The sequence below is a fragment of the Aedes aegypti genome, chromosome 2, assembly GCF_002204515.2.
Source record: "Aedes aegypti strain LVP_AGWG chromosome 2, AaegL5.0 Primary Assembly, whole genome shotgun sequence".
Lineage (NCBI taxonomy): Eukaryota > Metazoa > Arthropoda > Insecta > Diptera > Culicidae > Aedes > Aedes aegypti.
The window spans coordinates 206,222,294-206,274,889 of NC_035108.1; the positions used below are offsets into that span (position 1 = coordinate 206,222,294).

General features: G+C 38.3%; 1 protein-coding gene across 1 annotated transcript; it reads right to left on the reverse strand.

The window, feature by feature from the left end:
• Nucleotides 1-5,945: 5,945 nt before the first annotated feature.
• LOC5570325 (coiled-coil domain-containing protein 6) lies at nucleotides 5,946-52,348 on the reverse strand. The gene is made up of 5 exons (XM_001653103.2): nucleotides 51,993-52,348; nucleotides 19,567-19,696; nucleotides 19,409-19,499; nucleotides 18,918-19,351; nucleotides 5,946-10,924 (listed from the first exon to the last, which is right to left on the reverse strand). Exons 2-5 carry the CDS (start codon nucleotides 19,680-19,682, stop codon nucleotides 10,240-10,242), a joined length of 1,326 nt encoding a protein of 441 aa, XP_001653153.1. The 5' UTR covers nucleotides 19,683-19,696; nucleotides 51,993-52,348; the 3' UTR covers nucleotides 5,946-10,239.
• Nucleotides 52,349-52,596: the final 248 nt, after the last annotated feature.

A 52,596-nucleotide genomic window follows, 5' to 3' on the forward strand; every position in this document is an offset into this window, starting at 1 on the left:
ACTTTTCGAGTGAAAAAAAAAATGGCTAGAACACTGGGCTCATAACCTATTGGAAAATGGGAGTGAGCCAAAGAACGAACTAGGGAGTCGATGCCGGTTATGGACCCTTTGCGTATTATGGACCCCCTACAGAAAAACATAAAATTAACACTCAAAGCAACTTTATTCCTATGAAAATCCACCGGGAGAACTTCGATTACATTGTTAGTCAGCAGTTTCAGGCAAAATATTTGGTTTCAGACGCATAAATACAGATATTTGAACAGTTTTGTAAATGAAACCACACAAGAGGGTCCATAATACGCATTTCCAGGAGGGTCCATAATAGGCTCGTCGGCAGCTAGCCGGATTACATGGGAATCAAATGGAGGGTCCATAATACGCAACGTCAAATTTGTAAACAATCCTATTATGGACCCCAGGAGGGTCCATAATAGGCATTCGGACAACAGTTTTACAAATTCATATTTCGCTGGAAAAATCGAATAATTTTGTATGTTTCTTAGGCGTACTATGAAGTAAAGACATTGAATTTGTTGTTAGACTCCACAAAACGTATATGCGTCTGAGATATCATTGCGGAAAAGCGTCTAGAATGAATTTCAGCTACTAAGGGGTCCATTACTAGCATTGAAACCCTAATTTGCTTGAAGGTTGAAACGAAAAAGAATGAGTTTATTCATGAGGCAGTAAAATTAAAAAAAGCATAGCCTACTATAATGGTTGATACAATTCAAATTGCGTTAGGGGATTGCTTGACATGTCGCACTCTAACATGCTGTCGTCATGATGATGGTTGACGAGAGCAATGTCAAACTCATTCATGGTTTCAAAACATTTTTATTTTATTTTATTGATGTACAAGGGGGTCAGGGGCCATGTCTCCAATATAAGTTTGAAAACTCATACCGTCCATAATACACCGGGGGACTTGGAGTTTGGGAAATAGGCAACGCAACATCTTTAACCAGAAGGTTCTTTAAGTTTTGCTTCTACTCTAGACTTTCCCTACAGAATGATGCAAGGTCAAAAGAACATGGGATCAGTCATACATATAGCGGTAGTGAAGTGTTTTGCCCACAGACAAACAGACGTAACACTGACGAAATTTCCATCGACCACTCAGTTAACGATCATTTCAAATTCGCTATGTTACAAATCTGACAACCAGAGACGCGCGCATCGTTTTTCTTCGCGTTTGACGTTTCACACTACCGCCATCTGCCGGTCTTGTTGCATGAAACACCTTTTCATGCAACATGCTCACCAGATGATGATAGTGTAAACTGGGCGATGGATTTTGAAGAAATTTGTTCTATGTTTTACGTCTGTTTGTCTGTGTTTTGCCTAAGGATTTGGGAAAGGAGGAATTATGTGTGGTGTTTTATGAATAGCTCTGTGGAACAAATTTGTTATTAGTAAATAATTAGTTAATCTGATTTACCTCAATTAGCAGTAATGATTAAATAAAAATTATACTTATTATTTTCTAGGCCATTACACTGCCATGATAAGGGATATCCTTCCTCTCCGATGACTTGTTCCTCCTTCTGTCGGTCAATACGCTGCCATGTCTTTCCTCTCGGATGTTTTTTTCCTCATTGTAATTGCGAGTTAGATATGAAAACAAGGATAAGGAGAGAAGAAATGTTAGTGATTGTTACATGCTTTATTGCTGTATTGGCCTACAATGAAATCATACAAAATTCGCTCTTTGGATTCCCACGAAAACAATCCCCATGCAGCTTCCGAGAAACTCCATGGTAATGATCACTGTACGCCATGTGCGGCATTCAGGACATCTCAACAAAATTGACAGTAAACAACAAAAATTAATCCGAAAGAGCGAAAACCTCAATGTTTCAATGTAGGACAAATCAGCTTTACTGCATGTGAGAAGTTCTTGGTGATATTCTCACAACGGCCATTCAGAATGGTGGTTCGACGGATGTAGATAAAAGATCATTATGATAAAATTAACGCGACGACATGTTAGTAAGCTCAGAACGATTATTGTATTTGCAACTGAGATAGTTAAGCTAAGGGTCGATTATTGTATATAACTTATTATAGAAGCATAAGTAAAACGCGCACGCGAAGTTATGTCGTTCCATCCCATCTTCAAGTGCTCCCCACAAGCACAACACTTCATTCTGGCACTTTAGAATGTCCATGTTGTAACTTGCTCACACAAGAAATCTGCCTCGACCGAGTTGGCAGAACGCGCCCATACCCCTTTCTGAACCAAAGGACAGGGCATTCATGGTTTCAAAACATTCGGAACAAAATATTTATTTTCACCGCTTACTTCACTTATGTATGAAATTGAATGAGATCCAATGTTAGGGGACGGACCTGGTGTAGTGGTTAGAACACACGCCTCTCACGCCGAGGACCTGGGATCGAATCCCATCCCCGAGATAGTCACTAAAAAAAAAATCAGTGACGACTTCCTTCGGAAGGGAAGTAAAGCCGTTGGTCCCGAGATGAAACTAGCCCAGGGCTAAAAATCTCGTTAATAAAGATAGAAAAAAAAAAAAGATCCAATGGTAGAGAATTCATTTATCTACCCAATGGTATTTTTAGGGGCAGCGGAGAATGTCCCGAAGTGTGTTTTATTCAAGTGCAAAAATCGCTCAGGCGAAAGTTCCAATGAAACTAACCTCACATATCCTGGTTTTCCAACCTCAAACTAGTGCTCATACCAGCCGGATCTCAATTTTTATGAAAGTAGTGCAATAATACAAAAAAAAAAACAAACGTATGTAGAACGTAGAGAATGGATATTCCTACCTTTTCCGCCTAACTGTGAACCGTATTATATCAGGAAAATAAAACATTTTTCCCCACAGCGCACATTGGGGAAATCCGAACCAAAAGGTGGAAAAAATTGATAACTTCCACAATAGAAAGATAAAAAATAAGTTTTATAGCTCATTCTAAAGGAAATTTTCTCAGGAATCGATTGGTGATGGTTTCATGAATGTGGGGCCACTCTGGGATAAGCTATGGTGCCCGTTTTGCCCCGATTCCTTGAAAATTTTAGATTTTCATGTTGTTTTGAGTAAAACTGTTTTATTGTGGAGATTATTTCCGATGAAATCCATCATTTCTAGTCCATTCAACAATGTTTCACAGAGAACGTTATAAAAAAATGGAAATTTAGGGGATTATGGGGCCAAATGTACAATGCAATTTTTTTGAAGAGGAATTTTTGTTTTAAATTTTTTCAACGTGTTTTTATATTGAAATAAATTTTTTAATAGTCAAATAATCATGAATATAGCTTGCAGAAATAAGTTGTAGTAAAATTTTTAGAATGTGTATGATCATTATTTATGCTCTATGCAAAATATTGTGAATAATTTACCTTCTTATATCACAAATTCCAAACATTTCCAAACGATGTGCGATAGTTTGGGTAAACGATATTGGTCTAAATGATCGATTGCCGTTAGCCTCATTGATAGGAGATAGTGGGAGCATATAGTTTTTTGGCTATTTTTGCCCCAATTCCTCTAAAAACGATTTCATTCATAATTAATTGAATCTCCGAATTAAATTTATTATGTACTAAATTGTTTATTCAGTAGTTGATACAGTATTTAAATCCTTAAACATAGGAGATTATGAGGATCTTTTACACACAAATAAAAACACTCAAAAATGGATCCATTAAGTAACCATCTGCAGTTTTTTTTTCTAATTGAAACAAATCACTCAGAATTAAATTAGTTACACAATCATACCTGAAGAAATTTCATGACAATGAAATTGCATTTTGAAGAAATTTCATGAGAATAAAATTGCGTGGAAGTGCCCAAGTAGCTCTGCCTGTACCCTACTACTAAAAAAGTGATCATAAACAAACAAAGTCTTCCATATATTTCAATATGGCACATTTTGATTGAAGATGTAGTAGTTAAAAATGCTTAATTCAAAATAAATTGACGCTTATATTGAGCTGTTCGGTAATCCAATCCGCATGGTTATTAAATTAATTAACTCATTACGCGTGGTAGAGATGGACAAATCATGGGTGAAATTATGAAAAAAATCCACGTGCTCGGCTGGAATTTGAACCCAGGACTCTTGTATACTAGACGAGTGCTTTATCAACTAAGCTACCGAGCCCGTAAAGCGCTCGTCTAGCATTTTTTCATATTTTCACCCATAATTTGTCCATCTTTACCACGCGTAATGAGTTAATTAATTTCAATTTCTTCATGTTATGCATTTTAGAAGCTCTTGAACATGCTTGAAATTCAATCAAACAGATGTAACCATAATTACTGTGTACAATATTAACAAAGTAAGGTTCACCATGAGGAACATTGATGTCAACCAACAAGCAATCTGTTAACAGCTAATGTAGAGGCAACATAACAAACATAATAACTATAAATTATACTAATGAAATGAATGATCGATTTTGGAAAAATCTAGAATTGAGCATTATTAACAACTGCATTATCATTTTTATGATAACTTTTTCTGTAGTGTATGATAGCAATTGGAATATTGAATACCAAATATCCATAAAAAGACAAAATTATTTCCCGAATAATTTCTTGTAAAATGCAATTTGACTCTCACGAAATTGCTACAGTAATGATTGAATAACTAACATGATCCTGAGTAATTTGTTGCAATCAGAAAAAAACGGCTGATGATTTCTTGATGGATTCATTTTTGATTTTTTTATTTGGTTATTTTTTTGTTTAATGTGTAAAAGATCCCCAAAATCTCCTTTGTTTTAGGATTTTAATATTGTATCAGATACAGAATAAGCAATTCAGTACACAATAAATTTGATTACGGAAAATGAGTTGAATTAATTACGAACGAAATCGTGTTTAGGGGAATTGGGGCAAAAATAGCCAAAAAACTATATGCTCCCACTATCTCCTATCAATGAGGCTAACGGCAATCGATCATTTAGATCAATATAGTTTACCCAAACTACCGCACATCGTTTGGAAATGTTTGGAATTTGTGATATAAGAAGGTAAATTATTCACAATATGTTGCATAGAGCATACATAATTATCATACATATTCTAAAAATTTTACTACAACTTATTTCTGCAAGCTATATTCATGATTATTTGACTATTTTAGAATTTATTTCAATAAGAAAACACGTTGAAAAAATTTAAAACAAAAATTCCTCTTCAAAAATATTGCATTGTACATTTGGCCCCATAATCCCCTAAATTTCCATCTTTTTATAACGTTCTCTGTGAAAAATTGTTGATTGGACTAGAAATGATGGATTTCATCGGAAATAATCTCCACAATAAAACAGTTTTACTCAAAACAACATGAAAATCTAAAATTTTCAAGGAATCGGGGCAAAACGGGCACCATAGCTTATCCCAGAGTGGTCCCACATTCATGAAACCATCACCAATCGATTCCTGAGAAAATTTCCTTTAGAATGAGCTATAAAACTTATTTTTTATCTTTCTATTGTGGAAGTTATCAATTTTTTCCACCTTTGGTTTCGGATTTCCCCAATGTGCAGCGGCATGTGATGGATGCGTGAAAAATCAAATCTCTCATCATCTGGCTAGTTGCGCTACCAAAGTATAGATGGCTAACAGTATGTTGCGTTTTGCGATTGGAAGCGTATAGAAAGTAGACAACTAATCGTTTGCCTTCGTTTTAGATGGGCTATAGCCCAACTAACGGGAGCCCAATTAAAACGTAGCCCACCTAAAGATAGTGCAACGAACGAAATTCGACTGTAGTTCAATATGTATCAACAAAAATCGATAACATGGCAGTGAGCAAAATTAGGAGCATGCGCGAAATATGATAGCATTACGGTAGATACAGCATGCACAATGTGTGCACTTTATAAAATGAACAGTCATTATTCGTGTCGGGGAGATATATGATTATTTCTCTGATATTTCTAACATGTTTAAACGCACAGCAAATAACGTTTATTACGATAATTTATTAATCAATGATCCTGTATAGTAAAATAAAATAAAATAAAAGTTGCTTTCAGAGTAATAATTATAAAGCATTTTTGCTGACGGACGAAACACGTTGCTTGCTTGTAGAAACAGCAGAACATTTTGTTGGAGAAGGCCCGAAGTTTTTCTTTTAAACGTGTACTTATGGATTCTTATGTGGCTTACATCGAGTTGCATGATTGAATGATTTCGGTTGGTTTCCAACTTTCGCAGAAACCTCCGCATGACATTTTTTAAAGTCTAAACTGCGAATTTGACTGTTGAGGAAACTAGCCATTTATTGTTGTAAATTTAACAAAAGAATGCCGGTTTCCATGAAACTGAGTCAAAAGAGCTGAAATTTTTAACGATCACATGTAATTTTCAGCATTCTGACATGTACAAATACATCAGAAAATTTAATTTTGACCGAAAACATAACTCGCCGTAACAAGTATTTACATAAGTTTCATGACAATCTCAAACTCCTTCCGCGACAATCGTGTACACTATATTTTTGTCGTTCGAAAAAGTTTCTCTTACAACGATAACCTTGCCTTTTCAAACTTGTTCATATGTTCCTAGTTGAATAGTGAACGACTGAATGCTTGAATTTATGCAGAAGGGATGGAGCTTTGCGTTACTCTGATTGTTTCTGTATGATCAACAAGTATGCTATCTATTGAACTACATTATGAATCCGTTGCTGCGATGGCAATCCTTTTCTAGGACTGACTTGAAATGAGCATTCTTGCTATTTTATTGACTGTTGTTAAATGACTACAATTCTGTTTTGTGTTTTCCTCACTCGTAGGTGACCATTTGATGATAGATTGCAATACCTATGTGCTTACTTTGCTATGTTGTTCACCATACGATCTACGCTACGGCTTTTTTTTTAATATGTTGTAAGCGATTGCGAGTTTTTTGTTTGTTATTTTAAACTTTATTATAAAATAAAAAATGTTGTATTTTTTCGTGTTGCATTTATGTGTGGTATGACTTACATAAGTACTTTCCTGTTTCAATTCTAGTTTCCTGTTTCGGGCTGCGTCGTTTGTAAGCTTTCGTGCTGTTTTCGTCCTATGAAAAATGTGCCTTTCTGTGCTCCATTCGTCGCTTCACGCAGATTTGATATTCACTATGATTCATCTCACGGTTACAATAACTAGCAACATTTTAAAATTCAACTATTAGTAGGTAATAATAGTTCAGATGTAATTTCACCGTTCGATTAATGTTTTAGTACGATAATAATATAATGATGATAAAAAACCATCCCATATCGAAAGGATTTTTAAAGTGAATACTCACACTGCCGGTGGAAGCCTCATTGGGCCTTGTAACATTTTGACGTAGGACAACGTCTTTTTATTCTATACCGGGTGTCTACAAAATTTTCTGAACTGAGAGCGTTGGGTTGGAATGAAAGATTTTGAACATTTTTTGTCATTTTTTCACATTGGAGCATTTTTTTTTTCAATCTCAAACGAAGCAGGATTTTTCTCTTTGTTAAAGAAATTGAAGGATAATAAAAATCGCTTAAAATAAAAAAAATGTAATTTTTAAAACACATTTTTTCACATCGAAGGTGATTTTCTCAATGATCTATTTTGTTACATAGGAGAATTATGATTCCACCATTGAGCATTGTGATTTGCATTGGATACATTTTCAATACCAAGTAGGCACCTATTGAGAAAAGCGGCTTATGTTTCAAATGTTCGTACTATCGGTATTTTCAGCGAAAGGAACGTTATTTTTTATATAAAGTGTTTAATCCCTCCCTTTTCTTATGAATGTACAAATACTTCCATTTTATGCTACATCTGTCAATAAAATACAGATCCCCTGATGAAGTTCCAAATCGGGATCGAAACGTTGGAGCGAATATGATTGTTTCGTCAATTTATTCAGATTGTTTGCCAGAAAATTCAACACAATAACTAATATAGTCGAAAATCACCAAGAAAGGTATCCCGCAGTAAGTGGGACCTTTCGTAATAGCTCATTTAGGAAAAGTTTTTGAAACGGTATGAACGTTCTTCTTCTTGGCATTACATCCTCACTGGCACAGGGCTTGCTTCTCAGCTTAATGTTCTTATGAGCACTTCAAAGGTTATTAACTGAGAGCTTTCTTTGCCAAAGTTGTCATTTTCGCATTCGTATATTGTGTGGCAGGTACGATGATATGTACTATATGCCCAGGGGAAGTCAAGGAAATTTCCATTACGAAAAGATCCTGGACTGACCGGGAATCGAACCCAGACACCATCAGCATGGTTTTGCTTTGTAGCCGCGGACGCTAAACACTCGGCTAAGGAAGACCCCCCAACGAAACAATCCAGCGAAACAATATTGAAGTTTAGAAGTCTTTGGGAATTATTCCAGGAATTCCTTCAGGGAATTATCCAGGACATTCCTGCAGGAACTTATCCCGAGATTCTACCAAGAGCTTTTCCAGCGAAATAATCTTGAAATTTAGAAGTCTTTAGAAATCTTTCCAGGAATAACTTTAGGGAATTATCCAGGCATCCGTCAGTTCATTGAGTTTTTCGGAGACCCCTAGAAACTCATCCAGAGATTTCTTGAGGATTTTTTCCTGGCATTTCTTTAGGAGTTTCTGCAGTTCCTCTAAATTGATACTCCAAGAATTTATAAAGCCTTCCTCTATGATTTTTAGGGGATTTATAAAACCTATGACTTTTTAGGGGATTTCCAAAAGTAACCCTTTCAAGTAGGTGCCAGTAATTCATCCTAGGATTTTTCCAGGGATTCCTCCTCTTTGGTGATAACACACTACACGTTTCCCTAAGGATTTTTTTTTCAGAAGTTACTCTAAAGAATTCACCGGGGGTGCCTTCAGAAATCCATTCAATCAGTCTCTACGTAGTGTTTACAGGGATTTTCTTAGGATTTTTTTCAAGGATTCCTCTCATGAGGTTCATTTAAAACTTCTGTTGGGAACTTCCACGGAAATTCATCATTTTCTTGACGTTACGTCCCCACCGGCACTTGCTTCTCAGCTTAGTGTTCTAAGAGCACTTTCATGTTCACTTCGATAGCTTTATTTGCTCAAGTTGATATTTTCGCATACACGATAGCAACGAGACGTGTGATAGGCACGATGATAATTTATACCCAGAGAAGTCAAGGACATTCTCATTACGAAAAGAGTCTGAACCGACCTTGAATCGAGTCCTTCAACATGACTTTGCTTCGTAGCCGCGAACGTTACCACTTGGTTAAGGAAGGCTTCATTCATATATAAGGCAGCGTCAATTTATTACGTAACGCTAAAATTGGAAATTTTTGAACCCCTCCCCCCCTCCGTAACGCTTTTTGTATGAAAAATTTAAAATTTTTGTATGAGCCGTAACGCTTGAGCCTACTCCCCCCTCCCCCTAGAGCGTTACGTAATTTGTGGATGCCGCCTAAGCCCCTTGAGAATCTGCGCTACTGTCATAACGGATACCTTCAATTTACAATTTAAAACAACCTTCTTCAAAAAAGTTAAATGCCAATCTTGTCCTTTCTTGCTCTCTATGGAGAGAATGCATTTCTCAATAGTTTTTTCGTAACTTCGATTGCATCCTTTTGAGAACCTCGCTTAAAAAATAAACCGCTTACACTTACATTGGTGACCATCTTGGTACAAAGAATAATGTCTAAAATAAAAGAAAACTTCCATTCCTTCCTGTCCGAATCTGATGTTTTAATAAAAAAAAAGTTCACTTCCAAACATTATTGGTTAACCAAAACATATCACTAATCCTAATGAATGGGACAATTCACGCTCTTGAATACAGCAAAAGTGTGAACGATCTCACACCAGTTCAAGCACTACCAAACCTACGCGCCTTCGTCGTCCGGGAATAGACCTGCAAATTTCGCATTCCGATGAGGGATATAGATCCTGGCTCATCTCCAATCGTGTCGTCGATTTTACTTCCGATACTCGGCACACTCAAGTCGATGAACGTTATGTAGGTAGCTGTTCTAAATTTTTTTGTATATGTTATATATGTATGTAGTTGACTAATCGGTAAATAATAGGATACTAAAAATGATAAATCAATAACAATAGGAGCATTCCACGCACATTCCAGATAATTATGCTGGTTATTCCTCGATCTCTTTAAACTTATGTTTGCGAGCATGTTGGCCGCATTGGAGATGATTCATCTCGTGTGTTTATCTAGTATCATCGTAGTTATGTTAATGTGTAACGCGTTATGTACCTCTCTCTTTCCCGTATATTCGAGAGGCATATTTAGTCCTTACACATTGAGGTATCCATTGGACTGGCCGGCTGTACGAAGGACGAGTTTCCACTAAAGGAAATGTTGCTGCTAGTGTTATGTGTCGATGACGAAGAGATGCTACTGTTGAGTGAGCTCATGCCTCCCCCGCCACCTGTTCCGGCACCAGAGGAGGAAATCACCGGGAAGTGGCCACTAGCCCCTGCCTGACACGACGCTGGTCCGGCGCTAGTGTGATGAAGCATATTTGGTGCCGAAGTGTTCAAACCGATTGGAATCGCTGGTTTGATGAAACGTTCGCTGGCTCGGCGACTGACCAGCTGACCGCATGCGTGACAACGGGTTAATCCGCCGGGGCTGATGGGTCGATGGCTGCTACTACCTGCAGCGAATGCAGACACATTTTCGTTGAACAATCGCTCCTCTTCGAACTCGAGAGACGATTCCGACTCGGAAAGATGACGAGATAGGGCTTCACGACGTTCTACTTCCTGCTGTAGCTTTCGTTGTAATCGCTTGTTCTCATCGCGAATACATTTCTCCTCTTGAGCAAAGTGCTGAGATTTCTCCTGACTTTCTTTTGCTGCCGCTGCCAAGTTGTTGCGCAGTTGATCCACCTCCGAACGCAAGTTTTGAATATGAGCCGTGAGCTGCGAGGCAGTGTCGTTACCGTTCTCGTTACGGTGGTTGATTTCTCTAGAAAATGAAATAAATTCATAAGATGCAGTCAGGACAAGTGGTGAAAATAAGTGTCATATATATTTTAGTAACCAAATTTGAGAAAAAAGTGACTTATGGTTTTGAAAAACAATGACTAAAAGTCTTGAAAGTCTATCGTCAGGGAGAGGATTAATAATACCCAGGCATTGCATAGTCCGCTCTCATTTGTATCGGGCCATTATCGGCAATATTCCGCAAGTTGTAACAAGCTTGATGAATAAAAGCAGCGAACGAGAGTTCCAAACAGAGAGCCATGATAAAAGCCGTTCTCTCTCGCTTATTTACAATTGGGATAGTTTTTTTTTATTTTATTAAAACTACATCCTATACAGCGATGGGTGATTTTGAATCGATGTTCCAAACATCGATTAGGCGGCATCCACAAATTATGTAACGCTCTAGGGGGAGGGGAGGGAGAGGCTCAAGCGTTACGGCTCATACAAAAATTTTAAATTTTTACAAAAAGCGTTACGGAGGGAGGGAGGGGGTCACACATTTCCAATTTTAGCGTTACGTAAATAATAAACGCTGTCTTATTTCGTTTCGATTAATCGATGTTAGGATCACTCAAAATCGAGTGAATCGATTTTCTTCATTCGATTTTTTGTTTTGATTTAAAGTAAAAAAAATGATTCGAAGTCTCCAATAAGTTGATGAATCTTAAACCTAGTTTTGAAGCATTGTATGTATAATCTTTAACTTCAAACATTATTTGATTGGAGAAATTAAATAATTGAGAATTTATTTATTTTATTTTTTTAATTTGAGCTTGAAAATCGAATCGATTCTAAAAACATGGAATAAAATTTTTGCATGGAACGTCGAGAAATGGTTTTACTTTTTTTGCACGGTTTTTGAAATTTTGAACTGAAAACTTTTTTTACACGGTACGCATCCCCCGTGCAAAAACAGAATCGGGTGTATTGCCTTTGATCATTATGTAGCATAAAATACCACGCGATAACAAATCCAACTGCGAACATTTTTTCGGCAATACAATGAAAAGTGTAATTAAACACTTGAATAAAATTAGTAAAACTTATCACGTTCTTTAGAAAGATCAGTTTGTCTTCATCAATGAATTCTCAAGTAAAACTTGATACTACTCTTGCCCATCTTGCCCGAGTTAAATTAACTTTATCGTGGTTTTGATGGAGTTGAATAAAACTACGGCCATGATGGAAGAATCCATGTAGGTTTATTATCTAGGTTTACATCAACAGACATGTATAGTCCCAATGATATTAAAAATAAAAACAAAAGTACATGGTATATTACAAATCAAACGTGACAAAACATTAAATATGAAAAAGTCAAGATCGTAAAACATTTCAAACTTCAAAAATGTCTTCAGTTCCTCCGACCAGCGAAAAAACTAGAAAATTTACGGCGAAGCAAAAAGACTAAAGACAAAGCCAAGCGTTCTTGACGCTTTATCGACAATATAAGCGATAAATGGGAGAATGTCAGTTGCGAATCCAACAGAATACCCAAATCCTTAACGCACTGCACTCGTTCGATTGGCGTATCAAAAATGATATACTCGGAGATTATCGGCTGTTTCTTCCGTGAAAAAGTGATTACGGAGCACTTTGCTGGATTGACGGTTAGTCGGTTGAGATCACACCATCCAGCGAAGACGTTTTTTAGGTCGTCTGCGAACGTCAGTCGACGCCCTTCCACAACAAAGTGTACGTCGTTAAAATGCAAAATGAAAATCAACGGACCCAGATGACTGCCTTGCGGTATGCCTGATGACGCGTAAAAGTAGGGTGATCGAAATTCTCCTAAAGCTACCACTTGACTATCAGACTACTAACCAATTGACGATCAGTGAGGTAAGAGCGGAACCATTTCAAAAGGCTACCTCCACCTCCAATCCTATCGAGCTGGGCGATTGCAATATCGTGGTTTAGCTTATCGAGCGGCCGATAGTGAATCCATGTTGATCAGCACTCAAATGCTGTCTGCAATGTGCGCTTAGAGAATCCATGACCACCAGTTCGAACAGCTTAGCTACAGCATTCAACGATGTGATCCCTTAATAGTTGTTAACGTCTCGCTTGCTTCCTTTCTTATACACGGGAAACATTTCGGCTATTTTCCAGCAAGTCGGAAATATACCGCTGGTTAGCGAAAGTTGAAATACCTTGAGAAGCGGTTCCAACAAGCTGCCGATCATTCTTTTCACAAAAGCAACTGGAACACCATCTGGTCCCGACTTGAACGAAGTTTTGAGCTGTGATGCCCCTTTCAAGATCCTTTCTTGAGTAAGGTGGATACTGCTAATCGTTTGATTAGCCAGAGGAACATTGTTGGCCGCGGTATTGATGAGATCGACGGAAAGCTGTTCGTTTACGAACACACTTGCAAATTTGTTTGAGAACAGATTGCAGATGTCCTCTAGATTAGACCCAGTTGTGCCGTTGAATGTCATGGACGATGGCAAACCAACTTCCTTCCGCTGTTCGTTCACACGTAATTCCAGAAAGATTTGACATGCAAATTTAGTTGTATTTCGCTCTGATGGCGATGAAAACAGAAACGACTCAAACGCTTGTATTCATAGTTGAGTCTAACGTAGTAGCATTTTTATGACCATCTGTGAAATTTGGTAAACCGTCTGAGCGCTGCTTTCTTCTTCCTCTTCAGCAAAAGAAAATCGTTGGTCATCCATGGAACACGTGAGTTGATCCAAATGACTTTTTTAGGAACGTGCCTTTCAATGACATATGCCAGGGCGTGAGAGAAGGTTAGTGCTGTATTATTGATTGGCATCCGTTATAGCTAGAATGCAAACCCAATCTGTCTCGGACAGCAATACAGCTATACTACGGATATCAGCTCTGCAAAAGTCATATGCAACAATCGAGGGACTAGAAATGAAATTACTAGCGGCGGGTAATGAGAAACAACCTTGACCAAAGGTGCAGGTGCCGTCGATATGAAAGGAGCAGTATCACGACCACTCACGAAACATCCAGGTTGCGACCATTTTCGTTCATCACGTGGTTAATCTGAGCAAGAGTAGCACCCAGACAACCAAAATGTACGCATAACGAAATCACCTGGAGGCTTTGTATGTGCAAAATTTCACTTATAAGATGTCGCGAAAAGGCCTTCTACGTACAAAAGTGGAGGCGATATGCGTGCATATATTATGTGATGATTTATAACATACAATGCGAGTGTATACATATTCTCCCGAACTAACCTGTTATCTTATGCGACTAAACTTATGATAACAAATGTTGATTTGACAGCTGCGATTCGACTTATTTTGTACGAGTGTACGGGACGAAACAAAATGTACAAATGAACTCAGAAAAAAGTGTTTTATGCGAGGAAACTCATCAATTTGACGAGATTATCCACGGTGTTTTGCGGGTTTGATGTAATTAGTATGAATAAACGAGTTATAACGTGAACTTTCATGCGATTTCTGGTTGTCTGGGCAGTACCGTAACAATCAAGAAGATTGACAGCACCAACGTGAAACGAAGTGGGTTTATAATCGGGACACAGAAAACCACTGTGAGTTGGAGTCCATGCGATGTCTGGCAAATTAAAATCACCAAGAATGATCATTTGTCACTAGGGGTGGCATATTCCGAAACGACGGCGATTGATTGACAGTGCGTGTTGATGTAATCCATATCACGAGTCTGGTCCGGAGGGATGTTTATTGACTGGTCCGATGGATAATGATGCACCGCGCGGCTGTTGTTAAGTTTCCAAAAACGCGCATTTGCCCAAAATTCTACGCAGCGAATGGTACAGGAAAGGAACAACCGCGTGTGATGAAACTCCGCAATGTTATCTCCCATATGAATGAAGTAAAAAGGGAGCAAAACCGCGGTTGTTCCTTTCCTCTTTTGAGCAAATGCGCTAATACAACGCATAGATAGAGTTTGCGGTCGCTAAGCTGAAGAGCCACCCAAACTTGTTCCACAGAAATCCAGGAATCGTTTTCGATTAGACTTGCTTTAAACTAGGTATGGACTCCTACAAGCACGCCATCTCCAATCGTTTTGCGGATGTGATTCGTATTTCTAACGCAGCTGAATACCTCGTATCTAGTGTTCCTTTATAATGTCGAATTCGTTTTTGAACCTAGGTTGGAACTGGCGCAACCCGTTCTGAATCACAGTTTCAACCCCAACCCGATTCAGGTTCGACCGAACTACAATCTATTTGACATTGGTTTGTTTATGTGTTGATCACCGACCCAGTTCCTAAAACGAAAACGATATAAGAGAGATACGCGGATGCTGACATTTATGTTAAAGTGTGAGCCAAACGAGCAGCGAGAACTGTAAAAGCGTGAGCCAAACGAACATGCGTTATGTTTGTTTTGAACTTCTCTTGAGGAGCACTGTAATCTGCTTGAAATTATTTAGGTGAAAATGTGTTTGCAAAGAGCAAAATATATGAAATATTTTCCTTTTTTGAATTTCTGTCAATGCGATATTTAGTTGTTGATTTTTTTTTTTGCTGATTGTTTGGAAAAGTAGCTAAAACATCTATAACGAAACAAAAAACACGTTTTAGCAATGATGAAGTCATGTCCGTGTTACAATATTATGCTCAACGCCGAGCAAATTCAGCGCTGCTGGTCTGTTACCAAATCATTCAATTTTACTTCCGCTTATCTCTCATATAAAGGATCACTACTCGTATCCTTCTCCAAAAATATAGCTCGAAACTGATCGAGAATGAGGCCATGTTTCGGTCAAGGCTATGACATCATAGCCGTGGTCCAAAAAGGCTATATGATAGTCGTCTAACAGACCTTTCATTCCTCAAACATTTTGAAAGCAAATTATGACGTCAGAAGCAGTTTGTTGAGCAGCGGCAGCACTGGAAATGGGATTACTATCAGGTGCGGAAGCATTGGATTACGGATGGTACCTGTCGACATTCGGACTGCGGAAGCCCCCGTCACCCACCCCAAGCACAGGACCGGGACGGCTGCAGGTCGCTGGCTGGAGAGACTCGACTGTGTTGGGGGATCTGGAGCTTCCTTAGTGCCGACGGTGATTTTGCGTTCCGGTGATGACTTATCTCCATTAGAGGAAAGGAGTAGGACGGTGGAGCGAATGTTTTTTTTTTGTTTCTCGATATTTTTGCACCATTTTCTACCAGCTCTCAAAACATTTTTCTAGTAAGGTACCGCGGGGTAAGTGGGTAAATGAGATAAGTGAAAATAATTGGTATATTTTACTGAATATGTGAATTAACGTATTAAACTCATGCGACAACACTTCTAAGTTGTCCCCTCTGACAGTTTCAAACTGCAAGAAAAAAAAAATTAGAATTAATTTGACATAGACCTAAAACTAACTAAATTGAAACACCGTCAATTTTCTAATCACGTGGGGCAAGTGAAAAGTTTCTCAGTAGAGATTGAATTTGTGTTTTCTCTTTAGGTAGCTATAAGTATACAAGGTTCGTAATTATCATAGAACAACAGAACGTGCTGATAATACAAGAAACACTATACTCAAAGCGTTAAATGCTATTATCATGGCCAAATCATGGAACTTCTCTAAAATTAAGGTTGCCAAATTTTACGATATCAATATGTTTACTTCGGACAGCCGATTAAAAGGAAGACGTTGATTGAAAAGTTCCAATATAAGAGAACAAACGGAAATCTTGTGGAATGTCTGTGTAAAGCTAGTTCAAAACATAAAAATGGGATATAGGTGTATCAACATAAAAAAGTTTCTAAGTACTTTATTGCAGGATTCCGTTCGATTTCTCTTGAAGAGTCATCCGAAGTCTTAAAAACAAATAATGAACGGTGGAAATTCTACAGAACAAAAATGCAATTGCTGTCCCATGATGTATGAACTAACATTGGAAATGTTACAGTTATAATGTTGTCGAATCATTTCAACAAACATAACTGAACAGGGGTGACAGGGGTGGGTGGGTGTCGAAAATGACCATTTTTGGCGTTATGAAATTTATGAATAAACCCAAAGTAAGGAGACATTTTTCGAAAACTTTCTCTGTACTTTTTTCTTTAATTTTACATAAAAATCAACTTCAGTATACTGCTTATATTTGGTGCGAGTCAAGCTAAAAAATATACACGACCTCATTTGTTTTAATTTAAGGTCTCTAGAATTTGAAGAATCCCAACTATGCGAAATCCATTACCCACTTGCCCCACGGTACCTTATGTCGATACTGATCATTAGTCAGCTGGATCCGAAGATATTCCAAAATTTCTTGGGGGACCGACGCGTAGCCATAACCCACGTAAATATCTCAGGCTACAGAACTTTTATCGTATTCGGATATTCACTACTCGGAATGTTACATTAATGCGAGTATGTTGTTTAAAAATGAAGCAATGTGGTGCAGCCGTCTTTGAGTACAGTCGAATTTCGTTCGTTGCACTATCTTTAAGTGGGCTACGTTTTAATTGGGCTCTCGTTAGTTGGGCTATAGCCCAACTAAAACGAAGGCAAACGTCATTTTTTGGCATAAGACGCAATTTGTCAATGTTGGAAGCTATGTTTTTCTTTTGTTCTATGTTATTTGACAGCTCGAAACTCAGCCCGATTAGTGAAAGTCATTCACTAAGTGGGCTACATGTTTAGTGTAACGAACGAAAGTTGGCTGTAATTAGCATTTAATGTTTCTGGCACCATACTGGACAAACAAAGATCTTGAAAACTCTAAAAAACCTCATATCGTAATTTTCAGATTTCTCCAAGAATACTGAACCGATTTGTATGATTTTTCTCAGAGTAGCTCCTTATTACCTGGCATTGTTTAGTACACATTTTATTTTTTTGATAAATTGACCAAAAGGGGGTCGGTATCCTTGAGGTTACGCTCGCTCCATAAGCGGATGGTTATGGGATGGAGTGCGGCATTTGAAAACAGAGGTGTGAAAGAACAGAAAGTCATTATTCCATATTTCGTCTTTCGCCTTTTTACGATTTGAAATGCTATAAATCATTTAACCGATGTTGTTATAAGTGTTCACGTTCGGCGTGAACAGATAAAAAGCCCACAGCGCGTCGATGCCATACTGATATCAACTCTGCTATTGAACGGACTGAATGCCCAACCAACGCAAGACAGTTATACCTACATCTAGCCAACCGTACTCCAATCTGTCTACAGAACAGAGTAGTGCGCTTCTAAACAGCTATCTCTCCATCTAAATCCCTCTCAACTTCTACAACACCATTGGCCAGCAACGATCATCAGTAGTATAGTAGTTGACCGCCTACCGATCAACAAGGTCCATCAGCACATTCTACGTGTGCTCCGCGTTCGTCGCGTCAAACCCTTCGCCCACAGATCGGGGATGGGTAAAGTAATTGAAGAATGAATTGGAAATAGTGTGTATAGTTTCGCCAATATAAGATTATGAACTGCACTTTGTATTTTGTGAAATTTCGTGATCACTGTGTCCCTTTTCCATGAGAACGGCCAGCTCTCTCCGGCGTGAACTGAATCTGTCATCGTATTACAAATGAAAAGTGCAATGCAATGATTTTTTTTCTTGAACATTGCTTAACCTTTCAGTCGTTGCGCGGTTTGCCACCGTCAGAACCACTGTTATAAACAAACGAGTTTTTTCAGCGGTGTTGTACAAAATACAGCAGCGCGACGAATGAAGTTTTAAATTTAGAGTTTCACAAAAATGAACTTACGCCATAATTAAGAATATTTTTTTCGAAACCATCAAAAGTTGCGGATGATTCTGTGAAAGATAATCGTTTTGTGTTACAAAACACTGGACCCATATTTCGATAATGTCTAGAAGTTGTTCTGCAGATGAGCTTACTAAAAATCTGGCCTCACTTGAATAAAAAAGACCGATTCTCTCGGTATTTTCACCCAAAATAGTGACTTGAAAAAAGTTACCAAGTCCCTAAAAGCTGCCTATATGTAACAGCTCTGCAAAGTCTATTCAATAACAGGCATACGAAATACTTACTTCGGACTGGTTGGATCTGATACCGGCTGATCTAGCTTGATTTGTAGCGAACGTTTCTCGGCTTCCAGCTTGTCCATTCGCTTCCAGAGCTTATTGACCAATGCTTCCTGCTCTTGCTCAAGTGTATTCTCCAGTTCCACCATCTCTCGGCGCAATTGTTCCAGGTGATTTTGCTTGGCGGATGTTTCCGCTTCGAGTTTTTCAATCTTTCGCATCAACTTATTGACCAGGCATTCCTGTTCTTGCTCCAGGGTAAGCTCCAGTTTGCATTTTTCTTGCCGCAACTGGTCTAGCTTACGCGACAAATCGTTGGTAAGACATTCCTCTTCCCGCTCGTAATGATGGGCTAGTGTTTCCTTCTCCTTTTTCAGGGCTTGGATTTTCTTCAATAGTGTGTTTGAAATGTATTCCTCCTCTTGTTCGGCTTTTGCTTGCTGAAATAGAGGCAAATGCTTTAATTCTTCGATTAAACTTACACAAGAGATACTTACAATAATGACTGAAGCCTGTCTCAGTGCACGATTCTCTTCCTGGATAACCTTTACACGGATTTTGTAGGTGTCTAATTCAACTTTCAACACTCTAAAACATCATAAAAGGGACTGTGTTTTACACAATATAAACCTAAACTAAATACGAAAATACTTACTTGTTCTGTTGAGTTAAACTTTCGATGCGTTTCTGTAGCTGCTCCCGCGACACCGGGCTCGGTGGAAGCATCGCTCCACCATCGAGAGAGCTTTCAGATTCACACGGGCTGTCCATGGTTGTTGTTTAAGCTGCAAAAAAAAATCAATGTTATTAAAATTATTAGGATAACTTTTAAAAGAATCAGCAAACTAGTTCAGTTTCTAGAACGAAGCAAACAAGAATTGTTGATTGAAAAAAAAAACTGTTTTGTATGTCTCTTCTACACTCAAAATAATCCACACGTCAAGATTACGTAAAATACCAAGAAATGAACTTTTCTCCAGTTTACCTGTCAACCGTAGCTATCACCTTAACGCAGGGTGTCCATTCAAAATCAGTTTTCCAATTCCCGGATTTTTCCCAGCTGCTCAAAAATTTTAAACCTGATGTAATCATGATTCTGAAAACTGATATTTTTCAGACATTTGACAGAAATTTTGATATTTATTTAACTTTCAAAATCTTTGTTTTCTAACTATGAAATTTGAAGTAGTTCCAGTGTTCATTATCAATCGAGTCATCTCGAAACTAAGGGGGTGCGTAGCCTTGAGGTAACGCTTTCGCTTCATAAGCGGAAGGTCATGGATTCAATTCCCAGCCCCTCCAAAAAAAATAACCCGTCCAGCCACCAGAAGACGCCGCACGGAGGACCGTGCTTAGGGGAACACATCCATCCTCCGTCAGTATCAGATGGTGACCACGAGCACGGAGTGCCTTAAAAAAAAAAAAAATCTCGAAACTACAGGAGATACCTGGGGTGCCGTGGATCGCTTAACGTAGATATATATGAAATAATCCGTCACTAATATGTACTGAATCTGCCTATTCATCTTAAGTGAAAACACGTACGTTCTTCGGTTCATTTTGACAGCTCAACTTCTAAAGTTCATTTTGTGTTATCCCGGGTAGAGGTGAATAACAAAATAATGGTAAAATAAGAACAAATTTTGCAATCATATCTAGTTTAACCATTATTATGTCTCTTTAATGAATGTTCGAATCCTCTGAGCAGAATCTCAAATAGAGAAACTTTAAAGTAGATGGAGTACCGTGTACCTTTTAATGCCGCTCCTAAATGCTCATCTTTGACAGATACGCGTATTTCGACTACCACTTGCAGTCTTCTTCAGTGTCAGTTACTTGTATCCACTATACGAGTAACTGACACTGAAGAAGACTGCAAGTGGTAGTCGAAATACGCGTATCTGTCAAAGATAAGCATTTAGGAGCGGAATTAAAAGGTACACGGTACTCCATCTACTTTAAAGTTTCTCCATTATTATGTTATTAATATATGACATTAAATATCTCATTAATAGCAAAACATACTATCATAGCAAAATCTGTCATTGATATGTTATACTTGAAATTAATGTAATAACTAATCAATAACAAAATATACTATCATGATAAAATTTGTTACTTTTGCAAATTTATTAAAAACAATAAATATATATCTAAAGAATAACAAACATCGCCATCATAGTAAAATATGTCATCATTTTTATAATTGAAAACTTTATTCAAATAATTCATGAGAACAAACCAATATCAAATTTTGCCATAATACCTCATTTTACTATTTGTATGTCAGATTCAAAAAGCAAGTTTTTTAGCAGGAAAGCTAAAAGTTTATTTTATAATCATGCTAAATTTACATATTAAAGTCAAAGAACTAAAATTACCGTTATTTTGATCTACTCATGAATAGCTTATTTAGTTATTACAGTGGGATTCCGTTTTTGGCATGCTCCGTTTTTGGCATGCTCCATTTTTGGCACCCCCCGATTTTGGCAACAAAATGGATCCGTTTTTGGCAACATTTTTGAACACCATTAAAATTTGTAAATTTTCGTAAACATTTTCGTGTCTATTGCTTTAGTCATTGAAACAACAAATCCACTCCACAACAATTACATTCCAGAGCTCCATTTTCGTCGATATTCCCCCAAATCTCACCAACTACTAGGGGCTCCCGTACGCGCCTATTATCTTCGGGATGGTCATTGGACATGTATTCGCAACATTTCATGAGGCCAATAATCTCCACTAGTATCTCAACTACAGACAAATCTATTTTCTTAGGCATTCATACCAGCCCATTTGAGTCTGCCAGCAGGTGATACGCTAAAAAACACCTCTCTTTATATTTGGAACAGCTTGTTTGAGCATCAGCACCGACATAAGAGGAACGAATATTCTATGACTTTATGAATTACAATCATAAATTTCGTCTCAACTTGTTTGGTCACTCTTTTTATTATTATTGATTTACATACATTGCATATGTAAAATCACACCGCAGTAATATATATACAGCAAAATGTCGTGTATCAGAACTTTTAAGGAATTTCATTAAAAAAATGCGTTATTCTAAAGAATTGCAGAAGTGTCAATATATAATCTATGAAAAGAGTGCATATTTCACTACATTCTATATTATTATTTAAGGTGGAATCACCGGCCCCACGACAAATGCGAACACAGTGTAAACTACACTTTTTTCTCAATAATATCATTGAAGCGTTTCTACGTCAACTACTTCGAGCTACGTTCCCTCTTTAGAGATTCTGTAAGACGTTAGATTTGTTAAGAGACGATCCAAAATTATGTACAAGATTTTTAATCAAGGATACAGGTCTGAACATAATAAAAATGTTCCTTACGAGCTGGGCCTTTAAGAATCCTTTGGGGATTCCCGGTTCTTGGGGGACTTCTCAGAAATTCGAACGGATTCTTGAGAATATCTGCAGATTACAAGCGGACACTGAGAGATTCTGACGGGATCCTGAGAATGTATAATTGATTATTGGGGATTATGTCCAAAATCTGGTTATTCCTAATAAACTCTTTAGATTGCTATGGAGTCCTATATTTTTATAGCGCGATAATGTGGATTTCTAGTGATATTTTGAATATTTCTGGTAAAATCTAGGTGATTTTGAAAAGGTTTCCAGAGGAATTTGATGAGTGCTAATAATAAAAACTTCTAAAAATTTTCATCGTAGACTTGAGAATTTTCAGCAATATCGCAGCGGAATTCAAAGATGATAATTCCTAGCAAAATCCTTAGCGGGATCCTGAGAATTCTAGGCGAGATCCTACGGATTCCTAGTAAGATGCTTTAGAGCCCTAGCGTTTTTCCTGTAGATCCCTTACGAGCACATGAAGATTCTTATCAGGCTCTTTAGGTTTCATAGTGGGATCTTGTAAATTTATGATGATCTCATAAGGTAAATGTAAAACATATGTCAAGCTCAATTATAAGTCATTTCAAGTAAAAATAATATTCAACAAAATTCTAAACTTACTGAATTTTGTCAAATATTCCGCTAAAGTCTAAAAGTTTAAACTGATTTTTAATATTTATCATATTTAAAAAAAGATATGCCGTTTTCCAATATCCAGCGCTTTTGTCTTGTAAATACATCTTTGTAAGAACGCAGTAATTCATTTTATGTTTTTCATATTCTAACACAATTTCAGGAAAATGTCGAAATTCTTGAATAAAGGGTCATGCACAAATTACGTCACGCTCCAAGGGGGGGAGGGGGCCAAGCCAAGCGTGACAAGCCTTACACAATTTTCGAAGGATTCATACAAAAAACGTGGCAAAGGGGGGAGCGCGGTCGATAAAGTCGAAATTTAGCGTGACATAATTTGTCTACCATCCCTAAAGGTCACTTATGCGATTATTGATTTTACAAGACCCACTCATACAAATAGCTTCCAAAAAATCATTGAAGATTTTAAGGCGTAAAAAGTATGTAAAACGTTTGCCACAATCAACATTACGGGCTATAGATTCAGATCATAGTACAACCCTACGGAAAACTGCTTCGGAGTGAACCGTTCCGAATTCTCGATTTCATATGATTCCATAAGGATCATGTAATAACATTCTAATGATATTTTCAGACCAATAGCTGAAAAATAAAATTTAAAATATGGGTTCCGATTTTGGCACGGTTCCGTTTTTGGCAACTGAAAATTTCGACTTTGTTGCCAAAATCGGAATCCCACTGTATTTAGTTATCAATATCAAAATAATAACATATTTTGTTATTTACGGTTGCCTATAGTTTTGCTATTATTTTGTTATCACAATGGCAAAATATGTAATGATTTAGTTTTTATGACATACAAACTCAGTTATTATTTTTGTTATTTTATCTCTTATTTCAAACAAACAAAGAACAAATTTTGCTATTCAAACATTCTATTTTAATGGTAAATTTTGTTATTCTTTTGCTATTTTCCTCTACCCGGGATGCTGCATATAGAACACCACGGTGCCCCGACAGACCGTTACTATGTAAAAAAATTGTCCATCAAATTTGAGTAGAGGGCTGGATTCCTGAGGTCATTCTGCATCTCTGGGCCAAGATCTAAAAAAAATCCCTAGGAGGAATATCAAGAAATCGTAATTTGGAGTTTTTGACTAAAAATTTCGAAATAAACTATATAAAAAACCTACTAATCGCTCAAAATGTTGGCCAAACTGTTCTCAACTAGTATACAATTGTTACCGTTGTTATAATTAGAAATACATGTCGGACTCGATTATCCGGAGTATCGATTTTTTTTCACTTCGGATAATCTAATTCTCCGGATAATCGAATCACTAAGAAAACATTTGAAATCACCGATTAAAGAACCTAAATATTATCTTTTTTCGTTGTTTTATCTATATGATGTGGTGGCGTGGCCAGAAATTATTTCTAGGAACAGTAGGAGTCTTAACAAGAAAAAAAATTGATTGATCAGATTACACAAAAAAAAATTTTTTTTCAAACCCCCTTTTTTTAAATACGTTAAAAACTACAAAACCATTCAAATTGTATATTGCAATACCAAATTATCTCTGATTCATGCATTAAAATTGAAAAACAAGAACATAAAAAAAAATCCGGATAATCGAGTCTAAAATTCCGGATAATCGAGTCACCGGATAATCGAGTCTCCGGATAATCGAGTCCGACCTGTATTTACAACTAACTTAATTTACCAGAGTGGTTTAAGTATGTTTTTATATGGCTTAAACCAGTATGCTTAGTTTACTAGAATAAAATCTAAGAAATAAATTTCAATATAATATTGATGTTTTGTTCGATAAACGTGAATCATTCAATGCTGAATATTATTTATTTACAACTTACATTTTGATTTGCACACTGTGACCAGCCCACTTAAGTATTCCGTATTTATTTTGCGTAATAAAATTTGCTTCTTTGTACATCTGGTACTACTCTTGATGTTTACGTCTAGTTTTCCAACGAGTATTGCACTCAGCATTTTACGAACCTGTGCTATATTCTCAGCCACAACAGGATTTTAACTACACGGAAAACATGATTTTCATATGCGTTTGAAGATTAACAAAGTCTTTAACAACTTCTAACAAATCCCCAATACTTAACTATCAACATCACTAGAACTTCCATTCTATATACCTCCAACCATTCACTTCGTTTTAATAGAATAAGGTAACGACTGTTAACATCGTTCTAAAATACTAACAGTTGGCTCCAGTGACAGTAAAAAGTACATACAACAACCTTACGAACATGCAGTTTCTCTCACTGACCATCGAATGGCGACACTGATATTTGCATTACACTTAATGGGCGGTATGAATAAAAAGCGTTGAACTTTACTACATGTAGCATCTACTCAAAAACAAAATCCACAAAGTTTACTACACTTTTGGTATGAATAACATTTCGAACATGTAGTACCTACTACTTTCGAAAATGAGCAGTAGCCTGGCACACGGTCATATGAAAAATTTAGATTCTCTATATTTTAGTGCCAGCCGTTCAAAGTTTGTACAAATTCTGAACTTAGATCTCGATAGGTATTTCTACGATGAACAACATTGCCGAAGACCGCAAAGCAATCCGATGCTTGTGAAAAAAAGCACCATGATTTATCATGAAACGGCTGCATTCAGGCGGAGGATCTGTTAATATGTTTCGACATATTATCAGGTCCTCTTCGAACGGAGGGACCGCCAGGGCTCAGTAGTTACTTATAAACTAGTGCTGATTGTTGATGTTTCAATCCGTTTACACGAGCTGTAGCATTCCTTGTATTAATCAGTAATGGTGGTTAAGTTTCAAAGCTAACGTGTGATCAATCGTTTTATAATGCAACATAAGAATGGGTGTTTGGTGAAACTGTGAGTTACAATCGACATTATAAAATACGTGATTGTGTAAGTGCTAATAACGATATTTGAAGAAATGTATGGTGATGAAAATGGCATTAGAAGTGATTGTGACAGTTTTGTTTAAAACTATTTATAAAACATAATTTTAGGCTTTTCAAGGCGGTAAACATGAGTTGAGCAATGAATTTATTATGGCGGATCGAAAAATGCTTCTTAGCTGCCACGCTTTAATATGTTGTTGTACTATTATACAAAGATAACGACCAGCTAGTAAAAGTAAATTAATTCCTACTAGTTGTGTATATAGAGCTTCATACTTAGGATGAGCGGTGAATGGCGCCCTACACATGTATCATTGGCATACATGTTAGTCGATACCATTATACGTTGTTCTCATTTCAACTTCTTTCCTATAAAAACAAATGTTTTATCTTGCGTCTAGCGCAAAAAGTTGCGAAAAATATCGAAAAACCGATTTTTGACAGAATTTAATGTGTTGAAATGCTGTTTAAATGAGCGGTGAATGGCGTCCTTACGGTACCAGTTATTCCTGTACATCAGAAGAAAAGAAAAACGATTAAGAATATCTTGCAGCGTAAAGTTTAAGTGATCAAATATTAATCCTTTCTTCGAACCTAATTTCATTATACATTGGGTTATGCTATGCTTCGCGTGTGATACGAACAATTAGATTTATCAATATAATGCATTAGCATCCAAACAAATACCCTAGAAAATTTTCTTATTGTCCGACAAACATTACAAAACAATTACGAACTGCAAAAATTCAACGGTAACTTTACTCAACAAAGCTTTCATTCGATCACCCTTAAAATACACAGTCATCAGTAGACCATGCACTATAATATCCTCCTAATATAACGCAGAGCTAAAAATCCTCTCTTGCGTTACCCAATCTGAACAAGAAAACATTTTCAAATACTGCCCATAATTTGTGCACGGCAAAACAGATTCCACTTTCTACGTAATGTAACCTAGTATGAACAGCTGCCCAACTCTCCAGACCTGCGCCCTCCAAGATCCAAGGTGCTGCTGCCTTACGTTCAAAACTTCTTTCCTCAAAGTCTGTCTATCAATTCCGAACTCTATTGCATACTACCATACAGTGGCGCGGGAAGTGGGTAGGACAGGTAGGACATGTACTACGCACAAAACAACCTGGGTAGGACAGTCAAAGGGCTGTCCTACCCACGATTCAACAAAAAAACAAAATCAGTAGAAAGCTTGAAAAATAAATTAATCTTTTTATCATCTGTTCAATATACATACAAACTCGATCAACGTCGTACTTATGAAGAGGTTTTTCATAGTTTCTCAGGCCTAGTGACATAATTTTTGCATGACCCCAAAAAATTCTGACTCGTGTGAAGAACGATTGAGAACATTTATATTGAAAATCTTGGAAAACTTGTTATAAATTGTTACTTGTTGAACAGTTACAAGAAACATCCTTAATCGGCATTTCTGAATGAATCAATGGATGGTTTCTTAAAAATATCAATGACCAACTCTGTACATGTTCTGTAGAGTATATCGGGTTCAACAGGCTCTTCAAGGATTTCGTCTTAGATTTCCCGAGGAAAAGCTTCAGAAACTATCATAGTGATTTTATTTAGAGTACCTTCAGGGTCTCTTAGAGCGATATCTCGTGAAATTCTTCTAGAGGTTTCTCTGCCAATTCTCTCAGAAATCCTTCCAGCGATTTTTCAACGCATAATTTTGATTGTTTTTCCAAAACTATCCTAGAATTTCCTTCAGATGCATTTTCAATAATCCTTCAACCGTATTCTCCAGTTGTTACTGTAGAAGATCTTCTGAAAATTTCAACAGAATTTCTCCCGAGGAAATCCACAAAGGTTTATTCAAGATTTTTAGAAATAATAGCTTAAGAGTTTTTTTTAAGAAATTCTGCAAGAATTTCTCCACTCGTTCATGTTTTCTCCCAGGGACCCAGAAGTTCCTGGACGTTTCTTCGAACCAATTCTTTTTCTTTCTAGGTTTTTTTTCCTGCATTTCATCCAAGTCTTCTCCAGCATTCATTTCAAACATTACCCTCACAGTTTTTCCAAATATTTCTTAATTTTTTTCTCAAAGCATTCCCATGCAGTCTTCCAAAAAGTAAGTTAAAGTTTTTATACCAGTAAATACTACAGTAGTTTTCCCAATAATTCCACCAATCATTTCCGTACAATTTTTCTCGAGATGTTGTAGAATGTTTTTCAAAAAAATCCTTTAAAAAACCCTGCGAAATACTATCCCGAGATGCGATTGATTTTTTATTTCGATTATCTCATCTAATTCTCTATTAAATCATCTTGAACTGCCTCGAAAGTTCAGGAGTCCTTGTTCATTTAGGATGACTTTAAAACTTACATAGATTTTATCAGGTAAGCCCTGATTTTTTTCTCAAAAATACCTCTCAGATTCATTATTTAGAATATTTTTCTTGGAACTTTCCTGGAGACATGTTAGAAAGAATACTCATAGAGTTGGAGGAAAGTGGAGGAATTTCTGTAGAAATCTTAGAAGGAATCTCTGGAGTAGATAAATTTCTAGGTAATATCTTATATAAATCTAGACATACATATAGGACATAGCGAATCCCTATAAACTCCTGGAGAAGTTATCGATTTAATTTTAGAAGACCAGGAGTCTTGGAGGATTTCCCAGGGAAATCTTTGGATGAATCACTGGATAAAACTGTGGAGGAATTAAGACTTCCTGGGAAAACTTCTCATAGAGTTTTTAGAGAAATATATATGATTTCCGAAATATTCTTTGAAGAAATTCCATTTCTGTGGTACTCCTTGGGAAAATCCTTGCTAAATCCTTGAGGTATCATAAGCAAAATTCTTGGAGAATATACGTGCAGAAATTCCTTGGGAAATAATAGCTAAATGTGCTCCTTTAGAAATTTCTGAACATACCTGAAATAATTTTTGATGAAATTTCTGAAGAAGATCCTATAAAAACACATACAGTAAATAATACGAGCAGTAATAGCTTCTCAAAAAAAAAAAATTAGATCTTAGAGAATTATCTGATGGTTTAAAGAATCAAAATATTATTTCCTGGCTCCTTTTAGGTTTCGTTTTGTTTTCTTGCTTCCTGTTTGGTGTCTTTTCGGCCGTTTTTTGTTCCTTTTAGGTACCTTTTTTCAGGCAACAGGTTTTCAATATCCTATTTTTAAGCTACTCAGTCACCTTGTAAAGACGGAAAGCTTTGTATTGTGGTAACGACTGACGCCCTTTGGGTTTGCGTCCCTTAAATACAGTAACATTGAATTTCCAGTTTAGGATTCCATAGGGTTAACATTGTTCTTTGCTTCACTGTGCACACAATATTTGTCAACGTTTGTCCTACCCATGGTTTCAAGCGTGGACGCGCCTCTGCTACCATACCAATCAGACCCTATTCCTGACAAGACACAGAGTCATAACCCCAATGTGATGGATTTACCCAGTAAATCCACAACCTTGTCCTAACCCCTCTTACGTTTCGCTATCCTCGAAAGTCACCCATATTGATGCTTGGCAAAAAATATCAGTATTCAATCCACAAATCCCAAATACCACCACATTACGTTGGTCCGTTTGGCGTCGCCGGTGGATACCTGTTCTGACATTCGTTTCTTTTAAACTCCATTTCAACCATGTCCCTCCACTTTATCAATACGAATGTTGACGAATCACGATAATCTGAAGATCGTGACCAGAACGGAGGTAGGATAAATCACTAGGGACCAACTACCACCAACTTTCTTAATCGTAGTTCGATTATCTTCCAATAATTTATTAATGATAACAGATGGGAAATGGTAATAAAAATGATTTATGCAAGTATTGTGACGTTATTGAGCAATTCTCGCTAAAACCAGGCCGCCATCGGCACCCATCTTTAGAATTCCAATTTTATTTCACTGATCGCTAGTTTTCGATAAAACTTAAGGGTGGTCCTTTCGGTTTTCTCAAATTGGTGGACCCCTCGTACACCAGCTAGCAAAACAGTTGCGAAAAAGCCCATTTTTTGATAAATATTGGGTATTTCTTCACGTGATATGTCTCATATTTCGCTTGGAACACATAGCAAACTTAGTGGCATCGTATAGAGAAAGGATATAGCTTTCATTTGAAATTAAAACAAATTTGGCGGCCATTTTGAATTTTGTTAGAAAAATCGTTTTTTCACCATTAGCGCACCGCTAGTTTTGAATTCTGAGATCACCATCAGAAAGCTGAGGAAAATTTGCACTAATTATATTGAGCTACGGTAGTAAGTCATGTCGTCACTGAGTGAGAACGACACGTTGATGCTTCCACATCTTTACTCTTCCACATAAGTTGTGAACATGTAACATAGGAGTTTTCAAACCTAAATCAAATCGGCACTTCGCTCGCGCGTGTTTAGGAACAGTAGATGGATGTTGCGTTATGAAATCAAGGAAACATCTGTAGGTGATTTAATTCATACAAAAGAAACCAAAGTTATTGGCAATCGTCACCAGATAGTGGCTCGAGCTTCAGTTGGAAAAATAAAGTTAGCATAAAGAGTCCAAAAAATCCGCAGCGCGAGCATCGTGGATTTTAAGTTAGTAATTTTGAATTTTCACCTTGTTAGCACTCAACATGTTGAATTTTAATGCTACCGTTACACTTACTCTTCTTCTTGTTCTTCTTTTTTCTGACGTTACGTCCTTACTGGAACAGAGCCAGCCCCTCAGCTTAAGGTGAATATAGAGCGAAGCCACACCTCAAAAATTTACAAGACTTGAGAACCAAACAGCGCTCCGCGTTGAAATTTTATCCCATTGGTCACACCCAGCAAGCAAGCAATTTGATTGGTTTTCAACGCGAACCGTTGTCAGAATCTCCAGTCTTGTGCACTTGAAAATTCAAAGTTTGGTTTCGTTTTATAATCACCTTAACTAGCTTCAAAAACAAATTATCAAGTATGATATTTTAACGCTTATTTGCTACCTGAATGTAGTTCTGCATATCTTCGAGTTGAAAATAGCCTTAATTCTTTCATTTATTTGGTCTAAAACCATTGGAAGAAATGAACAATCAGTCAAACAGATAAAATAAGATAAGAAATAAAGAATCTGATTTTTTTAAGGGAGGCCTTATAATTCAACATTTGATGAGCGCTGAGATGGTAAAAATCATTCAACTGCTCAAATCTAAGATGGCGTCGGAATCCTAGATGGCCGCCAGATTTTCAAACCTAAAAATGATACATCTGTGTTTCTGCATTACGTCTACATTAGAACAAAGCCTGCTTCTCATCTTTCAATTTCGCTATTTTTCACATGCATGTTGGGTGATAGTGAAAACGATACTTTATGGTTCAGAAAATCAAGGATTTTTTTTGCTTAAGGTGATTATAAAACGAAGCCACACCTCAAATTTTCAAGAGCACAAGACTTGCGATCCAAACAGAGCTCCGCGTTGAAAATCTATCCCATTGTTCACCACCAGCAAGCAAGCAATTTGATTGGTTTTTAACGCGAACTGTTGTCAGATTCTCTCGTCTTGTGCAATTAAAAATTCAAAGTTTGGCTTCGTTTTATAATCACCTTAAACAAATTAAGATTTCCATTCTTAATTAATGCACTTCTGGCAATGTTTCACGTTAAAACTACAGATATTACCACAAAACATACTAATGTCCCAACGCGCAATTTACAAACTTAATTCAAAGACAAAAATGCATATGGAAAAAAAATATTTGTTTTTTTCAATCAATGTTTTTAAACGGTTTTTATTCATTACATTTATTAAAGCATAGCATAGCATAGCATAGCATAGACTGACTGTACATGTCAATGGTTGCTACTCCGTAATTTATCGGAACTGGTAAGAATTGAACTACGATCCAAATGAATAAGGGATTGGTGTAGCGTTGGGCAAATTTGGCCAGAACATCGATGTTACTGAATCGATTCAAATTCGATACGTCAAATCGATTCACCGATTTAATCGAATCATTTGAATCGATGTTTCTGAATCGATTCAATTTTCAAGCTCATATGAAAAATTTAAAAAATATGCTCTGCAAATAAGACTAAATGAATTTGCATACGATTTTCAATATTCCTTAAATGAATAACGTTTATAATTGAAAATTATATATCAATCACTTCAAGATTGATGTAAAGCTAGGCTTATGGCTCATCAACTGTAATTGTAATTGTAATTGCTCGATCCACACCCTGGCAGACATCCGTCCGCCTATCTAGACACGGGCTAGGTGAGGACCTACCAAGCCTCCCCCGTTAACATGTCCTATGCCGTTTAGCACACCGGGATCTTCCACAAGCAGGCGCCGGTATTTAAAGCGGTCCCACAAGTTTCAGCTACATTAAATAGATATAGTCCCTCTGGCACTAAACCGAATAGCGCCCTCCACATCATCACCAGCACTGCCCATCCCGCGCGCCAACAAAATGCCGGAAGTAGCGTGCCGTGTAGCACATCAGATGTTTTACACAGCACACCACCTCCGACACCATGCTCAACGTACAGCAAAGACAGCGCTGATAAAAAGCGGAATGCGTCATTCGATTCAGTACCAGAGGGACTATAATGTAACGAAGAGGAAATGAAAAAGATAGTAGAGATGGTTTGGCTGTTGGATTGCTGAAACGAGAAGAAATAAATAAAGTTATTACGTTAAAACGTGGTTTTTATAGTTAAATAAATGTATCGATAGTTTCTCATCTGTTTCTTTTCCGTATCGTAGTTGCGTCGATTATAACCAACTCGAGTTTTATCGTCTCCGCTCGGGCAATGAGGACCGCGATGAAATGAAAATATAAAAATATGAGCATTAGTGTTTATCTATTATTTAATGTGGTTCTCATTTGCTTTCCAATACCTAAGTAACATGTGAACTCTGCCTCTATCAGAAAATTCTAATAAATTATAATTTATCCTCCTACACTTCCCTAACACAAAGTATCTCTATTAAATAAAACATTTACAAGTGCAAAAGCGCAAATAATAACCAAACAAATACCCCAAAATTCTTTCTCATTGTACGACAAACATTTCAAAACAATTACGAAATGCTAAAATTCAACAATAACTACCCTCAACAAAACATTCATTCAATCACCCTTAAAATACCTACACAGTCATCAGTAGACCCTGCACTATAATAACCTCCTAATATAACGCAGAGCTAAAAATGCTCTCTTGCGTTACACAATCTAAACAAGAAGCCATTTTCAAATACTTCCCATAATTTGTGCGCGGCAAAACAGATTCCACTTTCTACATAATGTAACCCAGTATGAACAGCTGCCCAACTCTCCAGATCTGCGCCCTCCAAGTTCCAAGGTGCTGCTGCCTTACGTTGAAAACTTCTTTCCTCAAAGTCTGTCTATCAATTCCGAACTCTATTGCATTCTACCATACCAATCAGACCCTATTCCTGACTAGACACAAAGTCATAACCCCAATGTGATGGATTTACCCAGTAAATCCACAACCTTGTCATAACCCCTTTTACGTTAAGCAATCCTCGAGAGTCATCCATATTGATGCTTGGCAAAAAAAAAAAATATAGGTGTCAGTATTCAATCCACAAATTCCAAATTACACCACATTACGTTGGTCCGTTTGGCGTCGCCGGTGGATACCTGTTCTGGCATTCGTTTCTTTCAAATTTTACTTCTGTCCTCCCACTTTATCAATACGAATGTTGACGAATCACGATAATCTGAAGATCGTGACCAGAACGGAGGTAGGATTTATCACTAGGGACCAACCACCACCAAGATTGATGTAAAGCTAGGCTTATGGCTCATCAACTCATTCAAAAATCTTATCAATTTCGAATCGAAACAAAAAATCGAATGAAGAAAATCGATTCACTCGATTTTGAGGGCTCCTAACATCGATTCAAAAAATCGATTAATCGGAACGAGAAAATCGATTTTCAGAACATCGATTTAAAATCGCCCATCGCTAGATTGGAGTTTCCACTTACTCTCGAAGTGCAATTTTAGCAGATCTAATATTATTGATCAATAACGGCGCCGGCCAAGTTGTTACAGTCAGTTGGGATGGGGAAGGAATGTTAGGGTGTAATGATTGTTGCTTCCAGAGACCGAGAATACCTCTGCATCTCCACAATCACCACGGGAAGGGTGTTTATTAGTGAGGGAGGAAAAGATCTGGGAGTCACCTCTGGTCGGTGATGCGATCCATGGACAAGGGGGGAATATACGACTTATATTTAAACCTAGTTTTGTATTTTTGTCTCGAGAAGTTTTTGGTAGAAGCTTTAAAAAATACGTCAACATCTATAATGTCGAACAATTCAAAAGACGTTTTTATTAATGACGAAAACTGAAAATTACATGTATATATTTTAAATTATATGAAACAGGAACAATGCCGACACTTGTGAGCTTGAGCTTGAGCTTGATTGGCCGCCCGTGGATGCACTTCAGTATCGCCAGATCAGCTGCACTTACACAAGGAACCAACCGAATGACTGCTTGGGACTAACAGGCATCCTCAGTGTATAAGTGCTGGTGATCTTTTCTATTTTAGGCAACAATGGCACCTGCCACGTCAGAATGCAGACCAATGAGGGGAAGGGGGAGGAATTGATGATGCATTGAACTGGCTCCCACGTAGACCGTATATTCCACTGCATCCACGCCAGTTCATGCGGGAGTTATGGATTGGGGGAAAGGCATGGCAGAGAGGTTTGCTATTGTGGTTAGCAGACTGCCTATGTATCAGGCGTAAGAAAGGCGTGCGCGTGGAAGTAGGAAGCGTTAGGGAAACGGTTTCTTGTCCGTCTCTGGTTCTAGCGTTTGCTATGAACGAATAGTTTGAGTGTGATATATTTAGAATGAAAGATAGAAGCAAGTGAGAGATATACAACTACAATGTACGAGGAAAGGGACGGGCCTGGGATTGAACCCATGACCTTCTGCATATGAAGCAGAAGCGGTAGCCATCAGACCACCAACCCCGTCTGAAACAGGAACAATGCCGACACTTGTGATGACGAACCATACATAGTTTGTTTGAAAATTACATATGAGTATTACTGTGCATTTTGTCTCGATATGGTAGAAGTTTTAGAAAATACGTCAACATTCACAATGTCGAACAATTGAAAAGATAATTTTTAATAATGTCAAAATGAGAAAATATATGTATATTGAAATTGTATAAGAAAAAAACATAATGCCAACACTTATAGTGACGAAACATACAAAGTTTGTTTTAATATTACATAAAAGTTACGCTTTCAAAATAAAAAATGTGTTATCATTAGCATGAAACGAACTCACCAGTTGGTAATCCATTCTCGACTGAACACAAAACTGACACTGACAGCAAAACTTCTTAGCGTCCCGAAAACAAGCCGTCTTGCTTGGGCCTTCCCAAATACCTACCCAGCAAGACAATTTTACACCGTCTTCAACACATAGGCTGCACAGACTGAACGATCACTAACATTAGGCAACGGACAACACGAAACACCCAGTAGCCCAGCGATGAATTTTTCGTTTGACGAAAAGTTTTCACCGACTGGAGCGGGAATCGAACCCACACCTTGTGGCACAATACGTCTAGACGACTGACGCCGCTAACCACAAGGTCACGAAGCCCACAAGACGCTCCAAAACAGGGACAAAAAAAACTCCGGCGACGAAAACACGCGCGAAACCGTGAGCAAAATCTATCGGACGACGCAAACCCGAACTGTCCTGCTTGGGCTTCACGAAGCACTACCCGGCTAGACGCTCCAAAACAGGGAAAAAAACTCCGGCGACGAAAACACGCGCGAAACCGTGAGCAAATCTATCGGACGACGCAAAACCGAACTGTCCTGCTTCGGCTTCACGAAGCACTCGGTTTTTATTCATTAAATTTATTAAATCATTATTACTGAATTCTACTATATGTCGAAGAATTATTCTGTTGTGAAAAATCTCATTATAAAAGAAGATTAGTATTTTATAACCTGTATTTATACCTGAGTATCACGCTCGGTTCCGGTAGGGACGTAACGTCAGGAAAATGAAGAATAAGAAGAAGGGTATACGTAACCTTGTTTTTATTGGTAGCCTCTAAATTCGACATGCTGAGTGCAATCAAGGTGAACAATTCAATCTGCCTACTTAAAATCAAGATGGCGTCAAAATCCAAGATGGCCGCCAGATTTTTTACCTAAAATATCTGACTCGAATAATACACCAACGATTGAAAACTTGTTTCTTTGTTGTACAAAAAATGATGTTTGCATTGATTGCACTCGCCATATACGTTAAAATCGTAGAACATGATTTAGAAAATCATTCATTTCATAGGGTAAATACCATTGCTCACCTAGTTTCTGTAGCCTATCTTACGAAATTTTACCTCAGCTCTCTGATGGTGATCTCAGAATTCAAAACTAGCGGTGCGCTAATGGTGAAAAAACGATTTTTCTTACAAAATTCAAGAAATTTTTTTAACTTCAAATGAAAGCTATATCCTTTCTCTATACGAAGCCACTAAGTTTGTTATGTGTTCCAAGCAAAATATGAGACATATCACGTCAAGAAATATTACGATTCTTCAGAAAATTTTCCGTCCTGCGGTAGCCGCCGAGTTCTACTGCAGCTGTCAAAGTTCTTCCGCAGACTTGAAAATCATCGTATCATTAAGGCGAAGTAGGCCGTCATTGAAATTTGTACGCGTCGTTGATGATCGTTGCTAAACCATCTCACGATTTCAAATCAAAGAAAATCAGTTGGTTTTGCACTGACACAACTGAAAAAGTATCAGTATACTTTATACAAGTTAGCGCGTACAGTGATACTTTTTCACGTCAATATAAACTATCAAGACTGAGTTTTATCACTATGAAATGCAAGCTAAAAAGTCATCATTGTTGCCAAAACGAATGACGGGCTACTTAGCCTTAAACGAAACCATCTAATCACAGTATGCTAGTAGAGTCAGCAATGCGACTGCTGCGGTAGCTTTCTGTTCAACCGTAGAACGGAAAGTTAACTCTAAAATTGCAATAGGGTGTCGGTGCCATTAGTGGACTACCTAAGCTATAAAAAATCATAAAAAAATAACGAAGAGCCTCAACAGAGATCTTTTGGCGTCAACAGAAAGATTTTGAGCTCTACTATATGGGAAAAATATAAAAAGAGTGATAAACTATTGTTTTAACATAAAATCGCTTGAGCCACTATTGGTACACGTGTTCCAGTAGTTGCGCTATTGCTCCAGTAGTAGACGTTCGGGAATGATACAAGAAATTTCAAACAAAATGGTAAATTTTTACATAGGTTTAAAATTTTTCCCCCGGAACGGCAACTAATATTTTTCGAATGAAGCATAGAGATCATCTCTGGGGCTTTTCTTCATTTTTATACATCCATTTTAAAACTGCCTCCACCCGTTGATCCACTATTGGAACACGACGGCAACTACTGGTGCAAGGGAGCAAATTTTTTGCATAAACTTAATTATTTATATAACTTATTGATAAAATAAAAAGCTGAAATTTGGCAAATCGACTAAACTAGAGACGATCTATACACCAAAAATATCACATGTCGTTTTTATCGAAAAATGTACGTTTAATTCCATAGTCCAATCTACTGGTACATTACAACCATTGGTACCGGCACCCTACCTAATATTTATAAAAAAATGGGCTTTTTCGAAAACTGTTTTGCTAGCTGGTGTACGAGGGGTCCACCAATTTGAGAAAACCGAAAGGACCACCCTTAAGTTTTATCGAAAACTAGCGATCAGTGACATAAAATTGGAATTCTAAAGATGGGTGCCGATGGCGGCCTGGTTTCAGCGAGAATTGCTCATTGTCATAAAAAATTGTAGTTGTGATAGTGAAGTGATAAGATGGAAAGTATACATATATGATGTGTGTTACGGAAGTTAATGAGTGATAATCGGTGGTATAATTGATAGTGTCAAAAACAAAAGTGTGGTAATTATGTGACAGTGACTGTTGTAATGAAATGGGGAATGAGGAGCTTTTAATAAAACTATTTCGTTCTTCACTTCAACCACTTTAGTAGCATTTCAGGTCTTATCATAGTTTTATAGTAGTTTGGAATACTAGACTTCAAAACTACGGCAAGAGCTGATTGCTGCTAGGGTACACAGTGACCATTTGAGTAACATTGCTTAGGAACGTTTGGGGGATGAACGTAATAGAGGCTTATAAAGGCAAATGTAGGGAAGGAGCTTAGGGTAGATTAAAAGTCCAAGTACTACCCCTATCGCTACTGACAAAAAAGGAGAACTGTCAAAACGCATGGAAAATAATGAAAAACGTAAATAACTTGCAATTAAGAAACTGGATCGAAAAAGTAGTGATTAGAAATCAAACGACAAGACAACTTTTAGTGTTTAGTTCATCTTCCATGGTGCTTTCTTTGGTTCAGGATTCCATGTTTACCATTACTGAAAAAGCGTCATCTATTGCCTTTTCAGTTTTGAATATCAATCAATTTCATTGTCAATCTCTTTATTGATATCTAGGACACGTTCAACTCAGTAACGAAAATCTAGCTGTAGCAGGTAATAGTTAAAAATAAGATGGTAATGTCTTAGCATGAACATGGAAAGCTGATTATGCTGATATATACAATCAAGTGTAAGAATTGTAGACGAAGTGCCTACTTTTTTTTGTAAAATTACATGGAATGAAAAGAAGATGAGCTTTCAAATTTACTGTTCAGTATTGCATTTTGTCGCACATATTTCTTGATGATTTTATTGGAATCGATCGGAATGCAATAGAGCAGGGCTTCACTATTTTAAAAAGGGACAACTAGGATAAGCTTTTAATACCATTTACTCTACCCAAACGTATATGATTGCATGTAGAGAAATAAGCAGGTTCAGTTGTGTCGGGGCTGAGGCAGTGATTGATGGGGATGTAGTCAAAGTTGTTGAAAGGCCATAGAACACTTGTGACGTGTGATATTGATATTTCCCGTGTAGTAAAAACATGTGTTCTGGCTGCGAATATCTCCTCTTACGGACTACGAAACATCTTAGGGACCGGCAACTTGCAAAGGGAAACGAAAGTTCTACACTGTTGTTTGATAAAGCATTATCTGACTTCATGGATCCATTCTTTCGTTAATAACTTCGCATAAACACCTTGCAATTATTTATCGCAGAACACTGAAAAGTGTTTCGAAAAGTAAATCAGTTTTCAATATTAATGCAAAGAGAGCAACGATGAAAGCAAGCATGCCTAAATGAAATATCATTGCCAATTTGCCCTGTATAAAACGCTTCTTGCCCTGTATATAACGCTTCAGTGAGATGGTCATTTAGTGCGAATGCCGGAATAAAAAGTTGCATCAATCAGGTGGAGGTCAGCGGCCAAGTGGAAGACATCCGCGTAAGTTCATTTTGATATTGACGTGATAGTACCAGAGCAACCAAATCATCCCAGGTTTGAGACAAACGATTGATACTTGTTCTAATTGACTATATCGGTAATCACATGGCTTATCTTCTGACTATTATTATGTTACATTTATTCTAAGGTTCTTGTTTTTTTTCAAAAAAACACCATTAGTTATTGTAAATTTAAGTGTTTTACCTTTCAATCGGTTTAACATAGGAAACAACAATCAATTAAACTTGAACCAGTAACATACTTAAGCCATTCCGGTAGGTTAAATCTGTTGTATATATTTCTAATTATAACAACGGTAACAATTGTATATTAGTTGAGAACAGATTTCCAAACATTTTGAGCGATTTTGTAGGTTTTTTCAGTGCTATTGCGTAACTCTAATATAGTTTATATCGTGATTTTAGTCAAAAACTTCAAATCACGATTTCTTGAGATTCCTCCCAGGGATTTTTTAAAAATTGGCCCAGAGATGCAGAATGACCTCTGGAATCGAGCACTCAGATTTGATGGACATTTTTTTACATAATAACGGTCTGTCGGGGCACCGTGAACACACTTCGAAAACAATCATATCACTCAGTGGCGACTCGTAACCTCACGTTTCGTCTGATATACGACCCTGAAAATAACTAATTTTGTATACTGAGTTTATGAAGCAAACAGTAAACGATTGAAATCGCATATTTGATGGTAAAATTCAGGCGGATTTGAAGTTAGGGAATAGCCACTGATATAACTATTGATGAATTATTATCGTCTAATTGAACAATTCTCACTGAAACCAGGCCGCCATCGACACCCATCATTAGAATTCCAATTTTATGTCACTGATGCTAAAACGAAAGGATGGTCCTTTCGGTTTTCTTAAATTGGTAGGTGGTACGTATTTTTTGATAAATCTTAGGTACATTCAAAATAATCCAAACGTCGATGTTACGTAAAAATAAAGGTGTTTTTTTTCCATCGCACTTTCCACGTAGCTCTTACGTGAATCATAGGTAGCCCAGAATGAACGCATGAACTTTTGAACTTCGTCCATTCCACCGGCGCTACACGTAAGAGCTACGTGGATTTTCCGTTAGCCTTTACGAAGCGTTTCAATATGAGCTAGGTGGTTTTGCATTAAATTTAACTGTAATAACGACCAACCTTATTTCTAATAGGCTTTGGAAGAAAACTAATTCCCAATTAAAAAATATAAACTAACTTAAAAGATTGTGATATTATTATATTTAATCTGAGCATTTTTAATTCTGTTTTCCAATTTTTGTGAGTTTGGTCTGTCTTCTTGTAGCCTTCGCGTGCTATAATTGATAGAGGTTATAAATCAGAAATAACATATGAAGTAATGCAGGGATTCTTCGGTATTTAAAGCATATTTACCTTGAAATCAATCTTGCACAGGGTTTAAAGTTCAGCGGCTTCTGAAGTTCTTCAGGCGCCATCTTAGAATTTGAGCTCAACACCGAATGTACGTACAATATGCAGATGTCAAAACGAACTCAGGCACCTACGTGAATTTCACGTAAGTGAGATAGGTAACCTCAGTAACAAATACCGAGTCACTGTTTGGTGGTTATGAATGACTTAGTGATGTTTATCTTGGTCAGGTGAAGTGGAGGTAAAATGAATTTGGAATGATCTACGTGATTTTTCACGTAGCAATGACGTTTGGATTATTTTGAGTGTATTTCTTCACGTGATATCTCGCGTAACAATTCAAAAGGGCCAATCCTCAGATCGTTGACTTTGAGAAAATTCGATTTGAATATTATTCACCAAATTTTCAATTCATATTTCTCAGTATTCAAATCAATCAATGTGATTTCTTGCTTGTTGAGTGACGATTTACTATTGCTACACGCTAATAATAATAAGGCTAGGCCTTTTCGGTTTTCAATGAATGAGCAAGAGAGAGTCATTCGCCTCTCACCATGCTAAGGCCAATGACAGTTTGCGAAATTTTCCGATTGTAGGCCCTCTTGATAGAGCGAGAATCGATTATTTGCCGTTTCAGCAGGGGGCCAATGAATGATTTGGAAAAAAAACCGGTTATTGGCTGTTTTGAAAATCGAGTTTATAACGGTAAGTTTTATGATTGTGTTGACAGTGTTTGCATAGTTTGTGGGTGTTGGGAGATGTTATCTAATTGTATCAAAACCCGATTTGTTTACAATTTGATCATTGGCCCTTTAGAATTGTTACGCGAGATATGTCTTATATTTCTAACAAACTTAATGGCATCATATAGAGGAAGGATATAGCATTCAGCTGAGAGTAAAAAAATGGCGGTAATTTTGAATTTTGTTAGAAAACCCGTTTTTTCGACAACGAACAACGAAATTCAACATGTTGAGCGTTAACAAGGTAAAAAACTTAATTTACTACTTAAAATCAAAATGACGTCAAAATCCAAGATGGCCGCAAGATTTTTTTCACTTAAAGTCGAGTAAAGAATAAGAGTATTTTCTTTACTCGACTCGAAGAAAACACTAACGATTGAAACAAAGAGACATTGTTGTACAAAAAATGATTTTTTTATTGATTGCACTCGCCATATACGTCAAAACCGTAGAACATGATTTAGAAAATCGTTCATTCTATAGGGTAAATACCATAATACACCTAGTTTTTTTAGCCTATCTTCCTCAGTTTTTTCTTAGCTTTCTGATGGTGATTTCAGAATTTTAAACGAGCGGTGCGCTAATGGTGAAAAATAGTTTTTCTAACAAAATTCAAGATGGCAGCTAAATTCAAAATGGACGCCAACATTTTTTTTAGTCTCAAATGAAAGCTATATCTTTCCTCTATACGATGCCATTAAACTATTTATGTGTTCCAAGGGAAATATAAGACATATCACATGAAGAAATACCTAAGATTTATAAAAAAAATGGGCTTTTTCGCAAATTGTTTAGCCACCCATTTGAGAAAACCGAAAGCACCACCCTTTAGTTTTAGCATATACTAACGATCAGTGAAATAAAATTGGAATTGGTTGTCCTTCCTAATGCTTATCTTCCGGAGGAGTTTTGATGATGTTCTTTTAGAAGGCAGGTTTAGCATTCCTTCTATAACCCCGTAGATTACTGCATAAAGTTTATTAATAATTTAAAAATCATACCAAAGTCTTTTTTCAAGTTTGGTCAGAATCTTCTCCAAAAGTTTTCCCAGAAAGTTATTACATTTTCCGTTAGAAATGTCTACGGAATATTTATCTTAATTCTTCCAGAAAAAGTGACTTTTTGTTAGAAATAGTGACTTTTTAGTGACCAGTTCGAAAAATCTACCCCCGATTTTAGCACCATTTTTGACCCGATTTTGTCTACCCCCGATTTAAGCATCCTTTTTCCCGATTTTGTCAGCCTAAAATTTATATTTATTTCAATTAGATTAAACACGTCTATACTGGCAATATTGGGTGCATAAAGTCAATTATGACCTTGGCCACGTCTATACAATCATCTAAAGAACGAATTTTTGAAATTTGAAATGCTCAATAATTATCCAAGAAACTTATCAATGATACCTTGCATTATGGTACATTGAAAATGGAAGTAAAAAAACAATTGTTGCAAATGCAACGAATAAGAGACAGATGTCCGATTTTCTGAACGCAGTATATTTAGGCCAACGTTAAAAAATTCCGATGGGATAAACAGACCATAGGGAAATGCTGTATGTTCTTTTGTGTTTAATGTTGTACATAATAATTTTGATTTTATGTGTTTTTCTTAGTTCTAATTGTCCAAATGGTAGTACTTACGTTTAGTGTCTCTTTAGCGTATTTCAATTGGTGTTTAGCTCTAAGATCGGACGGGGAACTACTACAAGTTCGGATTATAGGTTAGGTTTAGTTTCACAACATTTCAATATTGATTTTACCTGTTTTTTAACGTGTCTTTTACTTGTCTCACGTTAATTCAAGTGGGTTCTGACTGCTCACGGACGCAAACTGTGTAATCAAGGCTTAATTTTAGTAAATTCTCTAGTTTTATCATTGCATGAACTAACCTGTGATTTCTATGCCGTACTAACTGTGTTGTTTTCTAATTCATTTTTTATCTTAGGTAGTTAAATTCACTAAACGTAGGTAGATTAAACTAGTTATTAATTCAACAATAATTTTAAGTGAAACAGTAACACTTTTTAAGTTAATTAAATTTTAACTGAACGGACTCTACTTTGCACGCCTTTCGTTACTTGCATGTTTTTCAGTCTGACAGTCCTGACGTTTCTCCTCAAACTCTCGCTCACTGAAGTTCTCTGACGCAACGGCGCGCATACTGTAGGGGCTTGTCAATATGGACAAGGTAGAAAACGTAGGTCAGTACTGTTGTGCTGTTTGGATGTGGTGCGAAGCAACGGAATGTTGCGACACTCCCCCCCAGTGCTTCATGGTCGCTGAACCGAAGTACTTACAGTAGCACCTACGTCCAACACTGCAAGCTTCACGACTGGTCTCTCTAGAACTCCGGTTGGCATTTGCACTAGAGCACGACGAACCTGTCCATCAGGGGATCGTATCGCACGAACCACTCGACCTTTCGGCCAGCAGTTCCTCGGCATCGTCTCGTCGGCAACAACGACTACATCTCCTTCCGCAATGGGCTTGACTTGGTGAAACCATTTCGTCCTTCGGGTCAGGGTCGGCAGGTATTCGGATATCCACCGACGCCAAAATCTATTGGCGTAGATCTGCGACATCTTCCAAGTGTGCTTTAGAGCGTATCTGCTATCGTCGAACGCGATCGGGGGCTTATTACCATTTGACGACCCGAGCAGAAAATGATTCGGAGTGAGTGCTTCGGACGACTCGCTATCCAACGGTAATTCTGTCAGCGGTCGTGAGTTGACAATCATCTCAATTTCAGTCAGCATGTTCTTCAGCAGCTCGTCGGTGGGTGTGCGTGTGAGTTGGGTGTGCTTCAGGGCTTTCTTCACGGATTGGACAAGTCGTTCCCAAGCTCCGCCAAAGTGTGGTGATGCTGGTGGATTGAACGACCATTTGGTTTCTGTGGTGACGAAATGTTCCATCAGCTTCTCCTGGTTCACGTTTTGCAACGCCTCCTTCAATTCTCTACTGGCTCCAACGAAGTTTGTACCGCGATCACTGATTATCTCCAGAGGTGCACCTCTCCTTGCGACAAAGTTTCTGAGAGCAAGGATGCAAGAGTCGGTTGTAAGGCTGTGGGCGACCTCGATGTGTATCGCTCTTACGGCAAGGCAGGTGATCAACACCCCCCAGCGTTTCTCAGTCCTTCGTCCAACAACCACGTTCATCGGTCCAAAGTAGTCAATGCCGATGTACGAGAATGGACGACAAAAGGCCTTCAGACGTGTAGCTGGAAGATCAGACATCTCTGGAGTATCTGGCATTGACTGACGATTCTTGCAGTACTGACAACGACCTCGTACGCGATTAAACGTTGAGCGGATCTGAGGAACATAGAATTTACGCCGGATTTCGTTGAGTACAGTCTGGTGATTCATGTGGAAATATTGCTGATGTATGCTGGCGATGATGAGGTCTGTCACTGGATGATGCTTCGGTAGCAGAATTGGTCGCTTTGTGCTCTCGTCTACTACTTCGCAGGCATCTATGCGACCCTTCATTCGCAGCAGTCCTTTTTCGTCTAAAAACGGACTAAGCTTATACAGCGAGCTCCCCTTCGGTAACACGTTCTTCCATGGTACAGGGTTAGGTTTCTTCAGAAGGTTGATCTCCACAGCAAACTCAGCAGTCTGTACTTGTTTTATTATAAACAGCTCGGCATCTTTAAGTTCCATTTGAGTTAACGGGCCAGTAACGATTGCTTTCTTCTCCAGACGTCTACGTATATTTGAGGGAAATCGTCTCACAAAGGCAGTGCGACGCAAAAGAACTTTCCAATTTGAAAAATTTTCCCAGCAGAATAATGCCGACTGTACGTAATGATGAAGCAAGTGCGGACGCTTCTCCTCTTCAGTTTGACTGAACTGCGATTTTGTAACAGGCCATTGCTCTATCGACTTCAACAGAAATTCTGGACCACTGTACCAACGACTCGCAGGAGACAGATCTGGCAGCTTCTGCCACTTCGTGGCTTCATCGGCGACGTTTAGCTTTGTCGGAATCCAGTACCACTCATTAGTCTCTGTTAATTCCAGTAGCTCACTAACTCGCACCGCCACAAACTGACTGTATTTCCGATGATCCGAGTTGAGCCAGCAAAGAACGTCGCGTGAGTCTGACCAGAAGAACCTTTGCGCAGGTTTTAGCTTATGTGTTTCCATGATATCGTTCGCTAAACGGGCTCCGATTACTGCTGCCTGAAGTTCCAGCCTCGGGATCGACACGAATCGCAATGGAGCTACCCGTGTTTTTGCCCCGATGAGCGCGCATTCCACTTCACCATTTTCTTGAAATCGGAGATACGCAACCGCAGCAAATCCGTTTTCTGACGCGTCCACGAACACATGCAGTTGAATCATATTCTGCTCTGCAACACTAGTCTTGATTCGGTAACATCTTGGTACGCGGACATTCTCTACCTGCGGAAGAACTCGTAACCATGTCTTCCACTTTTCGAATTGCTCGCACTTGATCTGATCGTCCCAGCTTACGCCACTCCGCCAAATCTCCTGAAGTAGGATTTTCAGAAACATCAAGAAGTTCGCCAACAGTCCAAGAGGGTCATATATCATCATCAGCGTGCTCAAAATCTGTCTTTTCGTCGGAATAATCCGGCCTTGCAGTAATTCTGCGCTGATTCTAGGGGAAACTTTGAATGTAAACGAATCGGTAGCAGTGCACCACCACATGCCAAGGACTTTTTCTGTTCCCATTCCATTCGACAGGTTCAGACTTTTCTCACCAGGCTTCGCATCCAGCTCTCGCAGTACCTGTTTGGAGTTAGACAACCAATTGCGTATTTAGAAACCAGCTTCGGCATGAATAAAACGGACGTCCTTTGCTAACTGCGTTGCATCTTCCTCCGTTTCCTCACTAGTCAGCATGTCGTCAACGTAATGCTCTTCGATGATTGCTTCAGTAGCCCTCGGAAACTGCTCTTGGAAGCGCTGCGCATTGTGGTTCTTCACATACTGCGCACAGCTTGGCGAGCACGTAGCCCTGAACGTCATAACTTTCATGGCGTAGACATCTGGGCTTCGTTTTTGATCACCATTCCGCCACAGAAACCTCTGACATTGTTGATCGTTCTTGTTCACTGTCACTTGATGGAACATCTCTCTGATATCGCCAGTAATGGCTATGCGGAATTCACGGAAACGACGGAGAACGGACGGAAGAGAAGTGAGCTGATCTGGACCGGTGAGCAGAAAAGAGTTCAGTGAAGTTCCAGCCACCTTTGCAGCCGCATTCCATACAATACGAAGTTTGGCTGGTTTGTTCGGGTTCACCACGGGGAAAATAGGTAGGTACCAAACGCGCTCGAATTTTTCCGACAGTTGATGTTCCGTCAGCTTCTCAATATAACCGCTGCGTTCGTAGTCACGAATCTTTTGATTTAGCACTTCAGTCAGTTCTGGATCGCGTTGCATTCGCTTCTCAAGACAAACTAGACGCCGCATGGCCATTTCTTTGCTGTCTGGTAGTCGGACATCGTCGTAACGCCAAAGCAAACCTGTTTCGTATCGCTTGTCTTTCACATGTGTCAGTGATTTCAGTAACTGCTCGGCACGCTCGTCATCCTTCGACAGGAGAGGCTTGACTGCGATCATAATTCCCAGACTGTCCAGCGAAAAGTACGCTTTTACTGTGCTGTGCAGCTCTGCATCATTACGCTCGCAGCATGGACACAAATGAAAACTATGGTGTCCGCTGAATCGTGTCACTGATTGGGATGTGGTAGAGCAAGGTCCGAATACTATCCATCCCAGACGTGTTCTAGCAGCGATTGGTTCGTTGTTGCTACCTTCTCTGCTGTCCAGCGCATGGCCCAAGTGACAGTTGTCCATACCAATTAGTATCCGCGGTCGTACGTTACGATAAGAGTTGACTGGTAAACTATTCAGATAGTGATATTGTTGCGACAATTCCTTCATAGAAAGAGTTTGCTGAGGCAGAGCAAGACTATGCACAGTATGCACCTTCGGAATCCAGTAACTGCTTGTATCTTTCAGTCCAGAAATTTCCAACGGAAGCATCACAGAGTTCGTCTCCTGCCGCTGATGATCAGCTGTCCAGCCTAAACACAAGGGATACGGTTTGCCTTCGATGTTCAATTCCTTCAGTAGGTCATGCTCCATCAACGTTGCAGATGAACCTTCATCCAAAAAGGCGAATGTACGAACAGATTTTCCTCGGCCATGCAGGAGAACTGGAACGTAACGAAACAGAACTTTGTTGTCATTGCTTACATGAGTGTTGCATGTTTCAGTAGGAGATTGCGTCGGCGCTTGTGAAGTTGGTGCTTGAGTTTTCTCCCTTTGCTGGTACCTGGAATCATCATGCAACAACTCATGATGCATATATGAACAGCCATTTCTTCCGCAAGGTTGCTTCACGACACACGCCCCGAAATGCTTCGCAAGACACTTCCGGCACAACTTGTTCTGCTTCAGCGCTTCCCAACGTGCCGCAACATCAAGATCCTGGAACTTCTTACAAGATCCTACGCTGCTACATCCTCCATGGCAAATGACACACTGCTTGCTGACTGGTTTTGACGTAACTTTGGGGGTGGCCGAAGTGCTGAAGCTCTGACTTGAACTGGTATCAACGTGGACGTGAACTTCTTCCTTTCGAACACGCTTCTCTGGCTTTCCAGTGTATGTACTGATTGAAGATGGAACAGTGACTACACATGCTGCTTCTACAAGCGTTCCCAACCATGTACTGAAGTCCGATAGTGTGATTGTTTGCAGCGTTTGCCGATGTCTCGCCCAGTCAAGCTTGATAGTAGGCGGTAATCTTTCAACTAGCTCTTGAAGAAGTGCCACATTGCAAAGATGCTCGTTCAATCCACAGGCCACGATCGTTGCGCACATGTTCTGGACTGCTACACCGAAATCGATCAGAGTTGCTAATTTCTCCGTCTTCGGCGCTGGCATTTCCCGAATCTTACACACCAGCGAGTGCACAATCACTTCTGGCCGACCGAACAGCGTTCGTAGCGTACTGATTACACCTCCAAGCCCGGCTGGGTACAATAACCGACTCCTTACCACCTCGAGAGCTTTGCCCTTCAAACTCCGCTGAAGCCGAAGTAGGTTCTCCTCGTCACTGAAACCGCACATTTTGGTTGTGCTTTCGTAGGTGGCGATGAATAGTGGCCACTCCTCAGGATTTCCGGCAAAGATGGGAAGTTCCTTTGCCACTGCTTGCCGCGCAGCTAGTTGACTTCTACTGAGCTCATGAGAAATAGCTACCGAAGATTGACCAGAACTACGATCTGGGTCAAATGGATCCGCATTAACGTTCAGACCACTGCCACTCCTTCCTACAGGATCGCTGGTTCCGATTTCCATCGCCCTTAATCGACCTTCTAGACGCTTCGTCTCTAAATCTTGTTTCTTCGCCATCTCTTCAAGCTGCTTTTGCACTCGCTGGATCATGTTGCAAACATTGGTCGTGGCATGATTTTCCCCTCCTAGTGTGGTCGAATTTGCATTAGGTAAAGCCACTGCAGGTGGGATCATCAATTCATCTTGAACTTGTTGCTCCCTTTGCTCCAAACGGCGCTGGAACTGATGCTTCAAATCATTAACTGCATTCGTCATCTCACGGTCTTTCTCCTCGAGCATCCTCTCGTACGACTGTCGCTGCTCTTCGAACTTCCGCTGCATATCTTCCATTTGCTTCTGGAACTCCATGAACTGCCTTTCTAGCTGCTTATTCTGCTGATCCTGGTTGCTGTGGGTTGACTTGGCCGTTCTATCTTGTGCTGGAACCGTCAAATGGGTCGGTGTGATCTGAGCTGCCCGCTTTGCTTCGCACGCTGTACAACTCCAATCTACTTCTTCGATCCCTTCGTCAACGCCCACGCACATGAAGTGAAACCATCCTCCGCAATCGTCACAGCACACCATTCGACTGTCGTCCGGATCTTTGCACACAACGCAACTCACACCCGGCAACGCAACTTTCCCACGATTCTTCGACATAATTTCCGCCACCCGATCGCGAATAAACGAATTTTTTAAAAATGTTGCAAATGCAACGAATAAGAGACAGATGTCCGATTTTCTGAACGCAGTATATTTAGGCCAACGTTAAATTCCTATGGGATAAACAGACCATAGGGAAATGCTGTATGTTCTTTTGTGTTTAATGTTGTACATAATAATTTTGATTTTATGTGTTTTTCTTAGTTCTAATTGTCCAAATGGTAGTACTTACGTTTAGTGTCTCTTTAGCGTATTTCAATTGGTGTTTAGCTCTAAGATCGGACGGGGAACTACTACAAGTTCGGATTATAGGTTAGGTTTAGTTTCACAACATTTCAATATTGATTTTACCTGTTTTTTAACGTGTCTTTTACTTGTCTCACGTTAATTCAAGTGGGTTCTGACTGCTCACGGACGCAAACTGTGTAATCAAGGCTTAATTTTAGTAAATTCTCTAGTTTTATCATTGCATGAACTAACCTGTGATTTCTATGCCGTACTAACTGTGTTGTTTTCTAATTCATTTTTTATCTTAGGTAGTTAAATTCACTAAACGTAGGTAGATTAAACTAGTTATTAATTCAACAATAATTTTAAGTGAAACAGTAACACTTTTTAAGTTAATTAAATTTTAACTGAACGGACTCTACTTTGCACGCCTTTCGTTACTTGCATGTTTTTCAGTCTGACAGTCCTGACGTTTCTCCTCAAACTCTCGCTCACTGAAGTTCTCTGACGCAACGGCGCGCATACTGTAGGGGCTTGTCAATATGGACAAGGTAGAAAACGTAGGTCAGTACTGTTGTGCTGTTTGGATGTGGTGCGAAGCAACGGAATGTTGCGACAACAATGTTTATATTAATAAAACCATAAAACTAAGTCCTTAAGTTGAAATACAACTTGAAACCAGTCGCTAAATTTTATCCCCATTTTAGCTCTTTCCCGATTTTGTCAACCCTAAATTCATCATGGGGCTGACAGAATCGGGACATTACTGTATGTCTTAAAAATAAAGGATTATTTTAAGGAATATCCGGTTTCATTGTGGTATAAATTTGTAATCTGTAGTTGGAATTTATTACAAACGATAACCTGTTAGTTTACATCGGAGGGTCAAAAAACGTAAATATGCAGTAACTAAAGTAATCCAATCCAACTTTAAAAAAATATTTTGAAACATTGCTAACCAAAAAGTGAAAGATTATTAAGAAGTAGGGTAACCAATATATTTTGGACCCTTGGGCCATTTTCCTGCAAATTTCCCGATTTAAATCGAAAGATCAACTCAATTCGCATGCCATTTGGAAAGATAGGACTATTCCGCACTTGCATCAACCGTTTGTACTGTAAAGTACCCATATTTCGCGCGCGCTCCTAATTTCGCTCATTGAAATTTTAAACATATTTTGCGAAATAAATTTTAGTTGGCTAGTATTTTGAATAATTCTACTTCAGCCATGGTTGCATAACATGCATTTATGTAGTCCAATAGGTATCAACAAATATGAATAAAATGGCAGTGAGCGAAATTAGGAGCGCGCGCGAAATATGGTAGCATCACGGTACCTAGAAAATGTTTTTATTTTATCTGAAATTAATTTAATTTAATCAGTTCATCCATGCAACCGTTACAACACGTTACACACAGAAATTGAAGCCGTCAGAAATTTGTCAAATGTAAACAAAAACTTTTTTCAAATTTCTGAACTAAACGCGTAGAATTTCTTCGCTTTTCCATTGTCAATCGATTGAACAAGCATATTATACAACCAGTGTCGTGGACTTTGTCGCCAACGATAAAAAGATGCCAGGGGTCCAAAATATATACTTTGAGGGTCCAAAATGTATTGGTGTGTCCAAAACAATGAAAAACAGTGCTTCACAATTCAATTATTTTCGACGTTTTTTGGATCCTACATGATCGTATGAGCATTATTATCTCGTAGAGGAAGTTTTTCTCTACATTTTGAAAAGTTCTTTGACTTGGTTACGCTGTGCAATTAATTAATTGGGACAAAAAACTAAAATCACTTCCTTAGGGGGTCCAAAATACGACTGTTACCCTATAGTGTAGCAAAGTGGAAATTACATCACTGCTTGAAAGTGATTTGTCCAAAATTACAGATACTCAATGACAATGAAATAACACCAAACATAACAACTTCTTACAACTTATTTTTGGAGGACGGTAGATGTAGATTTTCAAGGTGGATTCAAATTCCCGTCTTCTTCCGCTTTTCCCAGGTCGGGTGGCCACCCTGCCCTATTTATTCTGGCAATACCAAATAGCCTGCTCCCGTATTTATTGTACATTAAGTAGTTGGAGGAATTTTATATATTTCCAAGAAACTACTACATAATTTGAATAAACATTTTATGATCCGCTTGGTCTAAACGCTGAAGAGACGATTCTCATAAACATCAAATTAATTACAATAAAATACTTTATGAAGCTTAACAATGTTGCCTGAAGAGTTTCTTTTTCTGTGACCAGAAACGAATAATTCGTTTTATTAGAAAAATACCAAATAGAGAACCCCCCAGAAAGAACTACTCAAATAAAAGAAGCAAACATACAAAATTCGGGGCGGAATACCTCTTCTCCTCTCTTGCGAAGTACGTGTATGAAAAGGTGGCAGAGTACTTACTTCTTTTCCTCCTCTCTTCTGTTCGTTTCTCGGGTCCTCCTTTCTTTTTCTTCGGCACGGCAATAATTTCGTAGCGCTCGGCCTTTTTCTGCTTCCTCACTATCGGATGAGCGTAGGAACTTTTTTCACTCGAGTTTTTTTTCGCTTCCTGCACCAAACCACAGCACTATTTGTTCGTAACTATCTTCCCCCGGGGGGAGTGCACGGTTTTCCGCAACACTTTCTACCGGAAAAATGGGATTAAAGTTGGAATTTTCACAAAAATATCACTGCCATCCGGAACCACTTTCAGGCGATGCAAATGCGAAAATACGACGACGAAAACGAACTGCTGCTGCAGCGGAGAAACTGCTCGAATAAAGATGGTTGACTTCGAAGGCGTTACGCGCGAACTGGAACCGGGAGCCCGGAGCGCTTTTCGTCGCAAAATGGAAACAATGGGCGGTATGAATAAAGTGTAGTAAAGTTGAGTTTACTGTTCGGATAGGAATTCAAAAACGGTCCTGATAGCAGCAATCATGCAGCTTCAAAGCTGTAATATATTAGAATCAGTAAATTTCAGTTTAGTTTAATACAAATTCATCTTACATTTTCGTTTTCTTCC

Bases quoted from the DNA above. Each gene is read 5' to 3' on its own strand.
- LOC5570325 (XM_001653103.2), bottom strand. From the start codon at position 19,682: ATGGACAGCCCGTGTGAATCTGAAAGCTCTCTCGATGGTGGAGCGATG. The intron at 19,500-19,566 runs GTAAGTATTTTC...ATGATGTTTTAG, and splicing joins AGTTTAACTCAACAGAACAA to AGTGTTGAAAGTTGAATTAG. The intron at 10,925-18,917 runs GTAAGTATTTCG...TTCATTTTCTAG, and splicing joins TCAGATCCAACCAGTCCGAA to AGAAATCAACCACCGTAACG.